General features: G+C 38.5%; 1 protein-coding gene across 1 annotated transcript; it reads left to right on the forward strand.

Moving 5' to 3' along the window:
* The first annotated feature begins 8,972 nt into the window (after window positions 1-8,972).
* On the forward strand, window positions 8,973-60,713 carry LOC107095960 (glutamate receptor ionotropic, NMDA 2B-like). The gene is made up of 10 exons (XM_015392360.1): window positions 8,973-9,084; window positions 17,591-17,796; window positions 18,166-18,337; window positions 25,461-25,614; window positions 26,792-26,917; window positions 33,745-33,974; window positions 34,079-34,239; window positions 37,659-37,846; window positions 46,568-46,806; window positions 54,951-60,713. The coding sequence occupies exons 1-10, from the start codon at window positions 8,977-8,979 to the stop codon at window positions 57,204-57,206; spliced, it is 3,840 nt and encodes a 1,279-aa protein (XP_015247846.1). The 5' UTR covers window positions 8,973-8,976; the 3' UTR covers window positions 57,207-60,713.
* Window positions 60,714-70,327: the final 9,614 nt, after the last annotated feature.

A 70,327-nucleotide genomic window follows, 5' to 3' on the forward strand; every position in this document is an offset into this window, starting at 1 on the left:
CAAACCTAGTGGAAAAAAAGCACTGATTCAACTAATCACCCTCTATGAAATCTCAGAGATTTATCAGAAAAGACTCAAATTTGAACTTCATAGAAGAGTGGCAAGAAGAAAGGCAAAGCCATAAGAATTATTGTTCAAAGTTTAAGACAAGGAATCCAAGATATGCAATTTTAGTCTACTGTATATAAACATAACTATGTGCAGTAAAAAAATTAACAATGCACATCACCCTGAACAAATTATCCTTATCCTTAGCAGTCATGACAGTATTATGCTGTGGGAATGCTTTCATTTACCAAGAATAATGACCTTGATCAGAGTTAAATAGATGGGTGGAGCTAAAAGGAAAATAATCTCCTGTCCCAGCTGATGAAAAGGAGGCCCTTACCATGATGCTGCCACCACCATGTTTGACAGTGGGGATGGTGTGTTCAGGGTGATGAGCCGTGATGCCAAACCTAACGTTTTGCACCTTCTTCCACATAGTTGCTGTGTCTCCAAGGTGGCTTGTGAAAAGCTTTAAACAAGACTTTTTGTGGATATCTTTAACAAATGGCTTTCTTCTATAGAGGCCAGATTTGTGCAGCATACGACTTATTGTTGTCCTATGGACAGAATCTCCCACCTCAGCAGTAGATCTTTGCATTTCATCCAGGGTGATTATGGGCCTCTTGGCTGCCTCTCTGATCTTCTCCTTGTTTGAGCTGAACGTTTAGAGGAGAGGACGCATCTTCATAGATTTTCTGTGGTCTGATACGCTTTCCATTTCAATCTTATCCCTTGCACAATGCTTATTGGGATCTTTAAAGCAGGGGAAATATTTTTGTTTTTAAATTCAGCTTTAAACTTCTCTATAACAGTATCCCAGCCCTTTCTGGTTTCTTTGAAACACTTTAAACAGTCCTCTGAGACTTGCACAGGTTTTTTAGGGAGACTTGATTACACAGAGATGGATTCTATTTATCAGTCATTTAGGTCTATATTTGATCATTCAGAGATCCTCTCTGAACTCCTGGAAATAGTTTGGTGCACTGAAAGTAAAGGGCCCAATTCGTTTTTCATTCCCCACTAAGTTCTTTATATCTTAAAAAAGTTTAAAATATCCAATAAATTTGATTGTGTCCCACTTGTTCTTGATTGTTCAAAAAAATTACAATTTCATATCTTTATGTTTGACCCTGAAATGTGCAAAAGGCAAAAGGTACAGAAGTTAGAGTGGGCTGAATACATTCACAAGGCACTGTAGGCTTTACAGGGTTATAATGTGAGAATGGCACAGTTAAAGTAAGGATCTGGTTCAAAATGAGAAGTTGGATTCGGATACATAAAGGTGTTATAACTTAAATTTCTAGATTTACAAAGCTAGTATTATGCTAGTATATGCTAGTACCTTGGTAAAAAGTTGTTCCAAAGGTAGCCTATTGACAGAGAGGCTCAATGTGCGTGATTTATTTCTGTAAAATACATCAAAGGGTAGAAAATAAATCTGAATATAATATTATGTAATTCTCACAAAAGCGGGGAAAGTTTTAGAGGTGTGCACAGCTTTGCGAGGTACTGTTAAAGTTACTGTCGTTCAGCTCCTTAGTACATCTGTCATTGTGTTTTGAAAGTCTTTATGCATCTAGTCTAAATGCACACAGGAGAGTTCAAACCCATTCACACAAAACAAAATCACACCTCGTTCCATTCACACTGTACACCCCATGTGTGCACGCTGCATAGCCACAATATGCTGCTCTGCCTCCGCCACGCGACACCATATGGGTCCATTTTATCATTCCTCACATAGATTTTTCCTTTGCATATTCGATACTACTATAATTGCTAAGGAGTGTAATTCATGACTAATTGATGACTGGGGTTAATTTATTAAAACTGACTTATCAATATTTCACACAGCTCCTCCATTATTCACAGCTGAACATGTGCTGAAACCTATCTGTGTCAGGTCATGTAGTGAGAGTGGCAAATGTTTGCGTTGCTCCGATTTACAGCAGTCACAGTCCGATGAGCTTTTCTGCAAGTGAAGTAAGCAGCCTTTAATGCCTTAGAAATACAAGTTAGTTGGTGAGGGGATGAGTTTAGCCTGAGAATATGGTGGGATAAGTTGTTGCCCGTGCGGCCAGCAGCTTTGGGAAGGAATGGTACGGTAGAGATACTCTCCCTTAGCCTAAAGGGAAAGCTGACAGACTCAGCGGGATATCAAACCACAAGGTCTCTTTGGTGGGAGGATGTGTGACTCTTACTTGTCGTCTTATTTACACATAGCGTGAAAACAGGATTGGCTGCATCCTCAAATCTCAAACAAAAGACGGCGGCAGGGCTGCAGGTTTCTGTTGGTGAAGGTGACAGACAGTCGATCCGTTCAGATCATCTTACTGTAAAGTCTGTCGTCATGCTGTAGGTGGGGGAATAGTAGTAAGCACCCATCTCCATCCCCCTGAATCCCACTCCTCTCTTAGTCTCATTCCCTCCTTCTGTGAGATTATGGTTTCCACAGTAACGGCCACATATTGGCTCCAAAATCACAGTAGTTGTGGGTGCCATGGCAACACACTTATGCTTGTGTTCTACTGCTGTCTGTGATGTACACACAAACACAAACAAGCACGTTTTCCTCTTGCTATATGTAATGAGGACAATGTGTTGGTTTCTATTAACTTCCATAGATTTTCAGGCATTTTCAACCACTTCTTTATCCTAATCCTGATTACAACCCTAAACCTAACCGTTACCAGTGCATATCTATCCATAACTTGTACCTAAGACCAATTTACACCTTATCCTAAACCTTTTCTTGGCAGAAGAAAAATAATGATGGTGTTTGGTACAAGCTGTCCACAATTTGATGGTGAAATTGGAAAAAGGATCCTCACTTTGAAGCCAAAACAGAAGCGCACACACAAATTCAGGCCCTGAATCAAACCCTGGCTTTTTTTTCCTGTAAAGATTAAAGCTGCCGTGGCGTCAAGTCATTTTGTAAATGGCTTATGATTTATGCAGCAGATTCTGTTCACTTTGTAACGGTGCCAGGACTCTACAGGATGGGGCTCTTAGATGGGCACATGGGGCTTAATGAAACGGGATGATTCTGATCATAGGACCCATCGAATGCATCAATATTTAATACAGGAAGTTGAATTACACAACTGCATTATACAGGACACTGAATTACAGCTAGACAGGTAGGAATTAAAAATATTCACCACCACTGGCATTCAATAATTTTACTCCTTGCTTTATTTTTCCATATCATCATATGTATCGTGTGCATGGTTTTGATGCAGGGTTACCATGGAAACAGTCACAGGGAAAGTGAGGAGGAGATGGTAGAGGAAGAGACTGAATGGGTTGAGATTTTTGCTTTGTGTGTCGGTGTGTGTTTGTGGAGAAATGTTTTTACCCGACGTTAAGAATTCTTGGTTTTCTTCTTTCAACAACACTTACACACTCCCACACAGGTTAGCCGCAATCGGAGCATTCGCACCGAGATGCTGTGCATGGCTCCCTCGAAGAAGCCTCGCATAATCTGGTTTGACAGAAGCAATAAGGTTTTCTTATTTTTCTTACACACCCAGATAAGCGTGCGTAAAATGCGAGCTGCATTGTTGCCTTGAGTGTGCCGTCTTCTATCAGCCCTCTCAGTAAACGTTGTGTTTGCTGCACTGAAAGGGCCTCACTGTTCCAACTATAGAAAGAAATTATTTTTATTCAAATAGACAGTGCTTTCATTGGGAGTGTTCCTCACTTTTTTTTTCATCTGTTGACACATTACAGGTATAAAAAACTAATGCAGTGGTGGATTTTGCAGGATTGCCAACCTAAGCTACCGCCAGCATCTGCAGCAAACTAAAGATGACCAAAACTTAAATGTATCTTTTAAGTTAGTTTATATTTCTTTATATTTAAGCTATGCATTGGGGACATTACACCTTATAGATCTGTCAATATCTGTTGGTGTTTGTATTCAGGTTGCAGCTCATGCTAATATTTGTAACATTTTGATTTTAGGGTTTTTCTATAGTGGTTTCTCTTTTTCTTTTTTTTTTCTTTTCTCTGTGCATTTTAGATTTCTAATCTAATGTTATTCTTTTTCTATTCATGGTTATCACATTATATTTAGTTCAGCTCTTTGTGCTAGTTAGTCCCTCACCCAGCTATTTTTCCAACTGTCCTTCAATGTTTTGATTAGAAAAACCTGTTTTAACATCGCTCTTCACTCCTCTTTCATATTTAAGCTCCCTGGTTTTCATTGGTCCATGCTGATTTGCTCTGTTATGTTCACCCTTCTTCCAGGCCCAGTTCTTTCAACTCCAACTTGTAAGGTTCATTGGCTCCTATTAGATATTTGCAAATCATTAAGGAGACTTAAGCCAAAGGAGAAGGGTATCAAGGGTTTGCCATGATCAGTCTGAGTAATACTGGCAGTAGGGAAGGAGCTAGATAGAGGAAGCAGCATGCTTCTTATTGTCAGTTCATTTAGCAGATGGATCTCCTGATGTTCCTATCCTCTCGTGGCCGTTAGATGCAAACGTGCAGTAAACGAATAACGAGCTGCAAAAACAAAACAATGCAAATTACAAATTCCACAATCACTAAAACTAGAAGCTAAACTCTACAATCAGCAAAGCAAATGCAAACAAAAGGCTGCAAGGATGGACAAAATTCTGCAAGCAAAAACAAAACACTGCAATCACTGGAAAAAAAGATTCAAATAGCAAAAATAGCAACAAACTTGCTCTAAATAACAGAAGTGCTCATCTACCACTAGAGGGAGTCGACCAAAGAACGCTCTTTCAATCAAATGAAAGATAGCCAACCTCTCAGCCCAATCCCACAAACCTTTAACTATCAAGTATCACTCCCAAGGAAATCTCACTCTTAGCTGTGGAGCTGTGGAAGGCGCCTTGATTGAAGGTGGTGGGGTATAAACGAGAACGGGACGGCCTCTTTCCTCCAACGAAAAAGGAAAGCAGTCGTTGCTATGGCAACACAGAGACGCCCCGTGTGTGGCTGTAGCTCTGTGGCGCAACTTACCATAAACATTTGCTCCTTTCTTAAAACAAATGTATACGGTCAAATAAAACTTTTTCAAAGAGGACTTTCCATTTGGAATTAATTACTTTTTTTTTCCATAAACTAACTTGTAATTTTCTGTCAGTGTGATGAAGATGAAGATTGCAGCAATTGTTTGTTTGCAACTGATTTGTTAAATGTAGCTTTTTGCTTCTGTTTGTATTGATTATAGCATTTTTGTTTGCAGTTTTTTTTATTGCCTTTGTTTTTTTTTGTGTGTGTTCAATCGTTTTGGTGTTTGCAGCTCGTTTTGTTGTAAAGTGCGCATTTGCACCTGTCACTGTACTGTCACTGTACTATCCACCGCCGGGAGCTATACAGTTGCCCATAATCCTTTGCATGACAGGACTTATATGCACACCACAGAGTTTACCAACACATTTAATCACATTATTTAATAACGTGGTCTTTGTTATGCATGAAAATGTACAAATTGTTTATATGTTTTGGGTTTTGGAATGGAGGGGTTCAACTGTTTACTATATTCATGTAACTTTTGTTTTTCGTAAATTTTATGTGAAATGCTGTAGAATCATTCATGTGAATGTTGGTTGCATAATGACATCTGTGAGGCTGAAGGTTGGCTAAATTCAGCAAAGTAGTCTGGAGCTCCTTTGCAACACTGGTTAGAGTTTTTACTTTTGATCCTGAAAAGGGTGAAGGAATAGGAGCTATAGGCACTAGAACTAGAACTAGTAGGTAGAAGCTACATTTTAAAGCCATTCTGTACCCAAACATCAGAAAAGTACAAAAGAAATCAAATCATGAAGAAGGAAACTGCTCACATTTATGAATTTATTACAGGAAGAGAGTAAAAATTAAAATAGATAAATTAGAGATTTTTTTTACACTCCTTAATAAATCTACCTGTTCATCATACCAGCTTCTTAGATATATTTCCACAATAAAACACAGTATTCATGGGAAACATAAGAAATTTTGTTGCATTTTTGATTTTTTACAAACCATAGATGTGTTTTAAGGATACATAGGTGTGTTTTGTAGGTTTTATGCTTGTGTAAATCTTCGCTGGTTTTGATGCAAAAAAATCTTTAAAAAAAATGTCAATTTAATTTAAAGATTCAAGTTTCATGAATTTCAAACTGTATTTGAAAGAATCCTTGTTCAAAGTGGATTAATTGTGCTGTGGCTTGATAAGCTTTCTGGATTTTAGACTCAGCAGGGTTAATGACTCCTTATTTATAGAGCTCTTTAGTTTAGCACCAAACCTTGGAGCAGTTTCCTTCTGTGTTTTAGCTAGTTAAAGGAATATGCACATGAGCACCAGAAAGCTTGGTGTGCAGCTGATAGAGCTTTTCCTTTTTTTTCTCCTGTCACCCCAGGATAGAAGTATACATCGAGTGGGGACCTGATATCAGAAATCATTATCTACAACATAGCACATTGGTATCCAGAGATAACGTGATGAAGATATTTAACAACAAGTGATACAATTTTGAAATCCATTCCAGAAGCGTTAAGTTTTGAAGACATGTGCTTCCTTCTCTTTGAAGTCTTAACAGGTGTTTGTTGAACTCGTTACTAGTTTAAACAAGTTTTTCATTAGCCAAAATAAAGAGAGCCTAGATGGCACAAAAGCATGCAGTAATATTTCTCAAACCTCTTAAGAGCAAACCCTACTTCATGCTTTGTCAATATTATTTTCTCTAGCTTCCATTGTAATTAAAATAAAAAGCTTGTCTCCTCTGCACTCCTGCACTATATATCACAGCCACATTAAGTCCCTGATTGCTTTTTGTGAAATGAACGTAAAAATAGCTGTGGTGATTTCTTATTGTATACTAGAAAGCCTCCCCTGTAAATTACATCAAATAATTGGTCAAATGTGCATTTTTAGACTTCTTAAAGACAGTCATTTAATGAGATAAACATGCTAAAAAGTGCTTGAATTCATGAGTATGTTGCACATTAATCAGCTGAGATCGCAATCAGATGCAATCTCCCTCTCTGAAGCAGCAGGTGTCATGATTTTATTCAAAGATCTGACCCACATGCAGAAAACCACTCAGAAGAACCAGGGTAAGGTTTAACAGGTTTATTGAAAGCTAGTAGAGATGGGTCCAGTGCTGCTCTGAACGCTGGCGAACCTGGACTGAAAAGTGAAGGGGAAGTTCCTGTGGTTAATTCAGGCTCAGTTGGAAATTTGAGCTTCGATTTGCAATGGGGAGTAAAAGCAACAGAAATGGGTTTGCTCGTTGGAGTGCGGATGGGGTTTACCCAGGTTAAGATGTTTCCTTGAGGAGCGGAGGAGCTGACTGCCACTTAGATTTCCCTTGGTACTTGAACGGCTCTTGTGAAGATGAATCCCCTGCTCAGTGTGAAGCTCAAACAATCCTTCGGGGAAAAGTGGATCCAAGCCTCCAGTTTGAATCCCCAGCTCAGTTTGAAGCTCCGACAATCCTTCCAAGGGGTGAAGGTCCAAAACATCCAGTTTGCAGGATGACAAAAAACAACAAAGTTTAGACTCAGGAAGACAAAAACTCAGTTTGACTTAGCAAAACTCAGCTAGGCTAGAGTACCCAAAACTGGGAAACAATCTGGCGTCGAGGAAGTGGCAGTCAGCAGCTTAAGAGTCCTCTGGTAATGAGGCAACCATCCAAAGGTGTGTGAAAGGGCCAACGAGAACCCGGCGCCACCTGGAGGTGGAGGGAGAAAACACAAAAACACAGCCCACACAAACTGGATTCCTAACAGCAGGATTATTAGTTTCTGTGAGAAATCCCTATTGAGGCTTGACCCTCCATATATTGAGGCAAGCAGCAATAAAGGAGGCCCTGATTGGATAACACTCAAAAATACGTCACTTCCAGTGAGGCAAAGCCTTTTAAAGAGCAGTTGCGGGTTGTGATGCTGGCTTCTCGATGCTGATTGGCAAACATAATTGTGACTGACAGTGGCCAGACAGCAGGAGGTTTTCCTCATGAGTCGAGAGAGAAAAGTGATTGTTCAGTCAGAACTGTGCTGAACTGTTGTCATGGTTGCTGGGGTTTATTGTTTCAGAGCGCTTCATAACAGCTATTTTCACCCAGTGTAGTAATGTGTTTCAACATTTGTCAATGCAATATGTTACGTTTGGTTTTCAGAAACACCATTGAGCCTCCTCTTTTTCTGAGCATGTAAATTGTTTGCTCCAGCCACGATATTCGTCCCATTAGGCTGTAAAAAGAAGTAAACATAATAATAATGTGTTTATTCCATGTATGGAATCAAGTAATATTGTAACACACCCAAAAACATACAGGGATGAACATAAAACTGTATCATCTGCATAATGATTAAAGCAAATGCTTTCTTTTCCAGACCAAACTTTTTTAATAGACAAGTAGGTTTAGTGTTTTCCGCATGGTAATTTAAATGAATGAAAATTATTACCATTTGAGTAAAGATAGATAATGGACAGGGGAGGTCCAAGCACCCAGCCTTGAGGTACACCAAAAGCGTGGAGAGACAATTTGAGATGTGAAGGGTCTTTGTTGAACCATGGTTGTTTCATGGTTGTCTGCTGTAGCTAATGAGTCCATGGGGATTTCGTGGGAGAGTTTCAAAGGTTGAGATTACTGCAGGCTGGCAAGGAGTCCACTATCAGTAACCCAGAGGAGGTTGGTTTTGAAAAGACGTGTTTTGTTGAATGTTTCCTGGGGTAAAACAGCTTATTTTGTAGGATTTCAGCATTGTCATTAGATGAAAATCTTAAACGAGAAAAAGGTTTTAAGATGCTAAAATATGAATGAATGGTTTTCAGCAAAATATATTTAGACATCTTTGGAAAATATAGGACATATGTAAATTGCCACTGACAAACACACTTTTAAGCAAGTCATGCTCAGTTTTTGTTTCTCTATCCCTTTCCTCTTTGTTTCTCTCTGCAGGTACCTGATGAATGTGACATTTGAGGGGCGCAATCTGTCGTTCAGCGAGGATGGGTACCAGATGCACCCTAAGCTTGTCATTATTCTGCTCAACAAAGAGAGACAGTGGGACAGGGTAAGACAAAACGAGACGTGGCACTGTCTGGTTGTCTGTTTGCAACTCAATCCTGAGATGTCTTTTTCTAATGGTGGATGGAGGATGGGGAAACAGAATGTTTTAGCAGAAAAGAGCTGCATCTGCTGCATGCATTTTCTAAAACGACAGTCATAGCAACTTCTTTCCATATCTTAACAGGTAATTAGGGGAAAAATCTTAGAGCCACTGTCATATTTTTAGGTTTGTGTGACTCTCTTGATCTATCTTTGGATTTTTACTATTTCAAGCCTTTAAAGTGTTAAGCCTTTGATGCGCCTTTCTGATTAGATATCATCAACTCAGGGAAGGTGCCTTTGGGCCATTCAATTCAGCAGATTTATCTCCTTAACTGTATTTTTGGTGCTGTTTTTATTAATATGGTTTTTGTTAAAATGTAAGTGCATTCTGCTATAATACAGTTTCCTTTTAGAAGAAGCAGCAGATTGTTGAAAAAAAACAGGGTGAGGATGAATTTTTATTGAGTAAATATTTTCCTTAAAGGGCCTCAAACATCAAATTTTACACACTGCAGTAAAGCAAAAATACATGCTTTGCAAGACTTGTGAATGAGAAAAAAATCTAATTACTAGCTGAAACATGCAAAGAGAGTAGAGGTTGTACCGTTTTTGTGCTACTATAAATTTAAAATGATCTGGTTGAAGTGTAAAGTACCTTGAGATGACATGTGTTGTGAATTGGCGCTATATAAATAAAATGAACTGAATTGAATTAAAAAAAAAAACAATTATAACGGATCATCTAACAAGATGCAGGGTCATGCAGAAAAATGTCTTACTCTCACCTTACACCTTTGGATTTTATGTGAAAGACAGACACAAAGGAGTCCGTAATTATGCAGTTGAAAGAAAAAAATAGATGCTGTAACATAAAAGAAAAAAATAATAGGTAAAGTGTGGCATCTATGAATAGATGCCACACTTTTATCTTTTTTTACCTTTTTGTTCTATTTGCAAAATACCTCAAGCTTCCCCAAATTGGTGATAAGCAGAAGCACTGAAGCTTTACTTTTCATTCTTAAGTGGGTTATCATCTGGACTTTAACCAGGCCATTCTAACCATTTCATCATCCCATCGACCTGCACCAGTATCCATGTTCTGCTGAGGAAAAGTTTTCCCACACCATTGTTTCAAAAGACAATTGTTTTAAAATGGGGCTGGCTTACGGCTTTTTAATGTTTTCTGTCTACAGTTGGTTTCTTCATTCCACTAATCAACAAAGACAATGTTTTTAAATGCAGAACAACTAATGTTTTAATCTATGCTGAGGAACTCTGCAGCTCTCCCAGACAAGGGTTGTTTGGGCAAAAATGTTTTCTGACAAATCTCTACAGCGTTTTTTTCTTCAAAATTACATATTACCCACCTATTTTTTTTAATATATAATTAAATGACTCCTGAAGTTAGTTGGTTAAATTGGACATCTTCTACGGATTTCAGAATAAAGGTAGCTGATTAAAAATCCATTATATCTGTTCTCTTTTATATTTGTAGATTATTAAACGTGTTGGTAATCTGTGACAAGAATATAATGTTCATTCCCAGAAATTCAAATTCCCATTTAAAAGAGCTTGAACAATTTAGCAAACATAAACTGACAAAAAAGTGTTGTCTAAAAGTGTTGAAATGAGCTACATTCATAACAGAAGGAAATGCAGCAAACGATAATTCTGTAAAGTGTTTTGTAAGGGCTGTGACAGACATTCTTCACATTTTTCTAATTTCGAACAATAATCCTTTTGCTTCATGATGGGGAGGACTCTCTCCTGGTCTATCTCATCAAATTCAAATGCGACAGATTGGCGTTACATGAAAGTAACATGAAAAAAAAATGGGAAATTTTTAATTTTCCCATTTTTGGCATCAGATATGAATCCTAACCAGATTCCTGGTAAGTCGCTGATTCTTGAATGCAGACTATAAACACCTGAAAAAGATTGACTACATTCGTCATGAGAACTTTAAATGAAAAAAAAAAAAAACAGAGAATCTCTCCTTCTGTTTCACTTCCGTCCATTCATGTAAGACTGAGACTCAGTTCCACAGCATATGTTCCCATCCTCGGGGTTAGAACCTGCAGGCTCGCTTCGGTACTTCTATGTGAAGCGTGCATAATTTCTCTGAGAGTGCGTGGGTTATCTCTGCAGACTCCATTTTCCTCCCACATTACACAGACGTGCAGGTTAGGCTTAATTGCTGACTTCAGAATTTCTGTAGGTGTGGATATGCATGCCAATGATTGCCCGTCTTTTCAAGTCAACCCAGTGATTGACTGGCAGTCTGTCCAGAGTTTTCCCCCGCCTCTGGAGTTATTGTGGATATTGCTCCTGCTGTAGAATAGAGACAGTTATAGGTACAGTATGTGTGCACTGAATAGAGCATCTATTGTGTGTAATGCATACATTAAGCTATATCAGATGCCTTTGAACTGAAGCTTCAGAGGTAAGACTTTGATATTCTTAGCTGTAAAAAGCAAATGTCCATTTAAACTTTACATGCTGATTCAGCTTCCTATCATTCAAATCCAGCTTTAAAAATCTATTTTATGATGTAATAAAAAACTAGAATAAAAAGCCACCAAGTATGGCGAGAGGAGAAGCTGTTGGTGTACATATGGCAACAATAATTCAGAACCAGCCAAAATGAACCTGTCGCAGCCCACCACCTGCCGAGTCAGCATGCATCTGCGTTTGAGATGATCCCGCTCCATTGTGTCCCGCGCCCTGACTCCCTCACCTCTCTCTGCTTTTTATTCCCTGTACTTCTCTCTATCTTCTGCCTCTCTAATCTATATTCTGTCCTCTGATCAGAGAACAAGGTGAGTTGTTCCCCTCTGGTCTCCCTTTTTCTCCCCCTCCTCTTGCGTCCTGCACCACCTTCTCCTTTCTCCTCCACCTCACCCTCCTGCTTTATCGCTCATGTTTAATTCCCAGCTTGATTTCCAGCTTTCTCGGATCCTGACAACCTCCGGCTCTTCTCCCCTTCGCTGCCTCTTTGAAGAAATGTAAAGACTCTGGTAATGTCCGGTTCCCATCCCTCCAGGCCGGAATTTAAACCGTCTTTCTCTTCTTGTTTCTGTCATTTACTGCCTCTCACCACTTGTCGTCCAGACAGGAAAGGGGCTGCGTTGTGCTGTGGGGATACACAGCCTCAGCTTATCCTTTCCAGCCACTTTGCCAAGCTTGTGTTCCCCAGGATGCAATGTGTTTGAACACATTTCCATGTTTAATGAGTGTGCAAACTGGACTTTACACCCTCGCGCTAGAGTTGAGCTGTTTCAAATTGTGTGCTGCATTTCCACTTCAAACCATCTGTTTGTCTTGATGGAAGGGGCTGGTTGATGCAGGTAGAGGTTTCAGAGAGGGGCATCGGGGAAAAATTGACTAATTGGTGATGCTTGTTGAGTTGAGTAGACCTCCAAGGGCTGGAGGGCCCTCCAGACGTACAGCTGGACACTCCTCTACACAAGATCCAGCAATTTGCATTTGACTCTTTCACTTTATATTCTACTTTCTTTATGCAGAAATAAGTGTTTGGAGTTGCTTTTCTTTAAGTCTCTCTATTCACTTTCCTTTTCTTTTTCCTTGCATGTTATATACATATATATTCCCGTATTTTCTCTCCTCGTGATCTGAATTCTGCTCTATCCTCTGTATCGTCTCCGTCCTTCAGCTTAACCTTGTTCTCATTCTCTACTCCAGGTCCCAGTCCTACCCCTCCTCTCCTGTTCCTCTCCTCTCAAACGATGCACTTACACAATACGGTTGAATGCAGGAGCAATCCCACAATTACAGGGGCATATGAATAAATCTAATTTTCATTGAAAAGTTCATTTACTTCAGTAGTTCGAATCGAAAATTTCAACTTACATATATAGATTAGATCATACTCACTCCAAATGATATATTTCAGGTATTCTTTCGTTTTTCTGATTATGGAATACAGCTCATGAAAACTGTAAATTAATTGATTGTATTGTATTGTATTAGATTGGACTAGATTACATTACATTGGATTAGATAAAATCACTTATTTTCTACAGACACTCCACCAAGACCATATTCCTCAATGGAAATGAGTGCACTAAACTATATTTGGGTAGAATTGTGTGACATAAATACAAATTAAAAACTTTCATGCTAAAAAAAATCCCTAAATGCACAAACTTTACTATCAAAAATGTATTAAATGATTTATGAATATAGATCTGACATAAAAACCTTTAAAATATTTTAGAGGACTAATTAAAGAGCAGTTTATACTACAAAAAAGTGTGTTTGTAATGATGATAGTAGAGACTGCTTCATTAACAGTTCTTCATTGATAACTGTTACACTCAAAAAACAGGCTCCAATTAAACAAACTACTTCACTTTGGTAATAACCAGTTGATTTAACTGAATTTAATTTATAAGTTGTCGAGATAAACCCTTGTAATTAAATAAAGTTGGGAAACTTATTGGAAGTACTTGTTATCAACTTAAATGATTTTATTTGAGTTGAAGCTACATTCTGTCATAGTGGACTTTAAAGATCTGACCCACATGCAGAGAACCACTCAGAGACCAAGGGTAAAAGTTTAACAGGTTTATTGTAGGTTAGGAAACACTGATGGAGATTGAAACAATGCTGGAACTCGGTGGACTGGTGAAACGGAACCGGAAACTCTGAAGGGGAGATCACAGTGATCAGTTCAGGGACCGTGGGAAAATAGATTGAGGCTTGAATATTGCTGGAGAGGCACTCACTTTGGGGGGCTCTTTGTTTATCCTTGGATCCAGTTTGTGGGGGTTTAGTCCAGAGAAAAGGGAACTCATTAGAGAACGGGCAGGCAGACATAAGTTGGACCCGGAGGAGTAAAGGAGTGGACTGTCACTTGGTTTTCCAGGAGTGGACTTAAATGGATCATGTGGAGGTTTTCCCCTTGCTCAGTGAGACTCAGTAAATCCTTCCAGGGGTAGAAGGTCCAGGCTTATCCAGTAACACAGGAAGTCTTCCGGCCGAAGAACAAAGACAAAAACAAGTTCAGACTCAGAGAAAAAATGCTAAGGTTAGCCTCTGCTAATCTCAGTTTGGCTAGAGTAACCGATCCTGGCAAACACTCTGGCGTCGAGGTAGTGACAACCCGCTGCTCAAGTACTTCTCTGGTAATGACCCAATGAGCCACAGGTGTGCAGGGAGGCCCAACGAGGACATGGCACCGCCTGGTGGTGGACAGAGGAAAACACAAAAAACAACCCATTGCAAACTGGAATCCTAACACATTCTTATTTTAAGAGTTTTCTTTTTTTTTTTTTTTTAGAGTTTATAAGAAGGCTAAGCCATAAAAAGTCACTTCTTAAAATAAAAACGGAAAGTTGATTGAAAGGAAAAATCTTAAAAAGTTCCAGGTTTTGAGTAGCCATCTGTTACTTAAAGTGTCCTTAGCTTAGATCAGGAGTGTCAAACTGGTTCGGGAAAGGGCCGTGTGGCTGCAGGTTTCCTTTCCAACCAAGCGATAGCACACCAGACTCCATTCATCTCATCAAGTGAGTCCAATCTGAACAGGATGATTTGATGAGATGAATGGAGTCTGGTGTGCTGTTGCTTGGTTGGAAAGGAAACCTGCAGCCACACGGCCCTTTCTGGAACCAGTTTGACACCTGTGGCTTAGATGCTGAATTCATAATATTTTCCAGAATCCAGAATGACCTGCTATATGCTCACACTACAATCAATATCAGTGGAAGTTTATCAAAGTTACTGATTGACCAGCAAGCTAGTATGACCTAAACCCTGTAGAGAACATCTGGAGTGTTACCACAGCAGAAACACAGGATGATCGCCTCCATTTCACATTTATGCATTAGTTTATTCAAAATGAGAACCAACTAAGGAATAACCTGCACATGGTTTTGAGCAGGCACACATTTCTGTATTAGACAAAATTTTTTGATGGTTATGTAGTAAGTGCAAGTAATATATATCACTGTGTGTAATATTTATTATAATATTCATGGTTCACTTCCTTAATTAAATGGCTGGATTGTGTTTGGTTTACGATTTCCTGTTATCAACCTGCCATCCTTGTCTCCTTATAACTGATGTTCCTTCCTCCATTTGTTGCTTCAATCAGGTGTAATCTGTTGTGCCATTTAGTTAATAATGTCAATTATACAACAGTAGAATAAGCTCATTTTCCCTGGTATAGGAAAGTAATGCTTACCTGACACTGCAAGGCAACCAGTCACATCACACCTAGCCTAAGCTGCCAGGAGGAGAAACAAAAAAATGTATTCTTTATATTCTCTTTACCTGATATAACCTGTTTTACTTGAGCAGATGGCCCACCTTGCAATAAAATGCAGGACGCTCAACATGAGGCTTTAAAATCCCAACTGGATGGAGATGTTTTTGCTGTAAGGCATACATACTCCACATTCCTCTTTGATGATATGCCTCAGAACTGTTTGTAACTGCAGAGCAGCAGTTATTCTTTTTTTTTTTTTAATGGACTGAAGCTACTGTAGTGTGAAATGTGATCTGATTTAATTTTTAAGTTTGATTCCTGCCAGGTGATGCGTTGAGTCCTTCCAAAGTCGTTCACAAAACAAACCAAATAAAGACGATCTTCTTCAGAAGGTGCAATGAAGCCAGCGGGGAAAAATAAAAAATAAAAAGAAATATCCAAGGTTTATATTTCAACAAAAACTGTTATAAATGTTATATCTGTATTTTACTTCCTCATAAAAGTTTTCATTTAAACTCTCAGCAGAGCCACACCTCAGAGTCCTGCACCGGGTAGGGTACCCCGGAGGCGCCTCTATGAAATGTATATCTATGCGTAGAAAAACACCCTATATTATTTTATAAATGAACAAAATGGGTATCATAGAGTTATAGAATAATTGAAACTTATTTTTATTTTCTTATTTATCAACTCTACATCTTAAAAAATAGATTGAATCAAGAATATCCAGAAACAGTTATTTTTTAAGCTACGCGGCAAACCTACTTTGGTAAATTTACAGCTGTTAATCTGTGAGTGCAGCTCTCACTGGATGTGAGTGTGAGGCAATGTTCTTTACTGCCTCTGTTAATGACCTGGCTGCACTGTTACAGAGGTAAAAATAAGTAAAAAAAATATAAAAAGAAAAATCATTTGATCCGAAAACACTAAGTGAAAACTACTCATGAAGGCAAGAGGTGCAACATCTGGGTAATTGCTTAATATGAATTCACCACCAACCATCAGCAGAAAACTATCTGCAAAATTTCTTTCTAATACACGCACACACCTGTACTGTACATATCCAGACCATATCGGTCATTCTTATATCGCACTCTCTATGTCTGCCATACCATAATGCACAAACACAATTATGTTAACGGCAAAAACCCTAATTTGACAAATTCAAACAAACCAAAACATTTAGTATATACAAAGCAAAGGAGTGAAAGGAATACAAGCCCTACCACGTTGCTAAACTTTCTATCCATTTTCAGCTCCAGATGTTATTTAAATAGTAGCTTCATCTCACATAGAGCTCACAGACTGTTCTTTCTTTGGACAAGATTACAACAAATTAAACCAGTTTTTCCTGGATACCAATATGGCAGCTGCAGGTGTAGTGACCGATAGTTCTGTCATCAGAGAATAAAAATATAATTTATAGGCAGGTTGCATATATATAATGATGTAGCCTAATGAAAGGGACCACCAGCGTAAAACAAATGTTGTCATTTAGTGAAAAGCTAGGCACAATTCTCCTACATCAAGCCTGGAGCACTCCTAAAAAAGTTGCGTACCGGAGAGAAGACTAGAAATTGGAGAAAAATGGTGAATGCGACTTTTTACCCTAAAACACTTGTAAGAATAATTTGCAAACTTATTTATTTGTGCAAATGACTCCAACCTTTTTAATGAATACCAGTCAACACATTTGTCTTATTGCCAAAAAGGACCTATCAAAGATAACAGGAAGTTGAATGGAGATAAAAACAGGTCAATCATGGTTAAAAACCTGTTTGAGGTTTTAAAAGGCGCTAGGTTGAAGTGGAGATTCACGTATCAGCTATTATATGGTTTAGAAATATGACCTATGCAGCTCTTCACCAATCCTGCAGGAGGTTGATGTTGATTTCCCAGTCTGGTAGAGACATGTTGCCAAAAACTTTCCTTTTAAAATACAATGAAAGGTAGGTTTCAGACAAATAACTTAAAGGGATTAATAAAATGCACTTTGTGGCTTTATAGGTTTTTCATTTGTAACAAATTCTGAACTTCCCTCTACTTCACAGTTACGTTATTCTTTGCATTGTTTTTTTTTTTTTTTTTTTTAGTTTTTTTCCCATAACCAAATGTGAGACAGTTTAAGAGATGTAAACTTTTGCATATCACTCTATGTGGGAAAAGATAAATGACTTGCAGGGGAAAAACCCTTTTTAGGCAATCCGCTCATTTTTTTGTTTTCTGCATGTCACTGCAGGTGGGTAAATGGGAAAATGGCTCCTTGTCCATGAAGTACCACGTGTGGCCTCGCTATGAGCTGTATGGAGGGGCAGCCAAGGAGGATGACCACCTGTCCATCGTGACATTGGAGGAAGCTCCGTTTGTCATCGTGGAGGATGTGGATCCCCTGAGTGGAACCTGCATGAGGAACACCGTCCCCTGCAGAAAACAGATCAAAAAGATGTGAGAGTCTGATCTAGGATACACCAAATCATGTTTAACCGAGTCAAGATTGACAAAGCATGACTTATTTATCTCCACACGTTTAGCAATGGATCGGTGCATTATTTTTCTGCCCATCTGTCACAGTAGCTAGAGCTGACCATAGAGAGAATAGCAAGAAGAAAAACTGGCAGCTGGGTAAATTACATTTGTGAATAATGGCTGTTTCCCACGGTAGCTTTACAGCGCCGGAGGTAGAATAAATTCACACTTCAACAGTGTTAGAATGACAACGCCACAAACACTAGATAGCGTTCACAAGTAAATTTGCCAATTCAGACAGATGTACAGTTTGGATTAAATACAGTTTGTCTCTGTTTTTTTTTGCAGTAATCAGACCAAGGAATCAGGGATCTACATCAAGCGCTGCTGTAAGGGCTTCTGCATCGATATCCTGAAGAAAATCGCCAAGTCAGTCAAGTTCACGTATGACCTTTACCTGGTCACTAACGGAAAACATGGCAAAAAAATCAATGGGACCTGGAACGGGATGGTGGGAGAGGTGAGGAATTCCACCTGTTATTCTTTTATTCCTCTTCTTTCTCTCATCTCTGCATGTTGGTGCACCGGCCGTCTGCTTCCAGCCTTTAAACTGTGCAGATACTGAAGATTTCACGGGTCAACAAAATCAAGTGTAATGTATTCCTGTAACTCATGCATGTGTAAATGATACTTTGGTGTCATTTATCATTTGCAGGTCAAACTCGCAAATGACCATTGCACCTCATTTGCAGTTTGTGACACTTTTGATGATGTTACCGAGGTTCATTGTGTTATCAGAACTTGGGCAGCCAGGATGTTTTCGTTGGTGTATTTGGCTCCATGACAAGTGAAGACAGGAGGGGAGCTATAAAATGTTTGAGGTCGCTACAGAAAATGTTCCTTCACCAAACAGGCTTTGGTACACAGAGGTGTTTTCATCAGGGCTGAACTTTTTGGTCAGCAAATAATTGCAGAAACAACAAAATGATGCAGAGTTGGAAATATGTAGATGAAGTTGATATTCAGGTCAAACTTTTGGAGGTTTTAATGAAAGTTCATTGATTTAATTTGTTACTCTTTTAAAAATATGCTTCTTTGTAAAAGCAATGAAAGACCCTTTTCACTTCATAATTGCTTGCACTCCTAAAATAATGAATGAATTGTAACAAAACAGTATCGCTAATATCTGAAGGATTTTCAATATTGAGTTAATTTTATTCCTGTTAAATGTTGAAATAAAACCCTTAGCAAAGTGCAGAACATATATGGGAAGTCATCAAATGCTATTTTGGCTGTTTACATTCTGATCATTGCTGCACTTTATAAATGATAATGTTTATTTCACTGTTGTAAGCTGCTCATTCACTATTGAAAAGTTATATGCATTGAAATTTTGTTTTGGATACACTGCGTATACATTCTAAGACAAAAATTATACAACACAGGAAAATATGCTTATTGTTTTTTCTACTAATAATTTTTCTTGTCTTTCAGTAAGAAAAATTATCTGGAAAGTGTTAGGATTACGTTTCTGTTTTGAGGAATGTTTGAGACCGTATTTCCTGGAGCTGTTTGATTAACATTCTAAACTCATGTGGCATTAAAGAAAGCTAAATTCAAGTTATTTAGAATAAATAACACCAGGTGCACAACAGGTACAAACGCTCAGTAAACATCTAAACGAGCTGCAAAAAGGTATGATGCAAACTCCCAAAAACAGGTGCAGCAAAACGGTAAAATGAAAAATATATAATAAAACACACGTATTATGCAAACTCCAAAACATGAAAAACACAAAATTGATTGTTGACTGAAAGCTTTTTCTTCTATTTATAGTGATAGCACTATTCCCTGTCTACAGTTTTTTTCTGTTGCACTTGTTTTTTGTGCTTTTTATGTTTTGGAGTTTGCATCATCAATGTTTTTGCAGCTCATTTTATTGTTTAGATTGCTTTTGCACCTGTAGACCACCGTAGTTCGCCCCTTACCCTGGATTTATTCTTATATTTAAGGGAAAAGTTATGGTTACAGTTAAATGACGGACGTTTGTTTTTGGCCTTTTCCAAAATACCTTGTTCATATATACAGAAGCATCACTGTTTTCATTCTGCTTAAACCAGTCTCTCTGGTTAACATCATCATCTAATGGGCAGTACTCCCGTAGTAAGGTTACTATCAGCTCTCATAGTAAGGGCTGTAAGTGCCAGCTGTGGTTCTTTTCACTGATCTTGGCATTTTTTTATAGAGGGAAGTAGCAAGCCAATCAATAGTACCATAAAGCTCCTCTGTTAGAAACATGCTAAGTGGCTCAATCTCTGAACGTTTTTAAGACGACCTTGACAAGTGGCAGACATCATATGTGTCCCCCGCCCCCTCAAAGCTATTTCTATTCAATTTACATTAAGCCAGCCCATTTAGCTTCTCACGTGAAGACATTATTGTCTTACTGCCACCGTCTTTAGTGGGTACTGAGCTGTAAATGTGGTCCCCTGAAATAAACCCCATCACCCAGGCTAAAAGCACAGTAATGCATCTTATCCCGCAGAGGAACGATCATTAGGAAGGCAAGGAGCTGCGTTCACATACCTGTTTACGTTTCACACACACGTGCATACAGATACAAACCCTTATGAAAGATTACAGAGATGACATTACTAAAGAATTGTGAAGAGTGGTAGCTTGGAGCTTAGACAGCAGGTTATTTGTGTACTACAGAAGCTGCAAGATCTCTGGTTAAAACCTCAGTGTCACTGTGGGTCCCTGGGGAAAACCTTCAACCCCACAATGCTCATCAATGTTTCCCTTTTTATTTTGGCCCAAACATTTAACTATATGCCTCATTATACTTATACAACAAGAACTGAACCCAAACAAACTATAACCCTAAGTTAACAGAAAGCTTTAAGAAAGCATAAAGTTTTGTTCTCCACGTACAGTAATGATGAGGAAGAAAAGGGGAATCACACGAAACTTCAGGTCAGTACTTACCCACAATGATTAGATTAGGCATCTTTAACAACTCGCATTACTAGTACCTGGAAAAATGAGCTAAAGTCCAAATCCCGCTGCGTGTTGTAATACTAGAGTCACAAATTAAATGTTTCTCCGTCTAAGAGCAGACATCCTCACAAGGAGTTCAACGAACAGAAGTTTTCCAAAGAGTTCACCTCTCATGGTGCATTTAGGTACAAATGATAAACAATAACAACCCAGTTCTATACTAGCCTAGTTTAGAAAATATTTGGAAATAATTTAGTTCCATTATTGCCCAAATCCAGAAAGGACGCTGAAAACTAAAAAAAAAAAAAAAAAACTGTTTTGTCAGATTTCATATTATCATTTTTTTTTTCAATTTTATGCATATTTCCTTTTTACATATTTTTTAGTTTCAAGTGTCCTTTTTTAAATTTGCATTATTTTTAAATTGTGTTTTACAGATCAGATTCTTTATGCCAATAAGTAAAGAGTAAAGCTTCCCTCCAGAAGTGATAGAATGTAAGCAGTAAAAGCATTTTAAAAAGAATGAATCTGCAAATCTCTATATGCAAACATTTTATTTTTTTAAATAAAGTTTGAAAATATGAAATCAGGAAAAAGAATGATATATATATATATATATATAGTAAATGACATTATAATATGAAGAAGAATAAGAATGAGTATTTGGAAAAAAATAAACATTTGAACAGTGAAATCTGACAAGGGTAGTTTAATTTTTTTTTTTTTTAAGTTTAATTTATGTATTGTTTTTTTTTTCAAATATCCATATACAAAAATAATTAATATCACTCCACAAAAATCCATTTCCCAGTCTTGTTCTCTCCTGCAAAACTTATTGTTTTTTTTTTGTATGTTGTTGCTCACAACAGAATTCTGTCTATCTACCATTTCAATGCTGACAAAACAAGAATATATGTCAAACTGCCATTGGGCTGATATACAGACTGACAGATCCTGAGCGGTCACAGAGATAACTTGGAGCTTTTACAACTCGTCGTATTTCAAAAAGATTAAAGAAAAGAAACAAAGAAAATCATCAAATGCTTCGGAAGCCTGACACCTTTTTCCGACTTTGTTCTGGCAGCCAGAATCTGTCTTCATGAGCTGCTACTAACTGGTGCTGCCTACAAGATTGCAAATCTGTGATATTAGAGACAATACATTTTGAGTTTAGCCTTGCTGAGAGTCACAGAAGACACCGGTCAACACGTATACACAAACGAAGACACACAAACGCACAGATCCTCGCTCAATCATTCTCAATAACACCCACGTGGGTCACTTTCATAACACGGAGAGAACAAGTCGTAGGAGGGAGATGGAGAGAGCGAATGGTGAGAGGGGAAGTGAGCTTACTGCTAGATCCACTCGTTCTCCTCCCCAGGGAGATGTTCGCGCATTCATCCACACATACGGAATCCAATGCACATTTATATCCATATACTTACATACTGAATATATGACTGAAAAGTTACTAATGCATGAAAACATTAAGTAGACGATTGGAATTGCACATAATCTGCAAAGCAGGCCTGTAAAATGCTTTGCCTGAAAAGGTCCACTTCACAGGCAGATGAACAAAGGTTCAGTCACGTCTCTTTCTCTCTGTCTTTTTCTCTTTATGAGTCACACATAGGTGCACAAACACACACACACACACACACACACACACACACACACACACACAGAGAGACACACACTTCAGTATTGAAGCACACAGGAGAGCTTTGACTCACGCAGTCACACACACCTTTTTTTAACTCGTGGAGACAATATCGTCCCACTTTATCCCAATGCTTTAAGGCTATAAAATTTGGGTCTTAATATACCACCTGTGCAGAAGAACCGAGGAGAGGGAGGCAGGTAGCAAAAGGCATTGGGCTGGCTATTTCCAGCAGCCGTGACCTACTGTGGTAACCCACTTTCTTCTTCTCTCCTTCTGCCTTTCTCCCTCTTTCTGTGCCCTGGTGAGCATCACGAGTGTCCACCCGAGAGCTCTGTGTGGAAAGTAGTTTGGCCTCCTGTCGCTAGCCGCCATACTCCGTCTTTGTCTATAATGTCTCCAGCTTTAGTCCTCTTTTTGCCTCTCCAGACTTTTTTCTGTCATAGAACCCTGTTTTTGACTAAATGTGCCCTTTGGCTCCCCCTCTCTCTATATGGTTTGCATTTAACAGGTTATGACAACTAACAGAGAATGTGATTTTCACCGCTTGCTAATAAAAGTTCATACAGGAAACACAAGTATCTGTTTTCTCATGGAAAATAGTAAATAGCTTGTATTTATATAGCGCTTTTTCAAGTCAGAGGACTTGCCCAAAGCAATTTGCACTACATTCACCCATTCACGCACACACTAACACTGATGGTGGCAAACTGCATTCTAGCCACAGCTGCCCAGGGGCTCACTGACAGAAGCGAGGCTCCTGTACACTGGTGCCACCGGGCCCACTGACCACCATCAGTAAGCAATGAGGGTGAAATGTCTTGCCCAAGGCCACTACAACACTGAAAGCTGGAGCTGGGGCTTGAACCGACAACCCTCTGGTTGCACAGCAAACTCATTCATAAGACAATTTCATCCTGAAATAGCAAAGACAAGCTCTTATAATAGCACTGTTATGTCCTGCTTTAAGCTAGCTTTGCAGAAACAAAGTAGGCGGGTATTAGAGCTCTGAACAACTGATGTAAAGTCTTGTACATAAAGTTAATTTTAGACTTGTCCCTTTCTAAGTAGGGTTACCTTTTAACAGTTATGTGTTTTAGCATAACCACTGAAGAACTACTATAAGCTGAAGTTCACATACATGTCAGCTGAAACCATCCAGTGTGTGTAAATAGCAAGACATTCTGTTTGTTTAGATATGCCATGCTTGTGCCATCTGGTTGCAAAGACTATAATTGCTACATCTCACTATCAAGCTGTAAAGCTAGAAGATTGTGATACAAATCAACCAATAAAAATAATTGTACATAGCAGCGGGGTAGCTTTAAGCCCCCATGGTGCCTCTCTAAAGTAAACACACAGAGACATCAAAACCAAATTAAACTTTGTTGTTGGTCATTTGTGAAAAGTTTTTAGCATTTACATGTGAGATGGCTTTTTCATGGCTTATTTCCTAACTGATCACTTTGAATTCTAGGACAAAAATCGTAAAAAGCTAATTGTAGGTTAAATGTTTTGACAAATGCAATCTAAGTATTGTCTAATGGATCGAGTTTGAAGTGTATATTAATAGGGTAAATGTACCAATAAAAGGGAAATGTCCCTTTTATTGGTCATAAACGCAAATATTTTGCATTTCTGGGTGAGGCTCTAACCTGCAATCTGCTCTTTAATTATGACCCGGTTAATTTGACTTATAAGAATCCTTTTTTAGTGGTGGTTTGGCAAAACAATCTGTTTGGCAGAAAAGATAGTCAGACAATACAGTCCGTTGTGGAAATAATTACACTTGAGCCCATATTAATCATGGGTCCAAAACAATTTATATATATAAAAAAAAAAATAACTTTCATTCAACCAATATAGATCAAGTAAATTCTACATTTTTATTAAAATTGAAAACATCTTGGATCATGACTGCTGAGTGACATCAACGCTACAGTATCTGATTGGTTTTGATGTTTTTCTGGGAATTACTTTAAAAAAGTTAGAGTTGTCGTGGGAAAAAAGTATTAAACTATTCATCCTAGTTAAATAAACAGAGATCGATGGATTTCACTCAGTCGGCACATTTATTCATATCTTTGCAAAGAGAGAACAGTTCATCATACGGCCCTAATGCCACAGCATTCTGCCCTGATCTGATCTGGACAGCGTTCGTTCCCCCTTACTTACAACAATGGAAAGTAGCAGGGTCAAAACAAATTACAAACACTTTGGTTAAACAGTAACATGTTATGAATAAACCTTTTGAGAAAGAATCTGATTTGTTATGGGAAGAAGATATGTCTGGTCTACAAGCAACATCCTGGAGAGAAATCTGTGGCCTTGAAAGTAAAACAGACTGAGTGAAAACTTTTATGGTGAGTAAATAGGATAAATTAATATATAATAGAAGAGAGATAAAAATTTTCCGACAACAGTCCACCCTTTCGATTATAAAAGCATATTATCCTTGTGTAATCGATATTTTTTTTTAAAAAGGACAATTTATGAATATAAAAAAACTAAAAACTACAAAACTAAAATTGTGAGTACATGTGTATATGTAAAGAAAGCTAAAAACTAAAAAATAAAAATAATAAAAACATATATATTAAAAATCACCATAGCCACAAGCTGGGCTCTCACAGTGCTTATAAAACATTTGGATTTGGCCTCTCACTCTTTCACCATTTCACCATTTCAACATTTCACCATTCTCACTTCCACCCAAAATGGTGCCTCACAAATGCTGCGGATGTTGACAAAACAAAAAGTATTTAAGAATCAATTCCTTCAAAAACTGTAACTCAAGACCCCCTTGTTCTGCAATTTTACCAGCAGATTAACCAGTTACCTGCTAAATTTAATATATTTAACTACATTTGTTTATGTTTTTCTTGCCTTCTTTAAAAGGCCTCCTTATATCAACAGTACCAAAATAGCCAACGTGTTCTTAACCAAAAAATGCTGTTTTCTTTCTCCTTTTTTTTTGCAGGTTGTGTTAAAAAATGCCCACATGGCTGTCGGATCCCTAACCATCAACGAGGAGCGCTCTGAGGTTATAGATTTTTCTGTTCCCTTCATAGAAACAGGAATTAGTGTCATGGTTTCCCGCAGTAATGGCACTGTTTCACCCTCAGCATTTTTAGGTGAGTAAATATTGACCTTTCATTAGGTCTAAAAGGTGTATTAAACCACTATATGTTATATAGTGATATGTTTTCAATGGAAGGCATAAGCTGGGATTGATATGCACCATAGAGTTATGTTCCAGTTTGCATTGAAACAATAACAAGCAATGTCTTAGAGGGAAAGGTTATTACTTTTATCTGTCAGTCAAGGTTTACATCAACATGTGCTGTTTACTGTCTACCATCTAGATAACCTAGAGCAGTGGTGTCCAATGGCAATTACGGGCTGAATGTTTTATGTTTCCCTGGTTCGTCCCACCTGAATTAAATAAGGACTGCATTATCTATGCACAAGTGGAAGACATGCTGAGGAAGTAATTCAACCGTATGAAAACTTTCAAATAGAGCATGAATACATATTTGCACACTTTGATATACAGCTTAATGTGCAGCTCTGCTGGGATTTTTCGCCTCATTTGACCAGCTTTCTGGATTGTGTCTATGATTTTCTTAAATTCCTTTGAATTTTTCATTTTGCACATCACAAAGAAGAATGGAAAGAATTAATTGGCTGCTGTGGTTTCATGGTAAGAGGGGATCCTGTAGCCGCGGTGGAAGGATGCGCAGCTTTAACGCAGTAACTTGCTGCTGTCGGTGTGGTGGGCATGTATGGTAGACATGGTCGGGGTATTAGCTCACTGTGCAAGGCTATCTTCATATCATGGCGGTGTGGTTTTCATTAGATATGATGTCATTAATAGATTAAATGTGTCAAAAGGGATTTAACAGGTTAGAATATGTTAAAATAAGTTTTATTAAACTTTCTCTGACAAGGTTTTCTAAGCTGCATGATAATTCAGCTGTTTTTATTTCTCTCTCTTTCTCTTTGCCCTCTTATGTTTCCCACTCCTACTCAATTTCTCTGACGCTTCCCATCCTCTTTTCAATATGACATACCACATTTGCATATCTCTCTTGCTTCATTTTCTCTTTCTCTTCGCTGCCCTTGCTCAAGGGAAACTTTTCCTCCCTCCTCATTTGCCTCTTTTCTTCCCCACCTCCTGCCTCCTTACATCCCTTTTCTTCAAATCTTAATTCTTCTTTATCTTTTTCTCACCCTGCGTCCTGCTTTTATCAATCCATTGTCTTCCTCTATCTTTCTCTCATCTCTTTCTCCCCCCTCTCACCCCTTCAGAGCCCTTTAGCGCCGATGTGTGGGTGATGATGTTCGTGATGCTGCTGCTGGTGTCAGCAGTGGCTGTGTTCGTGTTCGAGTACTTCAGCCCCGTGGGCTACAACCGCTGTCTGGCTGATGGCAGAGGTGAGCAATCTGAACCAAACTGGGGTGTGGCCTCCTTTAGAGCAGAGGTTAAAACCACAAATATTTTACCAACCAAAATGGAGGCGGTATAGCTACCTCTGGTAAAATCCCTGCACCCCCCAAGAAAAATTTTGATTTATACTTTTTCCATAGGGTTAGTATTCTTGAACATGTGGTTACTCTGATGATTTCCTCACAAACCTCCATCAGTTATGACTAAAAATTGTATTCTTAAAGTAGTACCTCTTATAGGATACAGTTTTTTTTACTACGCACTTTTAAGAAAGCATTACCTACTTTGATCATTTTTTAATTATCTGAATTGTTAAAATATTGTGTGGTGCGTCTGTCCAGCCCCAATTACTATTTTGTTAATGTATTAATATATACTTTCTGCCATATTTGGCTTTATGTCATATGTGATTTGCTGTTCTGTCATTTCAAAGTCTTTCAATTTATATCTCTGGCAATTGGTCAACTTTTATTTAACTTGAATTTCAAACGTGGGCGAACAATCATCTGTTGCAACAATCGCAGAGCGCTTTCCATGATAAATATATGTCCTAAATTGGTCATAATTTTGCTTTTATATTCAACTGATGGTTTTTATGAATTGTTGCTACTTTCATTTGGCCCAATTTGGACTTTTATTAAAAATTTTTGGCAAAATTTTTTCCTGCTGCTAGGTCATATATTAAGATTTGCTTAATTTCTACACTATTCAAGAAGAAATATAAATAAAAATCATTTGGGTCATGAAATTGAACTAATTATAGGTCATTCAACATTTTTGTTTTGTTTCCCTGGATCTGGGAAAAGAGAATACAGTTAATTGATTGTAAAAGCTTAAATGCTACACTATACTCTATACATGTGTTTGTATATGGTTTAATTGAATATCAGGACACTACATATTCATTATCCGATTTAGTGTTGACTCTTGGAGATTTAATAGTAGAAAGCACCTCTGTTTCTGTTTACATCTTTGTGCATAAAGAAATGTAGGAACAAAGGATGCTTCATAGCACTCTGCAAATCATTACAGATTTAAACTGAAGGGGGGGTAAAGTATCAAAAAGTTTTATTAAATTAAGAGTACTTCATCATATTTACACTCAAGTAAAAGTAAAAGGCGTCCTATAAAAGGGCTATACAAGTGTTATGTGACTCATCAGTACATCTTTTATTTCAAATCGTCTAATAAGGAGAGACAATGAATAAAAGTTATCCGCAAGTTCTGGTATTTTAGTTATAGACAACAAGAAACGTATTAAAACAAACAAATAATGTAGCTGAAAAATAACATTTCCAGGCAGAAGAAACAGATTTTCTTTAAAACATAAAGCAGGATGTTTAGATCTTACTATGTAATTTTGACCTAAAAAGAAGATAAAGGTTCAAGTATTCCACCAAGCAAAAATTGCTTGAAAGGACATTGAAAATGCGACATGATTTAGGTCCAAACAACATCTACATTTGGTTGAAAAGTGAAAGAGGAAAAGCCGCAATTTTAAGGTTGTTGAAAAGACTTAAAAAAAAACAGTTTTTAATGTATTTTATTGGACTAAAGTGGGATCAAATAAGACTGACCAAACTTAGTCCAATTTCCAAGTGTTTTTGGACTAAATCCAGACTATGAAGGACCAGATTTAGCCTAAAAACCAACATCTAGATGACATCTGGTGTTTAAAACAGGAAAGTCACTCCAAAATTATGGTGTAGCCAAACATTTTAATCAAGTAAAAGTAGAGATATTTTATGAAGATGATTCCTTAGGTAACTGTAACTGAGTTACTTAGGTAACTGTAACTCAGTAAATGTAACTCGTTTCTTCCCTCCTGTGAGTTTAAGTGTTTTATGGGTTTGCTTTAAGAACAAAAAGCATCAAATCAAAGCAAGCAAACAGTTGAATAGATATTAAAAACCTTCACATTTTTTCTGTTTCCGAGTTTCTCTTTTTCAGCATGCAGTCATGTTTTCCTTCCAGCTCCTGCAGAAAGTAACTCACAGTTTCCTGTTTAGCTTTCAACCCCTTTCTGTGATTCTGCAAATCTCAAAAAAAAAAAAAAAAAAAATACAGAGCAGCTTTTACAGGTACAGGAAAAATAAAATGACAAAATTAAGTTTAAAGTCTATGTTGAGAAAATGGCAGTCGGTGCATTGCTCTATTAAACAAAGAGGCTTAGATGAGTAATGCTTCAACTCGCTGCTTTCCTTTAGCATTCGATTTCAAGTACAGATGCTTGGCAGATGATGCCGCTCTCTCTGCAACAACACAAGCACAGATTGTGTGGCAGAAATTGTTTTTTTTTTCCCGTGGACAAAGACGGACAGGCAGAGAAACACACCGCAGGCCGCCTCCGCACATAAACCAGCCGTTCTCACTGACCCAATGCCTTTATTCCCATCTCCTCTTCCTCTTCCTCCTCCTCCACATCCTCCTCCTCCTTCTCTTCACCTCTCTGCTCTCTTTTTATCATATGGAGCTGGGTCTAAACACAAATTTTAGCAAAACTCCACTGCCGCTTGCTCACACTGGACCTGTCGTTTGCATAAATTTCCATATTTCCTCCTAAAAATCTTGTGTTAACTCTGACACCATGAGGCTGGTTTTCTCTTAGATCTTTCCATCTTAACAGATGAGAGACAAAAAAAAGGGAGGAAAATCAATCTCCCTCTAGTCTATCTCTGATGTGTCTATATATAGACAGTGGTTATCTTTTTTTCATCCCTCTCCTCCTTCATCATCTTCTGGAGAAGATGAACTCATCCCTAAAGCTCTCTTCTCTTCTATGGGCCTCCTGCTTTTCTTTTTCTTACCTCATGGGAATTTGGTATCATGAAGAGTGCAGATCGAAGTTTGCTGTCAAAGGACCTGACGCAATAATGTATCAATGAGTCCGTAGCAGGGTTGTAAAGACTTCCCTGGGTCCATTTAGGAAGCGCTCTGGCTGACAGACTCTACAGAGGAATGTTTGCCACTATAAAAAATCAGTTTGTCCAAGAACAAAATAAATCTGTGCAACAAAACATACACCCACATACGTGCACATACACAAACCCACACAAACATGAAAAACCCAACGGCTTATCACAGAAAAAAAGCAGCTCATAGATAAACTGAACAATTTCATTAAAGGTATAGTGGAGGATGTTCTTTCTCTGGGTGGATCATCTGAATAAGTGGTCCTCTTAATTGTCAATCATTCTGGTGATATGTTTACGTAAGGCCTTCCTACGTTCTCGTCCCCATCTTAACTTACAGGTGGTGAGTCTGACATATTGGAAAAATTGCAAATCTTCTTTTGGAAAGTAAGCTTGTATAAGTAAGTGATGCAAAAGGCAACTTTTAAACAGAGTGTGCCAAGGAGAAATGGGCTCGTGCATGCTCTCGCATAGGCATTGCTTCTCGGGAGTGGGTACAGAATTGTGCATGTGCTTTTTTTGGGGTGGAGAGGGCGGGTCTTTTCACAAATTTGCAAAAATCCTCCACTATACCTTTAAGGTATGATTGGTACCAAAAAAACGTTTCCATTAACGAGTTAAAGCAATAAGTAAACTCCTTTAGATACTCTCTGGAACACTCTGACACTTTTCCTAATTCCTTACTAATCCACCCAAATACAGAGATTTGGGTTTTGTTTTGGTCATTCTCAAAATATAGATTAGAGTGGAGCTGAAGTATAGCTGTTAAGGGTTGGATTTGGGGCCATTCAACACATGAATTAGCTTTGATTGAAGCCCTTTGCTGTATTTTTATGGTTGTTCTACTGGAATGTAAGCCAGCCTCTTTTCAATTTAAGAAGAGATGTTTAGGGCAATGTGCATTCTTAATCTGAAGCCCGCGTCCCTGAGTTTATACCTACAAGCTCCTAAATGGCCCTCTGTCTTTTCTTGTGTGATTGGCTGTCAGTGCGATCACTCCTGAGAAGCTCACTTTATGCACCACTGAATCAGGTCTGTGATTGGACAATCACAGCGCTGCTGAATTTATGGTCTTGGAGAAGAACACGGGTCAGCAAACAGATTGCCAGGGAATCTGCTAAATGTTTTGTTCTTCACTTTGATCATTTAATCTAGGCGGGTTGCAATATCAGATGTCTTAATTTACACAAATCTTTGAATTGGTGTGATATGCGTGCATGTGTTTGGTTGTATGAGACATAAGAGACCTCTTTAAAAGAGGTCAAAATGTAAGTTACATTCAAAGCACTGTGAAACCCCCCTCCTAAAACATCTTCACTGGCTCCATAAAGCATCCACTCTAAGATCCTCCTCCACATTTTAAAGCTTTCAATAACCGTGTAAAGTATATTTTTTATTAAAAGTACCGATAAATCAAATGTTTTATTGTTATATATCATTAATATCATCAAAAAGGGGAAAAAATACAATCTACAAATTTTATTTTATATATCCAAGCTGATAATAAGTGTAAAATCATGTATTTTTAATCTACATGGATTGTTGCACAAAGGGTTAAACAAAGGGGGGCCCTGGAAAAGGAAGGTTTGGGAGTCACTGCATTAGAGCAATCAGCAGCTATGCCATGAGATCACATGACGTTCATTCAAATTACTATTGTTAATGTTTAGTTCAATTTGTTACTAAAGATTTGGTTTTCTTGTTTAAACTGATACTTCTGTAATATTTGTTTTTAATATATTGCATAGTTTTGGAGGAAGAAAAATCACTTTCAAAGAATCAGTCCAAAAACATTGTTGGCATACGCTGAGAATCATTTAAAATTATGTGAAAATAGACTGTGTCTGCACCAGCTTTACAAATCCTGTATCAGTCGATCACTGCTGCAGTCTAAATTTTCTACAACACATAACTATTAACTTTGATCACATGTATGGATTCTATTAGGGAATTCTGAAAGCAGGTCCTCACAATAAAAATTTTTTTGGTAGTAGTTATTTGTTTATTTCAAACAAGCATAAAAGACATTATCTTAGAAAAAGAAAAATGCAGAGCATGTAGTGTTTTCAGACATAAGGCTGCTAAACCAATTTTGTTAATTAATACATACATAATGTTATTAAACATAAGAGTACATGTTCGTACATGTAAATGTTTACACTTATTTTAAACCCTCCCTCCTTTTCTGGTTTAACATCAGTCATGATAGAGTTTTACATAATTTACATAAAAATGTTGAACAATGTACCTTTTACAAGTTTGTTTCATCCCTCTCATAATTCCAGGAAATCCTGTCCTTATATTTCTTTTTGAACAATTTTATAACCACACATTCTTTTAACTCTATACACAAAGTATTCCATAATCTAATTCCGCTCACTGAAACAAAAACATTTTTTCCTGCCTTCACACCTCCTGCCTTAAATTTCCATTTATATCGCAAGTTAAGCATTTCTTCCCTTTCAATTAAAAGTTTTTGAATATCCTTAGGTAATAATTTTATTTTAGCTTTGAAAACTATTTGTAATGTTTAAAAAGCTATGAGATCTGTGCATTTTTCTAATTTAGACTTAAAGAATAGTGGATTGGTATAATGTAAATAACCAAATTTATGGAGGTATGTCATTGCCCTTTTTATAGAGTAAATAATGGCTGCAAGCTTGTTTTATAGTCGTTTCCTCAAACCTCAACACAATATGTGAGATATGGTAAAATAAGTGAACAATATAATATATGAAGGGCTTTGTTGTCAAAAAAGTCTCTCGCTCTATTAAGGAGGGCATTGCTGTTTGAGTCTTTATTTTGTAGATACCTAATATGAAATTTCCAACTCATTTGACTGTCCACAACTACCCCACAATATCTCATTTTATTTACTAGTTGAATACTGGTTTCACCTGAAAGGTGAGATATATCTGTTTTATTTGACCCACATCATTATATATTATCATTGACCAATGTGCTAAGGTCACTGCCAGAACCAAAAAGCATTAATAAAAAGGTTAAACTACTTAGGTCCAAACACTGACCCCTGTGGTACTCCTCGGGTAGTGTTCAAACTTCATGAAGGATACTTTCCTAACTCTATAAATTGTTTCCTGACACTTAAATAACTTTTAACCGAATGTAAGACTGTGATATCCCTGATCCCATACTGTTCCAATTTTCTGAGTAAAATGGTGTGATCTATAGTATCGAATGCTTTGCTTAAATCAACAAATATGCATGCATTTTTAATCCGATGCACTGCATGCAATTTTTAAATTTTTTAAACTAATGCACTTGCTATTTTTTCAATTGAATCTATAATTTCTAATGAATTAGAATAATTTAACCTGAAGCCATATGGACAATCAGAATTTTTGTTGTTCTTAGTTATACATTTTTCAATTCGAGTATTAAACAGATTTTCAAGAATTTTAGAAAATTGTGCTCGCAAGGCAAGAGGCCTATACATAGTTATTGAAATTATGTCTGTCCCCTGATTTTAAAACAAGTATAACTTTAGCAGTTTTTATTTTTGTTGGACATGTTACAGTATTGAAAGACAAATTACGTACAGTATTTAAGTGAGAAGTTTTGAGATTTCTCATTTCAGGGTTTTATACTAAAGTTTATCAAAAATATCAACAGTAGAATTAATAAATGGTTCCACATTTTTTATTCCTTTAAAATAAATTTGATCTGTTTTTATTTATTATTTATTTTACTTTCATTTAGGCTACTTGGTTTTGGTTTATTACATAAAAATCCCTCCAAAACTTTTCATATTAGTAATATGTAATATTGCAAAACGTAAAGAAACAAAATACGGTTGCTAGATAAAACCTTTGCAATCTGCTGCTTTACAAAGTCATCCCATTGTTTCATTTCTTATAAATACTTTTCTTTGTTTCTTTCAGAACCTCATGGCCCGTCTTTCACCATCGGTAAAGCCATTTGGCTGCTTTGGGGTCTGGTCTTCAACAACTCTGTGCCAGTCCAGAACCCCAAAGGTACCACCAGTAAAATCATGGTCTCAGTTTGGGCCTTCTTCGCTGTCATTTTCCTGGCCTCATACACTGCCAACCTGGCTGCTTTCATGATCCAAGAGGAATATGTGGATCAGGTCACTGGTCTCTCAGACAAGAAGGTAAGATGAGGGTTTTTAACCTTTCGAGGGTTAATTGCATCCATTAGAAATAATCTGTCAGGATTTTTACATCCCTCTCCCCCCAATTCTGTTCCAATGATTAGTTCCAGAGTCCCAATGACTTCTCTCCTCCGTTCCGGTTTGGCACGGTGCCGAATGGGAGTACCGAGAGAAACATCAGGAACAACTATCCAGAAATGCACTCCTACATGACCAAGTTCCATCAGCGGAATGTCAATGAAGCTCTGCAGAGTCTGAAGGCTGGGTAGGGACCTTGACTTCATTCAGGCATTTTTACAACCCGATAAAATAATTTTTACCAACCAGTACTTCCTAATCACATTCAGAGACAGTGGATATAATATCCGTGAAAAGATAATAAGTTGTTATGTTTCCCAAAAAGTGTTCCTTTACAGGCAACACAACAACATTCTTTGAAGTATAAATGAACTGTGAAAATGGACTTATAATAAACTTCACCTTTTTATTATAGTGAAGGTTGCTGAAAATTTCCCTGGAGGGCACAAGTCATCTGCAGTGTGTACACAGTGCAATCAGGCTGTTACAAACACATTTACGCTCCCCTGTCTGTGGGAAGGCTTGAGTTTTAGGATTCTGTCGTGCTGTTTTGTATCTTGCCACATATGCTTGTAGTTTAAAAATGTCTTTTAGATGGATCCAAACAAACTGCTTTCCATGTCTATAAAAATATTTTTGTAGTCTTTAATGCACCAACAGTTTTTATATTGCATTTATATTAGAACAAGGGCTGGAAAATATAATCCACCATTGTGTTGGACAAGCTAAGTTATTTTGGACCTTATCGTCTTTGCACCGTTGCTAAAACTTAAAGCTACAGTGTGTAATAATTACAGGGATATACAGTCAGAAATGTAATATATTATACATAACGACGTCATTTATCATCTTCTACGAGCTCAGCCTCTTAACCTTAATATTTGCGTTGCCTTAGAATTCGTTATTTATAATTACATAGGAGCGGGTCTCGCAGCCATGGAGGCAGACATCTTTGCGCTACGGCAGCGCAGAGCCAACAAACTAGCAATTGCGAGATCGCCCATTACGCTCTAAAGTAACTACGGCAAGTTGAGAGAGATGAACTGAGACGGTACTGAACACACAGACTAATGAAATACTATCTGTAAAATTATCTATGTAAACAAACCTCATCACTTGAGAAGGTAGGTGATGCGGACGTCGTGGAAGACATTTTGTCCTGTAACGCTTGCCGTACTGTTGGGGGGAGAAGCGGTGGGGGGGAGATGTTCATGTTGCTGCGGTCTGCAGTCTGGACGTTAGATGTCGCTGAAAATTACACACTGTAGCTTTAACAAAAAAGTCGCTATTGGCTTTTCAAAAAGTAATATGTCACTATATCATCATTACTTCATTTGAATATTTAGTTGCTTTAGTTTAGGCTGTAGAAAAGATTCCAAAGCACATTCTAAGTTAGAAGCTCATCAAATCGGCATCCTTTGTTCTTCTGGATTGTTGCAATCTTTTGCTGTGCATGGACTATGTGATTGGTCTTTTGAATTATGATGGGAGTGCTTGCATAGTCCCCCCACATCTTGGTCTTCAAAGGTGTGTCTTTTGTTCTTGAAGTGCAAGTGTACTGCTAAATCTTGGCCACAGTTACTGCCTCTCCCATAGTGTGCCTTGCGTTTCTGTAATTGTTGTTTGGTTTTTCACATATAGAAGGCTGCACAGTCCTCCCTGCACTGGATCACAAACACAGCACCCAATTTGAGTGCTCTGTCTTTAAGATGAACCACTTTTTGCCTGAGTTTGTTGTTGTTGGATCTGACATTCACTGGTGTTTTGAGTTTAGAGAAAATGCTTCTGAGTTTTTTCGAAATTCCTGGCACATATGTAATTACTGTGTTTTTACTTCGTACTTTGTGTTAGACGCAGTGTTGTTCTTCCTTTTTTTTTTTTTGGCTGTCTTAACAAATGCCCAGTATGAATAACAACAAGTTTCAAGTGATTTTCTTACATGTTTGTGTTCTTTTTGTTTCTCCTTTGTAATTGTATTATTGTCAGCCTGGTAACTCAGAGTTCTGATCACAGAAAGTTTATGTTCCAGTGGGCGATGTGAGTCAAAATGCACATGTTGTTCAGTTCCTGTAAACCTCAGTGTTAAGACTTCCATTGTCTTCAATGTGCCCAGTACAGTCCAGAAAGGGCAACATGCTGGTACTGGCATCCTCTCTGGTGAAATTGATGTTTCTATCCACTGAGTTGATATGATTGGTGAATGTCTCAAATTCCCGGGTTTGGATTTTGACCCGGGTGTCATCCACATATCTGAACCAGTGAGTTGGCTGTGTATTCTTAAGGGCTAAGTGCTCTGCTCTCCACCTCCTCTATAGATATCGACAACTATGGGTGAAACTAGGGAGGCCATGGTGCACTCATGTTTCTGTCAGTAAAGGTTGTCACTGTATTTTAAGTATGTGGTAGATAGACTGAGGTCCAACAGGTCACAAATCTGGTCAGGTTTTTAAAGTAGTCCTGTCTTTCAGGGTTCCATCGTATTCCAGTTGTGTCCGTACTGTATTCACTGTCTGAGTGAACTGAGTGAAGGTCTGGTTGCCCTCTTGTTTAAGCCTGTTTTGTAGTTTAAACTACCGTGTTGTTGAAGCCACTATTAGCATGCTGAGGTGAGTGAGTCTTTACAAATGCATTGCAATGCTATGCATAATATGCAGGCAGAAAACCTGCATAGTATGAGATTATGTAGGGTCGCTGGATTAGTGCATACAGATGCATAATGTGCAGAATGATTTACATACAATATAAACATGTTGGATTAAAAAAAGGCTTTTAAATATTTTAGTCATCAAACCATTTGCATTGCAACGTTCTACTTATAAACAGAATAGACTCTAGATACAAAAACAATCCAAAACGGATCTTTTGGGTCCAGCAGAGAGGAAAAAAGTTTGAGAAACTTCCAGAGAGTTTTGATGCACAACAGGTGATACAGATATAGCAATACAAACTATGTTATAGCAAAACATTTGATTGACCAAATGTAACATGTTTTTATTAGATTGCCTGTCTTTACAAAATAAAAGAGCATTTTTTAAAACATGGGAAGCCAAAATATGTTAAGATATAGGATAGAGGAAAAATTAACATATATGGAGGATTTGGTGATAGCAGACTGTACTCTTGGCTTCACAATGCAATGGAAATGCTAATTAACAAATGCTGTTGACAACCATCATTGGATGTGTTTTTGAAAGGTCTTTTGTAGCAGTTCACTGGAAAGCATGAATTACAATATATCAGTCAGCTCGATTTTGTAAATATTTAACCTGATTTTGTGAAATGAAATTAATGGCATTGCTGAACATTAGATACATCATTGTTAAAATACTTTTCTGTATATTAATGTGTAAAACCATAAAACACCTGAATAACCCCAATAATACCCTCACTCACCCTCTTCAGTGTCCATCTAGCATTCACCCGCCCTTGTACCACCTCCAGTCACTGGCAAACCAAGTGAAAGTCTATTACTCTTATCAGTAGCTTAGTACTATTTAGCAGGTTAATTGGAATGTTGTAGCTGTGCTGTCTGACTTCTAAGTGCTAATTAATTGTAACCTGTCTCTCTCTATTCTTTTTTCTCCGTCTCTTACCCTCTTTCTTCAGCAAATTAGATGCTTTCATTTACGATGCAGCCGTTCTGAACTACATGGCTGGCAGGGATGAAGGCTGCAAGCTGGTGACCATTGGCAGCGGCTACATCTTTGCAACTACAGGATATGGCATCGCCATCCAGAAGGAGTCTGGATGGAAGAGACACGTGGACCTGGCCATCCTGCAGCTTTTTGGAGACGGTGAGCAAAGCTGGTCATTTCCTACACTGTTTTATTCATAGATTCTGCTCGGCTTAGTTCTCCCTGCAAGCAGGCTCCATCATGCATAAAGCTGCTCTGATGTGATTAGTGGTTTAATCGCTTAAAAATGCATCAGATATTTCCTAGAACCTTATTTTACCCTCTAGGGCAAAAGATCCCAAGTTCTCAACGACCTTGAAGCACACCAGAAAGGAGGAATTAAACTGATTTAACAATGATGACACTGTAGTCATGAGGAGAACTAAAGCTGGCATTAAAACAGTACTCAAACTGAGCTTGAAGAAAGGTTCAACCATTGTGCATATTGAGAAGTTAGCTGCAAACCTAAACCAGGGAGATACCAGACGGGTCTATTTCCAGTCAGAGGAAAACATTTTAAGTTTTTAGGAAGATTTATTTTATATTCTTTCGCAGGATATGTGCTAGAGGGACAAATTAAGGGTAAACACATATCTGTGCCTTGGCTCTTTATGCTATGTTTATGGTGGTTACTTAGGAAGGAGTCAAGGAATGTTTAGCGTTTACTAGTGAAAGCTTGGTAAACTCTGGATTTGTGCTTCAGATGACCAGCTTCTATTCCCTATTTGTTTAACCACATCCTAAAGAACAGTTGGTTGCACGAGTATGTGGTACCTTACATGCAGTGCAGTCAAGCAGCTTAAAGACATTGTTAAAGAGATGAAAGGGGAATCTCTGCAGGACCAACAGAACCGTGCATTGTCTTGATGGTACAGTTACAGAATAGTTGTACAGTATAATACCCATGTGGATGTTGGAAGGTCCTCGAAGCACTAAAAGTACAGGGATTACAGAACAGTGAGTTTGCTTCAAAAGCTAGAAAGCACAAATTTAAACTCCTGGCATCACCAAAAGCATCTCAAGATTCCTTGCTGCACCTGACTTTCAGGCAGGCTGGCCTTGTGTGCACCCACAATCTGGTTTTGAGCTTGGCATGTTAGATTTAAGTGTTATTAGGATCTATTTATTAGTTAGAGACATTGCACATTGATTCACAATATTTAAATTTGCCAGAATATGCTAAAAGGCTATTTTTCATCTGTTGTCCCTAAACAAAGCACCATTTGTCTCTATAAAACCCCCAAAAATCGTAAAAGGACTTAGCTAAAAAAAATGTCATCAAAGAAAAAGAAAAAAAAAAAATTGAAATCAATATAAACAATAAATATATAAGGAAAATTATGCTTGAAAAAATAAAGCAAAGTTTTTCGTCATTGATTGATAGTAATTTAGTGCATTGCTATTGCCTCATGGTATCAGTAGTGTATTGCACTCAGGTGTGAACGGACACAGATTCAGTCAAGCTAAGATCGTTTTCAAATGGACAGCTTGTTGTGCATATCAAGTCATTTGTTGATGAAATGGCATGCGTGCCAGGTGCTTTTGGACGGAAGTCAGCTGAACGGCTTAGAACTAAAGTGCAGGAAACAATTACACCAAAGCTTTCTGATGCTAATGTTTTTCTCTAGGATAACATAAGCAATTATATGCATGTGCAGATGAAAGACTGCTGCATTTTTCTTTTAGACTGTGGCCAACAATATCTGAATTCAACCACGTGTACTCATAGGCTGGCAGCTAACATCCTTCTGTCCATGTGACACAAGGGTACAGTAAAACAGGCAGTAATGGAAGCACTGATGACTAGAATAACCATCTTCCAGTGCAACAGCTGATTAAAATGGAGACTTAACATTAGGTGCTCAATAGACGTTAGTCAGTCAATGACACAGATCCATTCCTCCCGCAAAGACTCACCTTTCCTTTGGCTTAGTTCGTCCGTGGAAAGGTGAAAAACTATTTCCTTTCATTATATATTCATAGAAATATGAAATGTTATCACTTGATATTTAAGTGTAAACCTAATTTTATACTATTTCCATTAAAGTCATATAAGCTACGTTTGAAAAAAAAAAAGTAACAAAAATGTAGAAAATGGAGGAGATTTTGGTAAAAGTATTTTTGTTCCTTTGATTAGTTTGATTATGCTGAGAGTAGTGGGAGGGAGTGCACAGTGAGGCGTCATGAACAGGTACATCACTTTTTCACATAATTGTCAGCTGCGTTAATTAGAATGAGGTATATCTGACATTTATCTTTCAGTTTTTGCCGTCCCAGTAAAGCATGGGCACAACATGGTTTAGGATTAATATTGGTTGGTGTGACTTTCCCACTTAGTTTCTGCAGTAGTGGTGCACTTCACTGGTCACTTTATTAGGAACACCTCTCCAGCTGCTCGTTAACGCACATTTTTAATCATCAATCATATGGCAGCCACTGAATGCATTTAGGAATATATGGGCAAGATGACCAGCTGCATGTTTTTACGCCCAATCATCTGTAGGATTTACTGAGAACAATCCAAAAAAGAGAAGATATCTGGTGAGCGGTAGTTCTGTGGGGACATATCACTTTGTTGATGCCAGAGATCAGAGGAGAATGACCAGACTGGTTTGAGCTGATAGAAAGGCTAAGGTAAATAAAAAAAAAAACTTCTTAAAACAGGGGTGTGCAGGAGAGCATCTCTGAATCCACAACATGTCGAACCTTGATGCTGATAGGCTACAGCAGCAGAAAACCACACTGGATGCCAGTTCTGTCAACTAAGAAGAGGGAACTGATCTACGTTGGCAAAGGCTTACCAAAATAGGACAATAGAAGATTGAAAAACTTTGCCTGATCTGATGAGTCTTGATTTCTGATGCAACATTCGGATGGTAGGGTCAGAATTTACCATCAATGAAAGCAAGGATCCATCCTGCCTTATATCAACGTTTCAGGTTGGTGGTGGTGTTGAAATGCTGTGGGGAATATTTTCTTGGCATACTTTGGGCACCTTAGTACCAATTGAGTAAGTATTGTTGCTGACCATGTCCATCCCTTTATGACCACAATGTACCCAACTTCTGATGGCTACTTTCAGCAGGATAATGCGCCATGTCATAAAGCTGGAATCATCTCAGACTGGATTCTTGAACATGACGATTAGTTCATTGTACTCAAATGGTCTCCAAAGTCACCAGATCTCAATCTGATAGAGGATCTTTGGGTTGTGGTGGAACGGGAGGTTTGCATCATGGATGTGCAGCGGAAAAATCTGCAGCATCTGTTTGGTGCTATCATGTCAATATGGACCAAACTCTCTGAGGAATGTTTCTAGTACTTTGTTAATCTATGTTAATCTAAGGCAGTTCTGAAGGCAAAAGGGGTTCCGACCCGGTAATAGAATGGTTTGCCTGATAAAGTGGGCAGTGAGTGTATGCTACATAAAGGAGGTTTCAGAGCTGTGGCATTTATGTGGGAAATCTTTAGGTTTTTGCAAAAACAGTTTGGTCAGCTCTGTTTACATTGTGATGAAACAGAGTTATTTTTCTAATAAAATTTGTCTTCAAATGCAAATATAGAGTGGAATAAGATTCTTCAGGCAGACATAATGCATGAACAAAATCAGATGAATGCTTTTAAACTGATTGTCAAATAATATAGCTAAGACTTTTATGGCCAAGTCTTCCAGCTAAACAACATATTTAGATTCAATGGTCTTTATAACACCATACAGTTGTGCTTGAAAGTTTACCCTCTCTTCTAATAAAGACAGCGAAAAATCAGATGTCCAATAAAATAAATTAATATTGACAAGATAATAATTATATAAAAATAAATAGTTCCCTTTTATAAAGAATGACATAGGTTCACAAACCTACAGATTAGCTAGTTTAAGTTCATTTGGTAAACTGAGCCAGAATCGTAAACAATAGAACCTCATATTTCACCCTTTAAATGCGTGATCAAAATGTATAGAAAGAAATTGAAACTAGTCGATGCAGTCAAGGTAAACTGTATGTGCAGTGAAGCCTTTATTTAGCCAAATTACACAGAACTTCAGAAACATACAGGAACATTCAGGTTCTGCTGAAAAGATCTGTATCAAAAAGGATTTCTTACGTTCCTCATTTAGTAGCAGATATTTCCCAAGATAGCTTGGATGCTTTAACTCGATGTGTCGCTTTAAATTTGAAGTGGACTTCGCTGATGCACGGACTTTTTTGTTTTTATTTATTATTTACTTTTTTGGTGGGCACAGTTTTTTTTCTCTGTCTGAGTGTTGTTATCAATTCAACCCAAACATGAGCTGTGTGTGTTGCTCATTATTCTCATAGTGTACATCGCTCTGGTTCACATTCATTACTTCAAAACTTATCCGTTCAGTCCAATGTCCACTAAAAATACGAAAGTTTTCTGTGAACACGTTCATGCACAACAACTATATATATATCACTGCACAGAGAGACCCAGATGCTGATGTATCGGAGATCCGAGGACAGACAGGAGATCAGAACCGAACCGAGGAAGGTAGGCAGGATAATCCAAAGTGTGAAGCCAATTTCGGTGACATGCTCAATTGTCAGAGCCAGGAGTTCAGAGATCCAGTGAGGTGCCGAGGGAGAATTCTGATGGAGTAGGGTCACAGTTACAGGTACGGTACACAAACAGGCAGAGATCTGGCAGGAGTCAGAAGACAGGTCAGGATCAGGTAACACTTTGACAGCAACACTTTGAGGCAATCACTGAAATCAGGTGTTTTCTGTAAAGTTTAGGAAATATTCAGTCAGACTTCTGCACCTATTGACAGATTATTTGGTTCACTGTTCATGAGCAAGGTACTTAATTAGTCTGGGACAGTTCTGTTTTTGATTTATTTTAAATAAAACAATTCTAATTCAATATTTAATACTAAATTATCATTTACCGTAGTATATATTTTTTATTATTCCTTTTTCTGTTATGTGTTATTTTAATTACTTCTGTGAATTTATGATTTTATTTAATGGAAGGGTGTGTAAACTTTCAAGGACAACTGTACCTCTGATTTTATTCAACCTACAGAAAATAAGTCTCTAATATGGAAGAAAAACAGTCTCACTGGAATCTGCCTTTTTTTAACAAAAAAAAAGGCAGGTGTTAAAAAAATTCAGTGTTTAAAATTCGTTGTTAAAAAAAAGTCAGCTTCCAATGAGACTGTTTTTCTTCCATACTCTATTGGTCAAAGTGAAATCATGCTGACGGCTCTCATCCAGAGGCCAGACACTGATTTCACACTCTACATGTTACCTGAAAGATGGTGCACTATCCCTTTAAAGCATCTGCATTCACGCTGTTGCTCGATTCGTCAGCTCATCAACAAATGTCAGCCTGTCATGTCTGCTGGCAGCTATCCATGCTCAGACCTTTAAAGATAAACCACCGTGTTCCAATTATTAGTTTTTTGTTTGTTGCCTTTATATTAGATCATTTTCTGAGATTTTATTCATTTTAATGCTTCATTGCTGTTTGCTTCTTAATAAAAAAACTAAACAAAGATAGGTCAAAACACACTGAATGTTTCTTTGTTTTCATTGTATATTTTTATTTGAAATTTAATTTATAAATGCATGTGTGTTTTTATGTAAAGTGCTGCGACTTATGACTGCAACAATTAGTTTTATGCTTACTTCCATCTGATTAGGCCTAAGTTTTGGAGTTTGAGGAGAAAAATCTGGCTTTTCTAAGGGATTTGTCTCTAATTGGCTTGTGTGAATAAAATGTAAAGTAGTTTCAGAAAAGAAAAGATAAAGGCTGAGCTCTAATATAACCTGTGATTTGGCTTTCACTGTGGGGATCCACTCTTTTATGAGCGCACTCACATTTTATTGGACTTTTCCTAAAAAATCTCCAGGGTTTCTGGGTTTCAAAATGCACTTTATTCCCACTCCATCTAGAACATTATTGTGTGTCTAACAGTAGTGATTAAATGCCCTGTGAAAGTCTCTCTTTGTGCAGAAAAAACGGGTTCAGTACAACCAATCCTTTTCAAACTTACAGTCTTTACTGTAAACCGCTGCTGAAATATTATCTGCACATTTTGGCTGTTATTATGTTATCTGCAATACATATTTAATGTTTTTTATTCCTTGTTTTGATACATTTCAGTTAATAGCCTTAAAAACATAAAACTGATTGTACCTTTCTGGGGATTTTTGTGCAGAATTCTATTATATATTATAGATCTTTCTGCTCCTAACATCTTAAAAAAAATAATTTGCAACACATTGACAGAGTAAGATGCATGTTTGAAAAATACTTTTGCTACCTCTGACAGGTTGGTCACCAGCTAACATTTGAAGTCATTGTGTCCAGCAATTCTCTTTAAAGATTCATGAAGCCTTGAATGTTTTGTGTGTTAAAGAACTGGTGGATGTTAACTTATAGGTGCACAAGAGTAATCTAGATACGCAATTAAAGGTATAGCGGAGGATTTTTGCAAATTTTTGAAAACTTTCTGCTTAAAAGAAAAAAATTAAATGCACAACCCTGCACCCACTCCTGAGAGGGAACGCCTATATAACGCATGCGAGATCATGCACAAGACCATTTCTCCTCGTGCACGCTCTGTTTAAAAGTTGCTGTTTGCATCGCTCATACAAGCTCATACAAATGAAGATTTGCAATTTTTCCACTATGTCAGACTAGGTGAAAAAAAGCATGTCAGACGGCCTCACTTAAACATTTCAAAAGAATGATTAACAATTTGGAGGACCACTTAGTTTGATGATCCACCCGGAAGAAGAACATCCTCCTCTATACCTTTAAGTTTCCCTTCACTTTAGGAAACTTATTGTTTAGCATAATGTCAAGCTGCTTGGATTTCACAGAAAAGCACTCTTTCCTATGCAGCTTGTTATGGTTCCTTTTAAACAGAGCCTTTCATTCTGACATATGTTGTGTTCCAACCAGTCTCAATGGTTTAAAAGCCATCTACTCAGAAGAAACAAAGTGAAATGAAAAGGATTATGAAGGAAGAACAGCAGGTCTGTGCTTGTGTGTTTAAAAAAAAAAAAAAAAAATGCTGTATTCACAGTATTCTCTATCTGCTTTGTGTTTGGCACCGTCATTGGACTGGGAGTATTATTGTCAAACAGCCAGCGTATTCATAAAAATGCGGGTTGCTGAGATTGACTGGGTTTCTTTTAACAGAGTTTCAGCAGCTCTATGCTTTAACGTTTCTGAATAGATGTTAAAATACAGAATAAAAAAGCTTAGGAGAAGTTTTATGTGTCTGAAGGTTTTTGTCGTGTCTTGTAGCCAGCTCAGTTGGATGGGCTCCAACATATTGTGACGTTCCTAAAACAAAGACCCCTCCAGAGCCCCGATTTATTGTGTCCCAGTTAGGAATGCCAGTATAGCTTCTGGTGTGTTTCGACACTGGGTTCTGTGAGAGTGTGTGTTAGTGTGAGTGCGTGAAGGCGTGCACATGTGAATATGGGTCATCCCTCTGTGAATGTTGGTGAGAAAAGGAGACTGAAGTGTCAGGTTTCTGATTATTTATGTCAGAGGTTTATGTTTGTCATGCAAACAGTTCAATAGCTTTATCTTTATTCACTGTTTCTGACTCATTGAAAATGATTATAAACACTTTCTGATCAAACTTAATTGGTCTAAACTTTTAGTCACTTTTATCAGTTGGTATATGAATATGGGTCGGCTTGCTGTAAGGCCCACTGTGCCGCTGCAGGAACCGAGCGGCCCTGTCTCACAACCTCTGAGGATTTCAATGTCACTTTTGCCACGCCTCGCCGTGGCACGTCGCTCCTCGTGGCCTAGAAAGCGATCCGGCTCACGCTGAAAGCCCGGTGGCTTAGTGTGGAGGGACTGTGGTTTGTTTGAAAGCAAGTAAGAGGAAAACTTGAACACAGCTGCCCTACAAAAACATAAACCTCACATTCCATTTAGTTTAAATAGACTTTTTCTTAATCAACCAGCGAAAACTTGTGTAATATTAGAGTAGCACCATCGTGTAGTTTAAGCGAGTAAACATGAACCCATCTTGTTAAATAGAAACAAGTTTAATAGACTAGGACAATAGCAAATAGTGACAAAGATGAATGATGATATAAGATATTTATTTCATTCAATTTCACCTTTTAAAAAAAGATTTTTGCTTTTGAGTTTGAAGATGTGATTTTTTTTGTTTGCTAATAAGACTGAATAAAAAAAGAAAGAAAAAAAGGTAACTGTAACATTTAAAATAATTAAAGTAGTTAGAGGTGTGTTTATCAGTTTATCGGCAGATGCACAGCAGAGGTTGCTGTGTTTTCTGCTTCTCTGCCTCCCTCTGATGGTGTAGCTAAGGCAGCTGACTGTACGATTAATTAAGCGATTCCCACCGTGCCCCGTTTCAGCTCTGATTGAGAGCAGCTTGCGATGCAGCAGAAGGTGACCCGCAAACGACACCGCTTACTGACGGGCCAGCAACAGACGCAGAGCAGACACCTGCAGCCATATGTTTAGAAGGAAGAGTGTGATGTCATCAACATGTGACGTGTTTTGTGTTTTTTTCTGCTGTGAGGGCCACTGCCCTCTTCCAATCCCATCCTCATGTTTTTCTTCCGTTTCATCATCATTCAACGTTTTAGGGCCTCCTGTGCTTTCTTTTATTCCATCACGTCCATCCTCTCAGTTTAAACCTTTTATTTTACGCTTCTGCTACCTGTTTTAGTGCCCCATCAGCTCCTCATACATCTCCCTCTCATCCATCTCCCCATGCCTCCTTCTCCTGTCATGCCATCTGTTGCAGCCCTCACCTTCTCCCTGCCTTCGTCCTTCCTCTAATTTTCCCCAATGTCACTACCTCCTTCCCTTCAGGTGAGATGGAGGAGCTGGAGTCCCTGTGGCTGACGGGGATCTGCCACCATGAGAAGAACGAGGTGATGTCCAGCCAGCTTGACGTGGACAACATGGCCGGGGTCTTCTACATGCTGGGCGCCGCCATGGCTCTCTCCCTCATCACCTTCATCTGCGAGCACTGGTTCTACTGGCAGCTGCGTTTCTGCTTTATGGGCGTCTGTTCCGGCCAGCCCGGCTTTGTGTTCAGCATCAGCAGGGTGAGAGAAGCTGGAGGGAGAGGCTGCATGCTTAATAGTTACCCCTCTGATCCAACAGGGAAACATTGCAACACCTTAAAGGGGAGGTATTCATACTGGTGGACCGGAAGGATCTGATCAGAAGTATTCATACCCTTCAGACTTTTTTTAGGGTTTCACCATGACCAAAAAGTGATATTTTATTGGTTTATTGACTCAAAATTATTTTTCAAATGTTTTGCAAATACATCCCAAATGCATGCACTCTGATTTACTTTGATACCTCCTAAATTAAGAGTAACCAGCTGTTTACACATCAGCTGCAGAGATCCAGAACTCAGTGGGAGAACCTACAGATGTTATGAATAGTTGACGTGCACAAATCTGGCCTTTTCTGAGGAATTGCAAGAAGAAATATGTTGATGAGTGAGAGAGGGATCCATAAAAACCCATGTGAATGACAAAACCAACAGGCTGAAGAAGACATCTTTGCCCTTTGTGTGGTTGAAAAATAACACCCTAAACACATGTGCCCTATAATGAAATATAGCAGCAGCATTAGGCTGTGGGGATGTTTTTCTTTAGCAGGGATGAGGAAGCTGGGCGATGGGTGGAGCTTAATTCAGAGCAATTCCAAATCCAGCCAAAGGTAAATCCAGCTGGTTAAAGCAAAATATGCTGTGTAACTAACTGACTGACTGTGGCTCCTTCATAGTCAGAGGGTGGCAGTATTGGGGGAGGGGCTCAATCAACAGACAAGGACAACTTTTCCATATTTTATGCTTATATCGTTTATATTTAACTTCATCTTTGGTTTTTTTCATGAGTACTTTTTTTTGTGGAACCTTAAGGCTATATATGTGAAATGCACTATAAATTATCATTATTTATTAGAACAGAATAGAATAGAAGAACTTTATTTTCTACGATACACAACGATGAAAGAGATTTGCCTTTGCCTTGGTCACACAATACAATGAGTAAAATACATTAAAATACAATTATAAAAGAGTTCATTGCAGACACAGCAGCAGCAGCTTCACTTTATCAAGGGAAAGGAAGCAGAACAGTCTGAGTGACATTTGGGTAACAACATTTCAGCTCATTTATGGCAGAGGGGACAGAAGAATACTGTATCTGTACACATTTTTATTGGCACAAGGAAGTATGTATCTCTGCCGGGATGGAAGGAGCTCAAAGTTTCGGGAAAGTGGATGGCTATCGTCATCTGTGATCTTATGACAGGCCCGATGCAATGCTTACTGTAATTCTGAGACAAATTACTAATTGTTAAGATTTAGTATCATTATTATTTAATTAAAAGTTATTATTATTATTATTACTTCCACTTCTATAGCTAGGAACCTAATCATTTTAAGGCCTCTCTCAAACCGTTGCCGTTACAATCTGCTCATTTTTATAGGGGTGGACTAACATTTCCTAACATTTACGTGAACAGTCTTTGTAGTACTGCAACTTATAGTACACATAAAAAAAAGGTCATTTATTTGAAACCTTTGAAGACAAGCCTATAAAGTGTAAAGGTCGACATTACTCTAAAATCCTTACAGCTGGAAGTGAGCATAAGTTAGTTCTCTAAAATGTTGACCTATAGGAGCTGAATGCAAATGCATTTCATACTTTCTATTCTATTGTTTTAGCGTATTAAAACTATTTTATTTCACATTTTGATTATATGTTACTTTACGTTTGACTAAAAAAATATCAAATCTGTTCTATTGAGACAAAAAAGCTTTTCATATAAAACCTTTACAGAAAACGAGCTGCTCCAGTGTTTAGTTTTTCATTTTCATTCATAGGCCCCACTTGATCCCATGAGGTAAACATTTACAAAATGCTGAGCTGAAATCAATAATTCACTCAACAAAAAAAATCAGCCCCTGAACCGGTGAAGGTAGATTACCGCGTCTCAGGAGACTAAAGTCACCCCAAGGTGTTGGATTTAAATTCCAATTGTTTTGACATAGCTATGGTGTAATTCACTCCGTGTCTCTGAAGGTGAACCACTGCAGGCTGAAACACGTGGCTTATTTACAGCAGAGACACCCCATGTTTCTGTGCTCTCTCTCTCTCTCTCTCTCTCTCTCTCTCTCTCTCTCTCTCTCTCTCTCTATTTTATGAGCTGTTATCTTGACAGGGCTTTGCAACTAGAAAGTTCAGGCAGGACTAGAAACACCCCCTCCCTGCTTTCTGACCATGCTTGATCACCAGATTTTCATCGTTCTGTTAAATCTTCTATAAACGTATCATTTGCTAGAGTGTGACTTTTTATTTTTTTGTGTTTTTGTTCAATCAGGTCAGTGCAAAGATTGATTTAAGTATTTCATGGTTTGACCTTGGAAACCTTGGAGCAGTTTTCCACTTAATTTTATATGCTAATGAAAAAAAGTGTTAGTTGTTCTTATTTGTATCCTTCCATTTTTTTCTCGTATGTTTGTTTCTATTCTGCCCTCCTAGAGTCCTTACTAGCTCCCATTTTCTTTGTGCTCATTCTTTTGTTTGTTTGTCCATTCATTCTACCTTTGTTCCTTTCCTTATTCCTTCCTTTCTTCCTTTTTTCCTTTCTTATTTCTTCCTTTGTTTATTTGTTTGTTCCTTCCTTCCTTAATTCCTTCATTCCTTCCTTTTTTAGTTCCTTTGTTCCTTAGTTCATTCGTTCCTTCCTTTGTTCCTTTCTTCCTTAGTTCCTTCATTCCTTCCTTAGTTCCTTCCTTCCTGTCTTTGTTCCTTAGTTCATTCGTTCCTTCCTAAGTTCATTTGTTCCTTCCTTTGTTCCTTAGTTCCTTCATCCCTTCCTTAGTTCCTTCCTACCTGTCTTTGTTCCTTAGTTCATTCGTTCCTTCCTAAGTTCATTTGTTTCTTCCTTAGTTCCTTCCTTTGTTCTTTAGTTCCTTCGTTCCTTCCTTTGTTCTTTAGTTCCTTCGTTCCTTCCTTCCTTCCTTCCTTCCTTCGTTCCTTCGTTCCTTCCTTCCTTCCTTCCTTCCTTCCTTCCTTCCTTCCTTCCTTCCTTCCTTCCTTCCTTCCTTCCTCTTACCAGGTTCCATTATGAAAACCTCCCTAAAGTAAAAATACTACCCATAAATCCACAGCACTTTAGTATTTTGTATTTGCAAATACTCATAAATAGCTCATGACTCAGGAGGAAAGTTGAATCTTGAAAAGAATTGCATTTTTCATCAAAGATGTTTAGGAATCCATTTCCATTTGCGGCTAAGATGCCATTTGACTTCTCATTTCCAAAGCCAAGTTGCTTGTTTCTTTTTTTCTTTTCCTCTCTTTTGAATATTGTTATTATACAGAGAACCTGTATTGGTGGCTGAATCAGAGACTAATTAACTTTGTGGAAAATTCAGTGATAGTTTCTAACGGCAGAAATTACGCTTATCTTTGTTGCAGCGTGGAATAATGCTGTGTGTGTCCACAAATACAGAGAGATTACTCAATATGATAAAATATTCTGGGTAAACACTCATAGAAAGAAGTGATTTGCATTTGGAGCACTGAGCAGGAAAACATCAACAGGAGTTATGACTCTCCATCATTTTTCCACCGTCCAACATCCAAAGCCTCTATGTCTCATTTACTGTAACATTCTCTGTTAAGCAGGAGCCGTTTCTTTCTTTTCTTTTTTCTTTCTTGTTCTGCTCATCAGACTGATTCAGTTTTCTTTAATTTCATAGCCTAATCCAATAAAGCTTATTGTTATTGCTGCAATTAACATTTAGACCCGCCACCATGAAAAATGACATCTGTCACAGCCGGCGTGAGTCACGTGGCCTCAATCGCGCCTCCATGCTTGTTTAGTGCCCCCTCCCTCTGCAGGCTGTGTGAACAGCTTTCCCTCCTGGATACCTGTTCCTTCAGGTCCCACCTGAAATACTCGGACTAATTAGTTATATTGATTTTAAAAGCCTCTAATGACTTTATAACTGTAAATGTATTTGAAGTTTAATCACTACACCTTGTCCAGCTCCCCCACCAAATTATTTGTAAGTTAATTTGTGCTTAGCACCACACACATTCGTCATGTTTGGACAGTGATAAATTAGGAGTTATAACATGTAAAGTGCACAATCCATAATTTTCTACAGAAGTTGTCTGCCTTTTTAGCAGTCTGATCAGTAGTGGTTTCATGCACGTGAAGATTAAAAGTATTAATTTTGCATCTTTGAAAGAAGAATATTTCTTAGATTAAGGTGCAGTGTCTTAGGAAAGTATTATCACCCCTTGTGACTATACAAATGCAAACCAAACAATCAGAAACAGACTTCACAAGGGTGGCCTAAGGGCCTGACATCTTCTAGTGGTGCTCACTGCCCTGCACCGTGGAGCTCGATTGGCATTTGCCACAGAACACCGGAATTGATAAGTCTGTCACTGGCACCCTGTGCTTTTCACAGAAGAGAGCAGGTTCACTCTGAGCACATGTGACAGACGTGAAAGGGTCTGGAGAAGCCGTGGAGAACCTTATGCTGCCTGTAACATCGTTCAGCATGACCGGTTTGGTAGTGGGTCTGTGATGGTCTTAGCCTGACGTAGTCCTACTCAATTCTAGTCAGAATATGAGTCTGATACTGCTCCATAGAGCTGTGATTATGGGGCGTGTTTCAAACGAACCAGAAAAAAAAATGCCTCTGCACTCAATTGGATAGAAATACAACCAATAAGAGCAACGGAGTGCGTGACGTATGTTAAGTGACGCATAGTTGTTGTCAACAAAAATCAAAGCGTGCAGTTGCACGATGAAATCCTTGCACCCATTGTCAAACCCTATGTTGGTACCGTGGATCCTGGGTTCCTCCTGGTGCATGACAATGCCCGGCCTCATGTGGCGAGAGTATGCAGGCAGTTCCTGGAGGATGAAGGAATTGATACCATTGATTGGTCCCCACTCTCGCCTGACCTAAATCCAACAGAACGCCTCTGAGACATTATGTTTCGATCTATCCAATGCTGCCTGGTTGCTCCTCAGACTGTCCAGGAGCTCAGTGATGCCCTGGTCCAGATCTGGGAGGCGATACCCCAGGACGCCATCCGTCGTCTCATTAGGAGCATGCCCCGACATTGTCAGGCATGCATACACGCACGTGGGGGCCATACAAATGACTGAATACCATTTTGAGTTGCTGCAATGACATTTCAGCAAAATGGACTTCACTGTAATTTTTGGGGTGTCTTTGAATTCAGCCCACTGTAGGTTGATAATTTTCATTTCCATCAAATGATGTGGCATCCTTTTGTTCCTAACACATCAGCCAGTCCATATCAGTATAAATAAACAGCATGACTTTTTGCCGCATTGAGATCTGATGCATCTTCAAAGTGTTTCTTTAATTATTTTGAGCAGTGTATTTGTGTTGACATGGCAGACAATATAAGATTTTACTTCAGTTCGCTCCTCTTGATCCAGTTATGATTTTTTTGTGTGTCTGTGTTTTTTTTTTTGTAATGAATCATTAATTAAAATAAATGTTTTAAAATGGATAGCTCAAATACATTCAGAAAAGACAATTAACTGCTACCTTGGTGACAGATTCCCCAACCTGCTGATTTCTGCAGCTCTGTCAGCATCACCGTAGGTTGTTTGACCACTAATCTTGTTCAACAACCCTCCTCGGCCTTTGCTGTGTTTTTGCTGGGGTTCAATAAGTGTACACCATTTCCTGATTAGATAACTTTGAAAGGCAGTTTGTTTCACTGGGTGTTGTCCGGAGGTATTATGGTAAAGGGTGAAAGTACGAATGCACAGCACATTTGTCAGATTTCACTGTCAGGCACTACTTAGCATTAAAACTCATAAAAACTATGATTACCAGAATAAAATTGGGAAATCTAAAAGGGTGTGAATACTTTTGAAAAATGCTTAAGATGAACGGAAAAAACTGTATTTTTATTTTTTTTATTTTTCTGAGGTTTAGGATTCAGTAATCTGGAGGAGATTCTTCTCTGTGGAAAAAGCCAAAAATATAATCAAACTATCAGAATGGGTTTGTTTTCATCTTACTCTTCTTGGTTCCTTAAAGTGCCTTTTCAGCTTCACCTACTTTGACAATAGCCTCAAAGACTCGGCTATTAACAGACTGTGAAATTAAAAGAAGCAATAACATTGCCTGTAAAATAGATATTAGGATGAAGCTTTTCTGCGCCAATGCAGTAGTCTGATTACCAGACGCATGTGACCTGTGGAGGCAGTACTGAGGGTCTTTCTAGTGGAAAAATAGAAAGAAATCTACCAAACACTAAACGGATTTATGGTCCTGCAGATTGGATGTTTTTTGACCAGCTGCTTTTACATTTTCCAGGGCACACTCTGAGAAAATCACTCTTTGCGATTGATCTGTCCTTTAAGGTCCTCATCTGTCATGCCTGGTTTGCCCTCTGCTGAACATCCATTTTTATTTGAATATTTGATCGTACATCACTGAATGCAAATGGAGCAGTTTATCTTTCTGTCTCTGTGGGGCTCAGCTAGTCTCTCTTTTGCATGGCCTTTTTGCTCCAGCATTGTTTTGTGGCCAGAGGCGCCAAGGGGTTTGTGAAAGTGAGTTTTTTTATATATAACTGTCAGAGGAAATTGTTGAGCTGGATTCTAATTACATTGATTGAAGGTATTGACCACTGGATCTGGAAGGGTTTTATAATCCCTATGCCACTATCAATCATCTAGCATCAAGTGACTCCATTCTTGCAAGTGTGGTGCTGTTTTATCAATTGCACATTACAACCTTTGTAGTTTAGTTTAATTAGCAAAATATTCCTGTAAATTCTACATGAATTCAAAGATCTTTACTTTCAATTTAGAACCATTTTTACTTTATGTTATCTACATTTAAAAGATGATTTTTCAGGATGCAATTTTTAACTGATATATACTATTGAATGATAACTGATGACATAATTAATGTTACCGTGCATTTTTTTAAAGGCCAGTCTTAAAATATTTGTTTTAATACTTTTTATACATTTATATATATATATATCCCCTTGACATTTGAGTTTTCCTCAGCTATTTCACTAAGCAAAAGAATTCCTAATGAAATAAAAAAATTTCTTTCTGGACAAAATAATGAATGAACACAATCATCATGTGTTAAAAGCAATTCAATTTAGAGAGTTGTTAAAAAAAACTGATTAAAAATATTAATTTTTCTGATTATATAAGTTTAGATTTATTTACTACTTCCATTGCAGATTTATGGTTATACTTAGACTGAGACATAGACAATCTATTGTCATTTTGTATACACAGAGTGTATACAAAACAAATTTTGTTGCATACAGCTTACAACAATGAATGAGCAGCTTACAACAGTGAAATTAACATTACCATTATAAAGTGCAGCAGGGATCAGAATGCAGACATTGTAGGATAAAAGGAAACCAGTTTAAGAGTTATGGTGCAAAAGGCATTAATATGGAACATTCAGTGCAGTGCAAAATAAATGCAGTAGGGCATTGAGTTGTTCTCTTTAAAATGATTATTTATAAAATTAGCCATGCTGGTATTGCAAAAATAATGTTGGAAGTGTGATGCAGAGTCCAGTTTAGAGTTCGACAGCTCAACAGTCTGATGGCAGAGGAGAAAAAGCAGTTGCGGAACCTGCTGGACCTGCACAAATGCTGCAAATCCTCTTCCCAGAGCGCAGCAGGGAGAACAGTACATAGTGGGGTTGTGAGGGGTCACTCTTGATGTTACAGGCTTGGGACATGCAGCGCTGGGGTGGTGGTTTATGGAAATCCTGATTTTTTCTACGCAGAGGAAACAAAATAGTTTGTTGCCAAGCAAATTTACTGTCCAATTAGTGTTACCTATGTTAATAGACTATATTATGTACAGATAAACTAACTTGAGGAGTCTAAATATGGTGTAAGTTTCATTTAGTTGGATTTATTTACTTGAAAAAGAGAGCTTTTAACACAAGAAGTCCCATCAAATCTGCTTATAGGATGCAGAAAACACAAAAAATAATTTATCAATCCAAAGAGACATTACATTTTGTAAATCTTATAATGTGGGTTTCTTTAAGATATTTGATGTATAAAAATGGCAAACATGTAGACTGGAACAGAGGTGTCTAGAAATGATAGGATGCAGCACTGACAGTTCACATTTTTAATTCTTCTCCTTCATTTCTTCTCCACAGGGTATATACAGCTGCATACATGGTGTACAAATTGAAGAGAAGAGCAGCTCTGCGTTGAACTCCCCATCAGCCACCATGAACAACACCCATTCGAACATTATGCGCCTCCTTCGTACTGCCAAAAACATGGCCTCTCTGTCAGGAGTTAACGGCTCGCCGCATAGCGCTCTAGATTTCATCCGTCGAGACTCTTCTGTTTATGACATTTCTGAGCATCGCCGCAGCTTAGCAGGCCATTCCGACTGTAAACCACCTTACATGCCAGAAGACAACATGTTTAGTGATTACATTAGTGAAGTGGAGAGGACGTTTGGCAACCTTCATCTCAAGGACAGCAATTTGTACCAGGATCACTATCTACACCACCATGGCTCAACTCCCGGACTCAGTGGTCCTCCACCCAATAGGCCTCACAGTTTGGGGAGTGCTAGTTCTCTGGAGGGTGGCATGTTTGATTGTGACAGCCTCGGTGGAGGGGTAGCACCTATCTTTACCACCCAGCCCTGCTCAGCTTTGACCCACAGGAACATGAGCAAGTTTGACCTGCTGTCCGGACAGACTCCGCCTTCAGGCCAGAGCTTCAAGGGTGGTCTGCCTGACATCTATGGGAAGTTCTCTTTTAAAGGTGGTGCCTCAAGTTCCACTTACATTCCTGGACACAGCTACTGTGGGGGAAGAGGAGACGATGAAGGAAATATACGTTCAGATGTCTCTGACATTTCCACACACACCGTAACATATGGGAACCTGGAGGGCAATGCCAAGAAGCGCAAACAGTACCGTGACAGCTTAAAAAAGAGGCCGGCCTCTGCAAAGTCCAGACGGGAGCTGGACGAAATTGAGCTGGGCTACAGGAGGAAACCATACCACATAAGCCACCATCATTACCACAGCCAACGCTCTGCCTCCCCACCACTGTTGCCCTCTGAACGCAAACGAGGGGGTGGAGGAGGAAAAAACAATGGGAACTCTTATCTTTTCAGGGAAAAGGAGAGTGTTAGGGACTTTTATCTTGACCAGTTTCGACCCAAGGAGGGTGTCCCTCAATGGGAACATGTGGACTTGACAGAGGGTCCTGGAAACAGAGATGGAGGAGTGCCCACCTGCACCTCGTTGGTGCCAGTTGAAGACTTTCTTAAAAGCAAACCCAAAAAGTCTGATCTAAAAGGAGGGATAGGGTCTGGGTTGGCAGGGGGAGAATGGGAGTGCAGGAACTGTCGTGCTAGTGGAGGCAAGCAGATGTCCATTCATGGAGGAGGTGGTGGGTATTCAAGTGGTATGGGCTGCGGGTCTTCAGCAGGTAGCAGCCGGCCTAGTTCTGCAACCTGCATGCGCTGTGATGGTTGTAAAAAGACAGGAAACCTTTACGATATCAGTGAAGACAATAACCACCCCTTGGAACAAATGGGGGGCGGGAAAGGTGGAGGAGGTGTGGGAGGTATGTCCGCGGGCCCTCAGGCTCCATCTCAGGCCCAGCAGAGAAGAAAGAGCGGAGGATTTGGGAAGCAGCTAAGGCGACAGCATTCCTACGACACATTTGTTGACCTTCAAAGAGAAGAATCAGGTGGAATGGGAAGTTTGATGGAAGGTTTAGGGGGAGGCATGGGTGGAGCTGGCATGGGAGGAATGCTGCCCCCACCAAGGAGTGTTAGTTTGAAGGAGAAAGAACGGTACATGGATGATAACAGCCCCTTCGCACACATATTTGAACGCCATGGGGGCTCAGAGAGAGAAAGAGACAGAGACCCATTGTTTTATGGTGGTGAGAACCAAAAAGGTTCTGGTTCACCTTTTGGCCTCTTCAGAGGAGGTGAGGGCCTTCACCGCCGCTCCATCGGAGAAAGAGACATGAGAGACAGATCTTTGATGGAAGGTGGAGGTGGAGGAGCATTCTCTTTATCCAAATCTCTCTACCCTGATAGGGTAAACCAGAACCCCTTTATACCCACCTTCGGTGATGATCAGTGTCTAATGCATGGAGCCAAACAATATTACCTGACAAAGCAACAGCAGCAGCAACAAGTTGCCCAAAACAGCAGAGGTGACTTCAGGGGTCAGTTAAGCGCAACGTCGTATCTGCCAGCTTCTGCCACAGCCGGGGTGATGTCCAACGTGACCCCTCGGTTCCCAAAAGAGCTGAGTCTTGGTGGGATGAATCACCATGGGTCCATGTTGGCAGTAGGACCCCCACGTCCCTTCAATGGAAGCAATGGCCATGTGTACGAGAAACTCTCCAGCATTGAGTCTGACGTGTAAAAGATGAAGGGGAAGGAGGAGGACAGCAATAGAGGTTAAAAGTGTTAGAGATCAGGGGTATTTCTTAGAACACTTTAGACACAAAGCAGCCCAAGTTCTTGGTGACATTAAGAGATAAGGAGTCAAATGAGTGGCAGAGACAAAATATAGACTGTTGAAGATAAAAAGTAGAATGAAAACATGGCTAAAAATCAGGACATCCTGAGGGGTTCACCAATGCTAACCTCTCTTTAAAATGGCCAAAGCTACACTACTTTAACACCCATACACAATCAATCAACATTTTCTTTAATCTTACAAAGGCCCTTAACTTCAACAATTCCATCACCTCACCCACCAGTGTGCTAGAAGTCACTACTCTAGGTTAAAATCATCATGACGCAACACCTTTATTTAGTTTTCTTGTGGCCATAGTCTGAGGGAGTGAACTGCCTGTTTGCCCCATGACAGTTAAGAAAGTAGGTATTGCACACTTGCTATAGCCACAGCGTACCCTGGTCTGGACATTTTCCATTTCTCCCTGCACTCTTCCCATTCCCTTACTTATTTGCTCCTGCTCCTCCTCCTCATCCCCAACACCTAAAGAGCTGTTTGCTAATGAGAAATACAATCACGAATGATAATAAGATATTCTTATAGAAAACAGGGTATAAGAACAACAACCACGTTGTGAATAACAGACATTCATACTGTTTATGATGATTCTGCTTGTAATATCACAGATTTTCTTTTGTATTCTGTTGTTATAGTATTTGATTATTCTCTAAGTATTTGTAATTGTGTTCCATCTTCTCCTGGTGATGGCAGGAAGGTTGCTCTTGGTTTAACCAACAAGCCAGATAGACTGAATATTTTACTCCTGATTTTTTTTTTCTTTTCTGTTTTCTGTAGAATATTTTGCTCCATGACCATTCGTGTTTGTGCTCCAGGATTTCAGAGACATCTTAGGAGCTGGGGGATTAATATTGTTCAAGACATATCTAATGATCAAGTACGCACATGTTGCAAAACACCAACACAAGGTTGTTTTTTTTGTTTTGTTTTTTTTTGGTTGGATATTGTTTTTTATTTCAGTGTGAACTCATGTTACTGTGAAGAACAACATTTTCACCCGAAGCTACTGAGAGGAAGGACGTGCCTTAAAGGTCTCCAGTGGAAGTGTCCTCCAGTTCACATGCAGCTTCATCAGGACGGACCAGCGTTCATTCAGGCTGCTCTGTGTTTTTGTCACATATGAGCCAAACCCGCTGTTGAAATTTGACAGCCGGTCGCTAATAATGATGGTTTCCATACTAGATGCTGTTTGAGATCTTTTATACCTTCGTAAAACTATTTCATATGTCAGGTACAGGTGGCGTTTTATGAACAAGTTGTAATCAGGATGTCCCACTGTTACTGATAAGCTGACGTACCACCTCTTTAATCAATGCTATACAATGTAACACCGCTCACATGGTTGTTGCTAGCATTAATTTACATCACACAAACAGTCTGGGAGGCTTGTACATAACGCTTTCTTTTGACATTGTGTAAAACAAATATTATGCACTGTCACTTATGTAGGAGAATTACTGCAACAAAGTTGTTGAAGAAGTCGATGTAAAGCAAAGTTGAGGAACTGGCTCGGACATTTGGAAGGCGGCTACCTTGTGAAAGATTGTTTTTTTCTTGTTTTTTACTCGGACTGTTGTAGATAGTCTTTTTAGCTAAAGAGGCCTCATTTATTGCACAGGACATTTTACTCGGTGTAGGTATAGGCACTCAGTAGACATGCCTTATTATCCCCCTCCCTCAAGTTGTGAGATGATAACTCATCATGTACAGACTACAGAGGCCTCTATTAGTTATTTGAAAGTTTGATCTGTGATAGGATGGCGTCACAAGTTTAAGGGCTGAGGGAGATCGTGCAGGAGTACTGGCCACAGAGAGGACCTACAGGACTGTGTGTTTGTAATTATATCACACCCATATTTAAAAGCACTCATGCAATAGACTGAAATGTGTGTTTGTATGTTTGAAGAGAAACAGACCGTTCTTCAACAATAAGTGCTTTTTTTCCAATCACGTTGTTAAATACTCATTACTTCAACACCATGTACTCCCTAACTCCTCGGATAACACTGAGACTGACTGAGTTAGCCTTAAATCAGACTCACCCACTCTCCCACACACATACACACACACCCCAAGACACTCCTAATAAATAACTTGGGATCTCTGGTATTTTTATACACATTTTGAAAGTTCAGGTGAACCATATTCAGCAAGGAGGAAGAAGGGTTTGACTCAGAAATAAAAGGCTAGTTTGGATTTTTGGAGTGAGATTCTGTGAAGCTATCAAAGATAGTTCCCTTATCTGTACTAAAAAAAATGTCCTTCAGTGAGTAAAAAAAAAAAAGTCAAGCTACTATGTATCTACCTTGAATTTTAACATCACACTTCTACTGGTTTGGTATTTGCAATCAAAATGTTATCACCAGCAAGGCCAGGTTACCGTTCATTTTATTCTTAAAATTGCAACAAATTACATTGCATGATCATCAAAACTCTGAGACACATACACTATGTGCCAATGTTACAAAGTGCATGTTGGTGCTACGAAAATGCCACGGCAACAACCAGATAACAGCATTAATTGATCTCATCCAACACTATGCAGACGCTCAGTTTGCATTGAAGATTTACTCACGTGAAGGGGCTCCTACAGAAAGGCAGCCTGCCCTACTTTTTGATCAATCCAGCTTGTGATTATTTAAATGAAACTCCTCAGTGGCACTCTTACATTAAATCTAAAGTATTAAACATTTATTTTGACAACCATTAAACATGGACACATCTTAGTATGATGTTTCCTGATACATTGACATTTTAAGTTTTGCCCCAGTGCACATTTATTATACTTAAGTCCATTTTTACAAATAAAGGGTGTGATCTCCAAAAGGTTTGCGTGTTTAAAAGCACATGGAAAATTAACAGCGTGACCAAATTTGATTGACAAACCAGGGGATTAATGTTGCAGGAAGCAAATAATCTTTATGCAGTTAAACCAAAATAAAAAGAAATCACAGAGCCAATATGTTGTGTTTATATTAACAAAACAAGAGAAGTGAACATCAATAATCACCAGAGCACAAGAAAAGATCATAGAGCCTGCAAAGTAATGATAGCGAGGGGGACAGAAAGAGCTTTATTTGCATCTATTAAAGTGTGCACCCCTAGCTTGTGCCAGGGTTTTTTTTTTTTTATTTGTCCTTTTCTCCCTCAGTGTTTCTCTACCTACTCTATATGAGGCACAGCTTGTTGTATTAAATTATCATGATCCTGGTTGGCAAAGGTAAAGACAGCTGTTAAGGGCATGATTTCACTCCAAGTCTGATAATGGCTGCTCTCCAGACTGTCTGTAAGACTTTTCCAGGGTTTCAAATTGATATTTAACTGTTTTAATTTACTTGTTATTTCTTTCTACATTTTTTTTTTTTTACAGTAGCACTTTGAAATACATATTTTAAAGTGCATTTTAACTAATACTCACTATTATTGTTAGAGTTATTTTATTCTATAATTATTATTATTACCTTCACCTCCATGGCTTCATGGTTGTTATACAATTATAATACAATACAATATATTAAGTTATACAATACAACTTCCAAACTAGTAGTATGACATGCAATTTATTGATTTAAACAGGGCGAACCAAATCAGTTTTTTCACATTATATCCATTGAGCATAGTATCCATGTAGCTCACCTGCCAACTAATTGAATAGGTCATTATTTTAGTTGCACAAGCATTTTAGTTCTCCATATCAGGAATCTTCTGCTGTGCGCCCAAAAATATTTAAAAATTCTCACCATGAACCAAGCTTTTTCTAGTACACAACAACATGATATAACAGAAGCTTGCAAATACACTAACTGCTAATAATTTTGTTTGAACAGATGTGTTTTAGGCTAAAAAAGTGCAAAAGTCTTCACAACAGTCTCTTCAAAGGTTGCGATGTATAATTATTAGTATTATAATCTAGTGTTGTGTGTTTAAGTATAGGGACATTGCTTGGGTTGTTTGAGATAGCTAGTCAGCTGTTAGCTTCCCATTCTTCTAATTTCTTAAAGGTATTGTGGAGGATTTTCACAAATTTTTTAAGAGACCCGCCCTCTCCACTTAATAAAAAAATACACATGCACAACCCTGTACCCGCTTCCTGAGAGGGAACACCTGCACACTTTGTATAAAAGTTACTGTTTGCATCGCTCATACAAGCTTTCTGTGTCTAAACGTCCACCCTAATCCCTAAATTACTATATAGAGCAGGGACAGTGTGCGAAATACCTGTCAATATTTGGGGGGGTTCCCATCTCCCAATTGTTGCGCAATACCGATCTAAATTTTCATTAACGGACATACCTTCCAGGCTCACGGTGAAACAACAAGTACTTCAGATTATAACAGAAACTCTGATGATATAACAGACATAACAGTAACAAGTAAAATATGTAACTTAATAACCTGGAAAAGATTGACATTAACTGGCAGCTCCTAATACTGAACATGCTGCCCGGTGCATGCTAGGAAAACTAACGTCTTCTGCTCCCTTAAGTCTTTCTTCTGTTTAGCGTGCACATGGCTAATTTGCATACGCACACAGGATTGGCTGGTTATACTTGGCAAAAAAACAGAACATATTTGTGAATAAATGTTTTTAATTTTAAATACCAGACATGTTGAGCATAAAAACATTAGTGACCATTAGTGACCAAAATATATTTTAAATTTTTTTGACACAATTTAAGACCCCTTTTAAATTTTGCTTTTGAGGCTTTCAGGGGGTCTCATGGGTTAATCGGAGGGGTTGAGCCCCCCTGGACCCCTCTGTATTTCGCACTCTGAGCGGGGACTATATATGGACTTTATTGCGAATTAATTTGGACAGATGATGACTACTCTTTGCTCCTCATTGGTCACGTAACTCCTCCTCCACTGTGTGGTGCATGCGCCATCTTTGTTATTAGTTGCCGCTGTAGCGACAGCTTATGGCGACAGTGGGCCACTGTGACAGCAAATCTCATAATGCTTTGCAAGAAGAGCTCTCTGTTCAAAGTATTCTGGGATATATCTGCCTCTTCTGAAACCTTTTTTTTTCTTCTCATACACTTTGTAAACACCTTTTCTCTTACGTCTGCCTTTTCCAAAGAAACGCAGTGAGAAAGGTGAGCTTCAATGACTCTGAAACCGTGGCTCACCACACATAAACGCCCGAAAGTGTGCATCCGCAGAAAAAGATAGCTAACCAGGGACAAGCAGATAGGTGTACGTACAGAAACATATCACCCGAATGATTGACAATTAGGAGGACCACTTATTGAGATGATTCACTCGGAAATAAAATAAAAATAAAATCCTCTATACCTTTAACTTTCCTATAAACTCAGTCCAAAGCATTGTTGTCCATTATGAGTAAGGCAGCTATCGCTGATATTAAATAACTTCACAGAACCTGACCTCAAAAACTCAGAACTATCCCTTTAGAAGCTGAAAGATTTTGGTTTGGGCATCAGTCAGTGTCAGCATTAATATGTTCAATCTTTTTCTTGTAAATAATATATATTTAAGAATCTTTTCACTTTGTACAGTAAACAGACAGACAGGATGTAACTTTCCGTATGTTTTACAATTTAAGAAATAAAACTGTGATAAAAACTCATAAAATCAAAAAAAATATTTGAATAAAAATATGCAAAATAGATAAGACACAAGTATTACTAATCATGAGTGACATAATTGAACCTTTTCATTTCTTTAAATCTCATGTTTACTTGATTATAATAGTTTTACTGATACGGATTATGTTAAGAGTTTTTTTTTTGTCTTTATTTTCTCTAAATTGTTGAAACACAGAGGATAATTTACTGTAGGTGTAGATGTTTAGTGAATAAGAAGGGACAGTTTAGTTTTAGGAGTCTTTGTTAAGTTCAGATTGTGTTAGACTATCTCTTTTTAAGATAAGCTATTTCTCCATGCTTTCTCGGGATAGATTCAATTATCTAAACATTTATGTAACACGATATTACATGTATACAGAGGTGATATTTGCATATAGAGGCAGTATATTGTGATCCTTCATTTCTAAGCAGCCATTCTTGTTTAAAAGTTTTTCAAGACGTTTGTGGGTTTTTTTGTTGCCCATTTTTTGACTTGGGCTCTAATGGTAATTGCACACAGAATTTAGAGCCATCACTGGCCCGGCCTATCCTGCTCCCTCTCTTTGTTTGGGATAGACATCACTGTGGTAATGGAAGAATATATATATATATATATTAATATATATATATATATATAAACATACACATGCACGCTGGGCATTTTTCCAGTGTTGATGTTGTTTAGAGTTTCAGCACAATTTTGTGGAGAAACCAAGCCAGAGTGCAGATTCATCTCAGTGAGAGTGAGGCTGAAATGCATTTGTGCAACCCCTTATTGAAAGGTGAAACATTTGTCTGCTAATGTCTCACTTTGTGAAGCGTTTCACTGCAGAGGAATTTAACTGTTGTTGCTTTATTTAGACTCACATGCTGTACTGCAAACCTGTTTTACTTGACAGCTGAGAAGCCCTAAATGTTCTGGATTCTCATTCATGTTTTGTTTTTTTGTTTTCTAATGGTCCGCTATCGTGTGTTCGTTTGCATTTGAGAAGGAAATATCTTTATTAATTTGCACGAGCGTATGTGGAACGTCGGCCTCCATGCGTTCGGAAATGATTTTCCTCCCTCTTATTTTGTGCGGTTCTAATTCCAATAAGTCTGTGTAATCTTCCCCTCCGCCCTGAGAGAAGAAATTCATCTCTCTGCTGTTTTTTTTTTTTTTTTGCTCCCTAACTGCTTTTGTGTCCACGGGGTTGATTGAAAAGTGAAAAATGTATCAGTGTGCACATAAACTCTGTTAGAGGTCCATTTTTTTTCCCCTTCAAGGCACTGAAATAATTCAACTCATTTGCAATAAACAGCACAACCAAACAGATAATGTTCATATTGTATACTAAATATGCTACCTTATCAGTTCTTGTTTGATTTTGTTTTCCCTTATTTTAGGCATGACTAGCTAGGACTAGTTTATTCTTGGGGGCTGTGAGATAGAGGTGTACCTGATACTGTTTAAAGCATGTGACCATCAGACGTCCAAGCCTAAAGCTGCTCTGCAGCCTCATGCTCAGGTCCCACTGTGAAGCAGCCTAAGTTGGGCTTGTCAGGAGTCTTTAGCCCCCTTAAGGCCAAATCGGTTCCACTTTCCAGTTTCTGCAAACAAGCATGTCACAACATATTTACTCCTGAAGGGCAGAACCCTGTGCCCTTCCTGGTTTGAACACATAAGACAAAATGGCTGTAACGAGCAAGTGGATGCTGATGGTGGAAGTTCAGTTCTTTTTCCAAAAAGGAATAGTGACCCAAGAGTGCAACTCTTTGCCGGTACTCGGGCGGCCGCAGTCATCCATGTTTGTTTGCTTCTTTAAATTAAAAAAGAGAAACAGGTGTTTTGATGAGCTTCACTTGAGCATTTTCTTGACTTTGTAACTGCTTGTGTTTATAAAAGAAATGACTCACTTGTGTGATTTCATCCCATGCAGACAGCAAGGATTAAACTGTGATATTACATAACTGATTGTTCCGAACCTTTATGTAAGTGAGCAGTTCACACTTTTTCTTAGTTCCTCTCTGTTCATTGAAAACAACTTTTCTCATCTTCCGGTCACAGACCTCTGTATGTGTTTGTCTCTCTATACAGTGCCTTGCAAAAGAATTCCTAGCCCTTAAATTTCTTCACATTTTGTCACATTACATACACAAACTGCAATATATTTAATCAGGATTTTATCTGATTGACCGAGAAGGTAACATTGTTGGTCACTGGGATGCATTAGCGGAGTGAAATTCTAATTTATATTTGCGGTGAGATTAAACTAAACACATGTTACTATGATGTGATTGTTCAAGATCTGAGGAGATTCAATAAGAATGCATGCTAAACATTTTAAGGTAAAACTGTAATATTTGAAAATGAAAATCTGAAAAGTGTGGCAGACATTTGTATTCCCTCTGCTTTTGTCTGATACCCCATATAACATTTTGAAAGATTCAGTTAAAGTCATCTTAGCTCTAATGATTTAGTTTTATTGAATTGGACACATAATATTTTTATTCAGGGGTATAGAAGTGATGTTAATGAAATGAACACATTTTATAGAAAACCATATGTGGTTACGCAAGTTTTTTTAAAATAAAAATCTAAAAGTGCTTCAAATTTTTGCATCCAGCCAAATTAACATCTAAACTACATTATTTTACTCTTTTTAGATGGGATCACATTACACGCTTTCGGCTTCTATTCTCTGATTGGTTGTTGTTTAAAGTAAGGTAATTGTGTTTTTTATTTTTTTTATTTAAGGGGGTCAGAGTAAAGAGGTAAAATGATCACCATATTCCTTTAGATTGTATTTCTCTAACAAGCCAAACAATACTCCTACTTGACAAGTATTCTCATAAAACCCCCAAATGTGGAAGAATTTAAGTGGTTTAAATACTTTTCAATGTGCTGCATGTGTACTATCTATGGATACTGCTTCATATTGATGCACACCAACTTTTCTACCAAATTGTGTACAGTTCTGTTTGCTAATATTGCTGTTTTCCATCTTCATCCACTGTAATTTCTGAGTCATTTGCTCAGTGTTGCATAAGGGGTTGCTACGAAATGTATTTCCCGAAGCGAGATGAAGTCAATGAAAACACAAGTCTTTACTGAAACTACTTACCTTGATTAAAGTGACTGTGGGTGACGAAAGTGTAACATATGAGTACGACCAGTTGTATACATAATCATATACATATACATTAATCCTGGCCATTCTTTTCTCTTTTCTTGGCCGTTTTCTTTGGAAAAAAAATGCCACCATTTTTACAGCGTACAGGCAGAAAAACCTCACAAAAACAGCTAATTGTACAGGTTGTGTATATACTAACTACTGGGGGAAAAGTATTTACCTTCACCTTTTTTGTATTGAAGCGATCAACGTATTCTCAATAGCAAATTTAACCATGTCATGACAAAATTTCAAAAAGGACAAAAAAAATCATCATTAAGGTACTGAATAAGGGTAATGCCGATATCAACCATTATAAGTGCTGAAATAAGACTATTCTTTCTCTTTGTACATGATGAACAAAATGAAGTGTTGAGTATTAATAATAAAAAGTATAAGTTTCAGACAGATGGCACTGAGTTTTTATTTTATTTTTATGGGCTTTTTTTAAGCCTTCCGTTGTTTCCAATCTCCTTTCATCAGGTGTCTATGTGTTTTTTCTTCAGTTATGCCTGCTTGTACACTCTGCTGTCACGCACAAGTTGGCGTTCTGCCTCTGAAAGGCCCCGCAGGAATTCCTGGGAGAGCAAAAGAATAGAGTAGAGGGCTGCGTAGGAAACCACAGCCATATGGTGACAGTATGGTGGGGTAGCTGGGTCGGGGTCTGTCCTTCTCTATGACCCACACTGCTGCTGGCGCTTCACACAGGCTTACTGAAGCCGTCCAGCTCCTCGGGGTTCTCCCAGGCTGCTCTCTCTCCCCTCTCCTATCATTTTCTTCTCCTGGACTGAGCACTATTTGAATGGGAACTATTGCTGGTACTAAATACATAAAGACTAAAAATTACATTGATGGCTGAAAGCATTTTCTAAATTTTTCACCATGTAATAAACCACAAAGCTGCATGATTTTCAAATTCTTAAAAGATCATCAGAAAAAATGTGGGGATTTCTCACTGCATTGAGTTTGTCTGCCCCATAAAATCCTGGTGAAATACACATAATTTTGGTAATGAGGAAAACCATTATTTCCTGACTGCAGGGGATCTGGTTTAACAAGTTCAAAGTAATTAGGTCAGAGATGGTTAAAGAAAGTCAAATATACACTCCTATCTTTACATTTAAGATCAAACCATCACAATAAGGAAGTCATTTATCATCCATTGTTTGGCTGGTATTTTTCTCTTAGACTAAGTTAAATGTCCCAAAGGAAATCAGCTCTAGAGATCTGGCTTTATCTTGGCTGCTAATGACCGGGGAAGTCTCAGAAATCAAAACTAAGGGATAAACTGTGTTTCAAAGTGAGGATAGGCAAGATGATTTCTCTTATAATGTGCAGATCTTTGCAGTGGCTCAAAGTGGCGGTTTGGCATTTAATCTAGCATCTTATCCAAAGAGACTCACATTAGGTGTTTACAGCCCCTCAGTTATATAAAAATGAGAATGTTATGTCTGCTGGGGATTGATGGGGTTGTTTATCAGCGCCTGGGACATTTACTTTGACAGGTACAGTAATAAAATAATAATCTGCGGCTTCCTGTTTAGACCCAACCTACTCTCTACCAGCCACAGTTTCAGTTGGTCAAAGACTGAGGTTGGGTGCCATGTGTGAGAAAGAAAGAAAGACATTACCTGGTGAGTTATGTCTTTACTGAAGCAGTGTTTCTTACGTGTTATTAGGTAGATATCTAACCTATATGCAGAACGCTTCTCAGGAGACTGGCAAAGATTTTACTGCACAGAGTCTGGAAACGAATACAAATCCAGGATCCAATTTGGTGCAGGGATAATTTGGGAGGAGATGTTCAGGTAGAATGAGTTTTATGTGTTTCGAGATATTTTCTATAAAGATTACTTACAGGTATGTGTTGAGAACTTAGTCAGGGGGATGATGACAGCCAGGGTCCAGGAGGTTAGTCTCACCCATATTTAGGAAGCAATCTTGGGAAATCCCTCAGAGGGAGTTGGTGGACTTGAACCAGAAACCTGAGAGCAACAGACTGATTTGGTTCTTGACATGATTTAAAGTTGCTCTGTGGAGGTGGACTCTTGGAGCGTTGCCAGGAGTTAAGGCTGATTTATACTGAGGAATCAGGTCATCTGCATGTGTGCCACAGTGAATGCAAATGTGCCCCCACCCATTCCGCAGACACTCTGGTGTGCCTCTCCAAATTTGTAGGTGACTGCAGACAGTGCCGCAGACAGGAGGCCTCTGATTGGTCAAATCTACATCCACTCTACACTATGTATATGTATGTATTTTCCTGATTGCTCCCTTACCTGCTTGTTTTGTTTGTATGACCGCCATTGTGGAAAACGACTCCTGAAGATTAACCGGCTAGAAAAGCGAGGTGCGCAAGAACGCTGGGACCCTTTTTCCACCTGGATCCCCACTCTTTTTCGACTTCATGTCCCTCCGCTGTCGCACAAACTTGCCCCCACTTCCTCACCACCTCTAGACCACAGCTTGTTCGTGATTGTCTCTCTTGCATCGTGGCGTGAAATAACATAGAGCAGACCACGCTTCAATATTGGACATAAATCAAAAATATCTGCGACAAGCTCACTGCGACACACTGCTGCAGGAGGATAGCCCTTAAGTCTTGACATTTGAATCTTAGAGCTTGTTCTAAAGGTCTGAACAGGGCAAAACTCTCAGGTGTCGAAGGGCTGGCAGCAGATTCTTTATGAGAACAGTGCCTGGATTTGGTTGATGAGATCCATCTTTAACAATCAGCTGGAGCTAACTGAAGTCCCCTGGTGGTAGATGAGAGAAATGCATAGCAAAGGATGAGACATTTGTTGAGTTTAAATTTAGCCGCTGTGTTATGGATTGTGTCCTCCCAAAGTGCTGCACTTATGTCATAGTGCAGCGCAAAGGCCTGTTCAGGTTGGAATAGACTCCTCGTAATGCGGCCGACAAATGCAACCTTTTTTTGCCGTGAAGGAAAGGTATTCTACATAACCTTGGGTATCCCCTGATTCATTGAGAGTCCAAGCAAGCCGGCTGCTCCATGCTCAGAGGAAAAAGGTAAATGGTGGCGAAAATAGATAACAGAACTTGATTGATCACGCAATGGAGAAATTAACCTATCCCCCTGGGGAGCAGCGAGCTGCCATTGTGCAGCGCCCAGGGAGCAGTGTGGGGTTTGGGGTCTTGCTCAGGGACCCAGAGTGCAGGCAGTGGGGATCGACTGGGTACTTGAAACCTTCTCAGAGCACAAGCGCACTGCTCTAACCACTAGGCCAACACTCCCCCATAGAATTGATAGTTACTATATAGAAAAAGCAGGTTTGCACAACTATGCACCAAGGAACGGCTGGGACAGGAACCCAGGATTTCCTGTTTACAAGACAGGCAATTGACCAACTAAGCTACGGCGCCACCTAAAGTGGTGAATATTGTAAGTACAGTTTATTATAATACAACTGTCTGAATAGTTTCATCTGAAATCAATGAAAATTGTTTTTTAAATGGTTATTGAGCCAGATATTTGATGGGTAATAGTTGGTTTATTAAAAGGTTTTATCTGTCTCTGTGCAAATGGGTTTGGCTGACATTTAAGCACAGATTCCATATTTGCAGTGTGGGGACTATAAAGCTGATATTAATGATGATGGTACTGCTACTGAAGCTGCTCGAAAATGTTATTAGTACCCAGAACTGTAGTGAGAAGTTCAGTATCCATTCTTTGCCTGTTTTGTGTGTCAATTGACACAGTTGCTAGGCGACAGAGTGTATGGGCGGTAAAAGCCAGCGAAGGCTTGACCTGTTTGAATCCATAGCTAAAACTCTTCCATCCTCATTATTTTCAACGACCTCCAAGGAGTTCAGTTACACCGGGTCCCTGGAATGTGCAACCTCTGAAATCAAACACACCCAAAGTCTGTGTCCGAACGTCTGTCCTAACCCCTATATAGAGCACTATATAGTGGCTACCTCATTTTAAATGAGTTTCCAAAAGTCTAGTGGATGAAAAAGCAGTGGATTCAAAATTTACCAAACCACCTTGAAAAGTAGTGATCATCCATGGTCACCAGATGAGCAAATATATCCTAGAAGGCTTTGCAGGAGCACTCCTTGCAAAGACTTACAGGATTTGTCTTTGGTGAACAAAGGTAGTGCAGGCAGCATGCAGGTAGGACTAGCCATGTGACCAACAGGGAGCCAAAAGTAGTAATCAACTGTTCAAATGGTCAGTTACCTGAGCTGATTATGAAGGCCACTATATAGTGAGCACATGTAACTGAAAATGTCAACAGTTACA

This window comes from Cyprinodon variegatus, unplaced genomic scaffold (assembly GCF_000732505.1).
Source record: "Cyprinodon variegatus isolate N-32 unplaced genomic scaffold, C_variegatus-1.0 Scaffold588, whole genome shotgun sequence".
Taxonomy (NCBI): Eukaryota; Metazoa; Chordata; class Actinopteri; order Cyprinodontiformes; family Cyprinodontidae; genus Cyprinodon; species Cyprinodon variegatus.

Coding starts and splice junctions, on each gene's coding strand:
- LOC107095960 (XM_015392360.1), top strand. CDS start 8,977: ATGAATGTGACATTTGAGGGGCGCAATCTGTCGTTCAGCGAGGATGGG. Junction 9,085..17,590: donor AAGAGAGACAGTGGGACAGG/GTAAGACAAAAC, acceptor ATGTCACTGCAG/GTGGGTAAATGGGAAAATGG. Junction 37,847..46,567: donor CCTGCAGCTTTTTGGAGACG/GTGAGCAAAGCT, acceptor CCTTCCCTTCAG/GTGAGATGGAGGAGCTGGAG.